At 45.3% G+C, this 72,089-nt stretch overlaps 3 long non-coding RNA genes across 4 annotated transcripts; 1 reads left to right on the plus strand and 2 right to left on the minus strand.

Moving 5' to 3' along the window:
* Positions 1-7,537: 7,537 nt before the first annotated feature.
* On the minus strand, positions 7,538-20,729 carry LOC119867438. 2 transcript variants are annotated; one of them, XR_005383535.1, is made up of 3 exons: positions 20,603-20,729; positions 19,929-20,030; positions 7,538-7,799 (listed from the first exon to the last, which is right to left on the minus strand). It is a non-coding gene; the product is annotated as an uncharacterized LOC119867438 (long non-coding RNA). The 2 variants fall into 2 exon arrangements; XR_005383536.1 differs by lacking the exon at positions 7,538-7,799 and adding an exon at positions 18,630-19,624.
* A 12,485-nt stretch (positions 20,730-33,214) lies between these two features.
* LOC111093927 lies at positions 33,215-38,372 on the minus strand. The gene is made up of 3 exons (XR_005383537.1): positions 38,257-38,372; positions 37,440-37,659; positions 33,215-37,271 (listed from the first exon to the last, which is right to left on the minus strand). It is a non-coding gene; the product is annotated as an uncharacterized LOC111093927 (long non-coding RNA).
* An 18,328-nt stretch (positions 38,373-56,700) lies between these two features.
* Positions 56,701-62,261, plus strand: LOC119867439. Its single transcript, XR_005383538.1, has 3 exons — positions 56,701-56,889; positions 61,326-61,358; positions 62,031-62,261. It is a non-coding gene; the product is annotated as an uncharacterized LOC119867439 (long non-coding RNA).
* Positions 62,262-72,089: the final 9,828 nt, after the last annotated feature.

Here is a 72,089-nt window from a genome sequence, read left to right on the forward strand (position 1 = left end):
AGAAAATCCAGGACCAAAAACAATAAAGCCAACTAACCAACTCACTCCTTGAGAAAATAAGAGAACAAAAATCTATTCACCTCTTTCACTACCCCCTCAATAATAGGACTCCCTATTGTAATACTAATTGTTATATTCCCATGTATCTTATTTCCCTCACCTAATAGTTAACAATCACCTAATCTCCATCCAGCAATGATTAATTTGGCTAACATCCAAACAAATATTATCTATTCATAACCAAAAAGGATGAACCTGGGCTCTCATACTAGTCTCACTCATCCCATTTATTAGCTCAACTAATTTACTTGGACTATTACCCCATTCATTCACACCTACAACACAACTACCTATAAACTTAGGAATAGCAATCCCCTTATGAGCAGGAACAGTAATTACTGGCTTCCGGGACAAAACCAAAGCATCTCTAGCACATTTCCTACCTCAAGGGACACCCCTTCCCCTTATCCCAATACTAGTAATCATCGAGACTATTAGCCTATTCATTCAACCTATGGCCCTAGCCATACGATTAACAGCTAACATTACCGCAGGTCACTTGTTAATTCATCTAATTGGAGGGGCTACCCTTGCCTTAATAAACATTAGTACCACCACAGCTCTTATCACCTTTATTATTTTAGTCCTACTCAACATTCTCGAATTCTCTGTTGCTCTAATTCAAGCCTATGTTTTTACTCTACTAGTGAATATATATTTACATGACAACACCTACTGACCCACCAAACCCATGCTTACCATATAGTCATCCCAAGCCCATGACCACTGATGGGAGCTCTCTCTGCCCTCCTCATAACATCAGGCCTCATTATGTGATCCACTATAACTCAATATCCCTACTTACACTAGGACTTACAACTAATATATTAACTATGTACCAATGGTGACGAGATGTCATCTGAGAAAGTACATTCCAAGGGCACCACACGCCCATTGTTCAAAAAGGATTACGCTATGGAATAATCCTATTGATTGTATCAGAAGTATTCTTCTTTGCAGGATTCTTCTGAGCCTTCTATCACTCTAGTCTGGCCCCAACCCCCGAACTCAGGGGTTGCTGGCCACCCACAGGAATTATCCCCTTAAATCTACTAGAAGTCCCATTACTTAATACCTCTGTTCTCCTGGCCTCCAGAGTCTCCATTACCTGAGCTCATCATAGCCTTATAGAAGGGAATCACAAACACATACTCCAAGCCCTGTTTATTACAATTTCCCTAGGTGTATACTTTACACTCCTTCGAGCCTCTGAATATTATGAGACATCTTTTACAATTTCTGATGGAGTCTATGGCTCCACTTTCTTTATAGCTACTGGGTTCCACAGACTACATGTAATCATTGGTTCTACATTCCTTATTGTCTGCTTTCTCTGACAATTATATTACCACTTCACGTCAAATCATCACTTTGGATTTGAAGCCGCCGCATGATATTGACACTTTGTCGACGTAGTCTGACTATTCCTGTATGTCTCTATTTACTGATGAGGATCTTACCTTTTTAGTATAATCAGTACAATTGACTTCCAATCAGTTAGTTTCAGATTAACTCTGAAAAGAAGTAATAAACATAATATTAACCCTAATAATCAATGTATCCTTAGCATCCCTACTTGTAATAATCGCATTCTAACTCCCTCAACTAAATATCTATGCAGACAAGGCAAGTCCGTATGAATGCGGCTTTGACCCTATGGGATCCTCACGCCTACCCTTTTCCATAAAGTTTTTCCTAGTGGCCATCACATTCTTACTTTTTGACCTAGAAACTGCACTGCTCCTCCCGCCTCACTGAGCATCACAAACCAACAAACTAACAACAATACTCATGGCACTTCTAATAATCTCTTTACTAGCCACAAGCCTAGCTTATGAATGAACCGAAAAAGGATTGGAATGAACTGAATATGATAATTAGTTTAAACTAAAACAAATTATTTCGACTCATTAAATTATGATTTAACTCATAATTATCATATGTCCATAGTATACATTAACATCTTCCTGGCATTTATCCTCTCCCTACTAGGCATACTCATTTACCGATCCCATCTAATATTTATCCCTATTATGTTTAGAGGGTATTATATTATCACTATCTGCAATAATATCTGTAACCATCTTAAATAATCACCTCACAATAGTCAGCATGATACCAGTTGTATTACTAGTATTCGCTGCCTGCGAAGCAGCGTGAGGATTGTCTTTACTAGTTATAGTATCTAATACCTATGGCACCGATTACATACAAAATCTGAACCTTCTACAATGCTAAAAGTTATCATCCCTACTACAATACTTATTCCACTAGCATGAATATCAAAACCTAGTATAATCTGAATTAACACAATATATAGTCTATTAATCAGTTTAATCAGCCTATCCTATCTAAATCAGCCTTATGACAACACCCTCAATTCCTCATTACTATTTTTCTCTGACTCCCTATCAGCACCCCTACTAGCACTTACAACATGACTCTTACCTCTCATAGCAAGCCAATTCCATCTGTCAAAAGAACCCCTAGCCCGGAATAAAACTATATATCTCGATACTAATTATACTTCAATTATCTCTAGTCATAACATTCACCACCACAGAACTAATCCTCTTTTACATCCTATTTGAAGCTACACTAATTCCAACCTTATTATTATTACCCGATGAGGAAATCAAACCGAACGACTAAACACAGGACTATACTTCCTATTTTATACTTTAATAGGATCCTTACCCCTCCTAGTAGCACTCCTCTATATCCAAAATACCATAGGCTCCCTAAACTTCCTTATAATCCAATACTGAATTCAACCTTTACCAAACTCCTGATCTAATATCTTCCTATGATTAGCATGCATAATAGCTTTTATAGTAAAAATACCTTTATACGGACTCCACTTATGACTACCAAAAGCACATGTAGAGACCCCCATCGCCAGCTCCATAGTACTTGCAGCCGTACTTCTAAAATTAGGTGGGTATGGTATAATATGAGTCACAACCTTACTAAATCCTCTAACCAACTTTATAGCATACCCCTTTATACTATTATCCTTATGAGGCATAGTTATAATAAGCTCTATTTGCCTACACCAAACAGACCTAAAATCCCTAATTGCGTACTCCTCAGTCAGCCATATAGCACTTGTCATCATAGCAGTCCTCATCCAAACACCATGAAGTTATACAGGAGCAACAGCTCTAATAATTGCCCGTGGCCTAACGTCATCCATACTATTTTGCTTAGACAACTGAAACTACGAATGAATCCATAGCCAGACTCTAATTCTCGCACGAAGACTTCAAACCCTCCTCCCTCTAATGGCAGCATGATGACTATTAGCAAGCCTCACAAATCTAGCCCTGACCCCTACAATTAACTTAATCGGAGAACTATTCATAGTTATAGCCTCATTTTCATGGTCCAACCTTACTATTATCCTAATAGGAGTAAATATTACTATCACTGCCCTATATTCCCTCTACATACTAATTACCACACAACACGGTAAGTACACTCACCATATTAAAAACATCAAACCATCCGTCACACGAGAAAAAGCCCTAATAACCCTGCACCTACTACCGTTACTTCTCCTATCCCTTAATCCTAAAGTCATTCTAGGACGTATCTACTATAGACATAGTTTGATAAAAACGTTAGATTGTGAATCTAACAACAAAAGCTCAAGCCTTTTTGTCTACCGAAAAAGTATTGCAAGAACTCCTTACTCATGCTCCCATGCATAAAAGCATGGCTTTTTCAACTTTTATAGGAGAGAAGTAATCCGTTGGTCTTAGGAACCAAAAAATTGGTGCAACTCCAAATAAAAGTAATAAATATATTGGCTTCCTGCATAATTACAGCTTTAATCATACTTACTCTACCATTCTAACTACTACTAAACTTTACAAGAATAAACTATCCATACTATGTGAAAACAATTACCTCCTATGCATTTATAATCAGCATGGTCCCTATAATAATATTCATTCACTCAGGACAAGAGATAATTATCTCAAACTGACACTGAATAACTATCCAAACCATAAAACTATCCCTAAGTTTTAAATTAGACTCCTTCTCAATAATTTTCGTACCTGTAGCACTCTTCGTCACATGGTCCATCATAGAGTTCTCTATATGATACATACACTCAGACCCCTACATCAACCGATTTTTAAAATATCTCCTTATATTCCTTATCACCATAATAATTCTAGTTACTGCAAACAATATATTTCAACTATTTATTGGCTGAGAAGGAGTTGGCATTATATCTTTCTTATGATACGGCAGAACAGTTGTAAATACAGCCACCCTACAAGCAATCCTCTACAACCCCATTGGAGACGTAGGGTTTATTATAGCAATAGCATGATTCCTATTAAACCTAAACACATGGGACTCTCAACAAATCTTCATAGCAAGTAACAATAACCTCAATCTACCACTATTTGGCCTACTATTAGCAGCCACTGGTAAATCCGCTCAATTTGGCTTACATCCATGACTCCCCTCAGCCATAGAAGGTCCAACCCCAGTATCAGCCCTACTCCACTCCAGCACGATAGTCATAGCAGGGATATTCCTACTTATCTGCTTCCATCCCCTGATAGAACATAGCCAAACCATTCAAACACTCACCCTATGCTTAGGAGCTATTACAACACTATTCACTGCAACTTGCGCCCTCACACAAAACGACATAAAAAAAAATCGTAGCCTTCTCTACTTCAAGCCAACTAGGACTAATAATTGTAACAATTGGCATTAATAAACCCCATTTAGCATTCCTACATATCTGCACCCACGCATTCTTTAAAGCCATATTATTTATATGTTCAGGATCAATTATTCATAGCCTAAATGACGAACAAGACATTCGAAAAATAGGAGGACTATTCAAAATTCTTCCATTTACCACAACCTCCCTTATTATTGGTAGCCTCGCACTTACAGGTATGCCCTTCCTCACAGGATTTTACTCCAAAGACCTAATCATCGAGCCTGCCAACACGTCGAATACCAACGCCTGAGCCCTTTTAATTACTCTCGTTGCCACATCCCTAACAGCCGCCTACAGCACTCGAATTTTATTCTTTGCACTACTAGGCCAACCCCGCTTTAATCCCTTAATTCTCATCAACGAGAACAATCTACTCCTAATCAACTCTATTAAACGTCTCCTTCTTGGAAGTGTATTCGCAAGATATATCCTCTCCCACAGCATTACACCTACCACCATCCCACAGGTAACTATGCCTCATTATCTAAAATTATCTGCTCTTGCAGTGACCATTTTAGGTTTCATCCTGGCACTAGAGCTAAACCTCACAATACAAGGACTTACATTTAATTACCCGTCACACAACTTCAAATTTTCAAATCTTCTTGGCTACTATCCAACTATTATACATTGCCTCACACCTAAGATAAATCTATCTATAAGTCAAAAATCAGCACCAATGCTTTTAGACTCCATTTGACTAGAAAATATTCTACCCAAATCAATCTCATATTTTCAAATAAAATCCTCCACCTTAGTTTCCTACCAAAAAGGCCTAATTAAACTATAGTTTCTCTCCTTTATAATTACTATAACCCTCAGCCTACTAATCCTTAATTACCACGGGTAACCTCCATAATTACTAATACACCAGTTAACAACGATCAACCAGTGACAATCTCTAATCAAGTCCCATAACTATATGACCCTCAATCCCCATAGCTTCCTCAGTAAAGAACCCTGAATCCCCGGTATCATAAATAGCCCAATCCCCCATTCCATTAAATTTCAACACCACCTCAACCTCATCATCCTTTAAAATATAACAGGCAGTTAATAGCTCAGACAATAAGCCAGTAATGAAAGCTGCCAATACGGCCTTATTAGAAACTCAGACCTCAGGATACTGTTCAGTGGCCATAACAGTCATATAACCAAAAACTACCCAAATAAATTAAAAAGACTATCAACCCTAAAAAAGATCCCCCAAAATTCAACACAATTGTACAACCAATCCCACCACTAATAATACAAGCCCACCAGAAATAGGAGACGGCTTTGTAGCAAAACCTACAAAACTCATTACAAAGACAATATTTAAAATAAATACAATGTATGTTATCATTATTCCTACATGGAATTTAACCATGACTAATGACATGAAAAATCATCGTTGTATTTCAACTATAAGAACATTAATGACCAACACTTGAAAAACTCACTCACTAGCTAACATTGTTAACAACTCATTCATTGATCTCCCCGCACCATCAAACATCTCAGCTTGATGAAACCTCGGGTCTCTGCTAGGAGTGTGCCTGATTCTACAGATTCTAACAGGTTTATTTCTAGCCATGCACTACACATCAGATACATCAACAGCCTTTTCATCAGTCACCCATATCTGTCAAGATGTCAGTTACGGCTGAATTATCCATTATATACATGCAAACAGAGCTTCCATATTCTTTATCTGCCTATTTATACATGTAGGATGAAGGTTATACTACGGCTCCTACGTATTCATAGAAACATGAAATATTGGAATTATTCTCTTCTTTGCAACCATAGCCACAGCATTCATAGGTTACGTCCTACCATGAGGACAGATATCTTTCTGAGGGACAACAGTCATCACAAATCTTCTCTCAGCAATCCCCTACATTGGGACCAATTTAGTTGAATGAATCTGAGGTGGCTTCTCGGTTGATAAAGCAACCTTAACACGATTCTTCGCATTCCACTTCATCCTCCCATTTATCATCACAGCCCTAGCAATAGTCCATCTCCTATTCCTGCATGAAACTGGATCCAACAACCCCTCAGGAATCACATCCGACTCAGACAAAACCCCATCTCACCCTTACTATACAATTAAAGACATCTTAGGGGCTTTACTCCTAATTCTAGTACTAATGTCGCTAGTTTTATTTTCACCAGACCTACTAGGAGACCCAGACAATTATATCCCTGCAAATCCCCTCAACACTCCCCCACACATTAAACCTGAGTGATATTTCCTATTCACCTATGCCATCCTATGATCCATCCCCAATAAAGTAGGAGGGGTTCTCGCCTTAATATTTTTTTTGCCTTTTTTTTTTGCCTTAGTATTCTCTATCCTAATTCTAGCAATTATCCCCTTACTTCACACATCCAAACAACATGGAATAATATTCCGACCCCTCAGTCAATGTTTATTTTGATTACTAACAGCTGATCTACTCACACTAACATGGATCAGAGGGCAACCAGTAGAACACCCCTTCATCATTATCGGCCAAATCGCCTCCATTCTATACTTTACTATCCTCCTAGTCCTACTACCAACTATCAGCATTATCGAAAACAATCTCCTAAAATGAAGAGTCTTTTTAGTATACTTATTACCTTGGTCTTGTAAACCAAAAATGCAGACTAATTATCCTCCCTAAGACTCAAGGAAGAAGCACCAGCTCCACTATCAGCACCCAAAGCTGAAATTCTTCTTAAACTATTCCCTGATAGTTTCCTTGTGACTGACCTGTCGCTACCCTCGCCGCCGTCTTTGGGCCTGCGGAGGCTTTGGCTCCAGCAGCAGACTCACCCCAGGCAGGGGACTCTCCCGGAGCCAGGCAGGAGGAGGCTGTTGGCGGCCCCCAGGTCCCAGAGGACAGAGTGACCTCGAGGGCATGCAGGGCCCCACCTTCTCGCTGTGATGATAGTGGCCCCATTTCCTGAGCATTGTTATCCACTTTTCCATTTGCAGGGTCTGCTGGTGATGTTTCTGGAAAAGGACATGCATGGGCAGCAGATGAGCCTCCAGCCCTAGGACGTGGGCGCACAGTGCCGCGTCCAGTCTCCCTGTGGGGACTCAGAGGAGCCAGGAAGGCACAGACCTCTTCCCTCTGACCATGGCTGGGGGTCTGGGGTGCGTTCCCAGCAGCCCTGGCAGCACTGGGACAGGGCATTTGGGGAGACACCCCTGGGGACGTCCTGGGGGGTGGGGTATGTGGACAGCTGGCCCCACGCCCACTGCCCAATACTGCCTGGTGCCCAGGACGGGCTCTCACCTTGGCCTCGAGGGGGCTGAGGCCGGGCAGCTCCTTCTCCCTGGAAGGCAGGAGGCACAGAGTCCTGAGGCCCAGGCCCGACCCCACAACCCCCTGTCTGGGCCCAGGGCACTCAGAGGGGAGGGTACCCCAGGGAAGGCAGGGGCTTCCCACTGCCTGTGGTCGGGCAGGGGCAGGGTTTAGCATCATCCCATGAATCCCATGGAGACTCTACTCAGCGTGCCTGAAACAGAGGGGACCCTGTGGTGGGGACAAATCTGTGCCAGGAACATGGGGAAAGGAGGGAGCAGAATGGCTCCACTCGCCTAAATCCCGAGGGAGTTCAGGATCCTCTGAGATTGGCTGGGCATGAGAGAAAGGGCCTGTCTGCTTACAGGGAGCAGCCTGACAGCCTTACCTGCTTCTATCGGAGATGATCTCCATTTGGGCCTGACCTGACCTGGTGACTCTGGTCCCCACCTGAGGCTCACCTGGACCTGGTGACTATGATCCCCACATAGGTTCATCGGCAACTGATGTTTAGGATATGGGATGGACCCTCACTTGCTACTGCTGCCCAGGTCCATCCCCAGGGTCTCACTTGTTCCTGGTGATTGTGGTCCTTGTCTGGGCTGACCTGGTGCATCCTTGGCTCTGATCCCCTCCTGGGCCTCACCTGCTCTTGCAGGGTGGTCCCCACCTCTAGTGGGTGCTCTAGTGTCTATGATACTTGTCTGGGCTTCAGCTGTTTGTATTTGGCTATGATAAATAGCCCTTTCCAAAGCCATCAGGGTCTCCAAGTCCTCTTGCCTGGTGATGCAAACCAAACACATCCAAAGATGACACCACATAAAAACCTTCAGAGGACACATGCGTCTGTGTGCCTCCTGTGGGCAGGTCCACATCTGTCTGACTGGAGGGTGGAGACAACCCCATAGCTCTGAGGGGGATGTGCTGGGCTGGAGGATCACACATGGGCACTCACAGTCTGTAGCTGGCTCACCTACAGTCCACTTTCCCAACCATTGTCCCAGACATGCCATCATGCTGAGAGGACAGAGCTCTCCCACCCTCTTATCAGGAGCACAAGGGGACCCAGGAGGCTGCGGGGACTGCTGACCTGATGCTTGGGGTGACGTCTCCCAGCCCAGGGCTGGTGCTGGGATTGCAGTGGATGTGCCTGCCAGAGAGTGTTCCTGTGGGCTTCGGGTAGACTGAGGGTTTCTGTTAGATTCCACAAGCACAAATACCAAAGGGAAAAAGAAATGAACTGGACTTCATCAAAATTAAAAACTTATGACATTAAGAAAACTATTCACCATGACCAAGTAGGATTTATTCCCAGGACACAAGGCTGGTTCAACACTTGTAAAACAATCAATGTGATTCATCATATCAGCAAGAGAAATATCAAGAACCATATGATCCTCTCAATAGATGCAGAGAAAGCATTTGACAAAATACAGCATCCATTCCTGATCAAAACTCTTCAGAGTGTAGGGATAGAGGGAACATTCCTCAACATCTTAAAAGCCATCTATGAAAAGCCCACAGCAAATACCATTTTCAATGGGGAAGCATTGGGAGCCTTTCCCTTAAGATCAGGAACAAGACAGGGAAGTCTACTCTCACCACTGCTATTCAACATAGTACGAGAAGTCCTAGCCTCAGCAATCAGACAAAAAAGAAGACATTAAAGGCATTCAAATTGGCAAAGAAGAAGTCAAACTCTCCCTCTTCGCCGATGACATGATACCCTACGTAGAAAACCCAAAAGACTCCACCTCAAGATTGCTTGAACTCATACAGCAATTTGGCAGTGTGGCAGGATACAAATCAATGCCCAGAAGTCAGTGGCATTTCTATACACTAACAATGAGAATGAAGAAAGAGAAATTAAGGAATCAATCCCATTTACAATTGCACCCAAAAGCATAAGATAACTAGGAATAAACCTAACCAAAGAAGTAAAGGATCTATACCCTAAATACTATAGAACACTTCTGAAAGAAATTGAGGAAGACACAAAGAGATGGAAAAATTTTCCATGTTCATGGATTGGCAGAATTAATATTGTGAAACTGTCAATGTTACCCAGGGCAATTTACACGTTTAATGCAATCAAAATACCATGGACTTTCTTCAGAGAGTTAGAACAAATCATTTGAAGATTTGTGTGGAATCAGAAAAGATCCCAAATAGCCAGTGGAATTTTAAAAAAGAAAGCCATGGCTGGGGGGCATGACAATGCCAGATTTCAGGTTGTACTACAAAGCTGTGGTCATCAAAACAGTGTGGTACTGGCACAAAAACAGACACATAGATCAATGGAAGAGAATAGAGAACCCCGAAGTGGACCCTCAACTTTATAGTCAACTAATATTTGATAAAGGAGGAAAGACTATCCACTGGAAGAAAGACAATCTCTTCAATAAATGGTGCTGGGAAAATTGGACATCCACATGCAGAAGAATGAAACTAGACCACTCTCTTGCACGATACACAAAGATAAACTCAAAATGGATGAAAGATCTAAATGTGAGACAAGATTCCATCAAAATCCTAGAGGAGAACACAGGCAACACCTTTTTTGAACTCGGCCACAGGAACTTGCAAGATACATCTGCAAAGGCAAAAGAAACAAAAGCAAAAATGAACTATTGGGACTTCATCAAGATCAGAAGCCTTTGCACAGCAAAAGATACAGTCAACAAAACTCAAAGACAACCTACAGAATGGGAGAAGATATTTGCAAATGACGGATCAGATAAAGGGCTAGTTTCCAAGATCTATAAAGAACTTCTTAAACTCAACACCAAAGAAGCAAACAATCCAATCATGAAATGGGCAAAAGACAAGAAGAGAAATCTCACAGAGGAAGACATAGACATGGCCAACACGCACATGAGAAAATGCTCTGCATCACTTGCCATCAGGGAAATACAAACAAAACCACAATGAGATACCACCTCACACCAGCGAGAATGGGGAAAATTAACAAAGCAGGAAACCACAAATGTTGGAGAGGATGCGGAGAAAAGGGAATCCTCTTACACTGTTGGTGAGAATGTGAACTGGTGCAGCCACTCTGGAAAACTGTCTGGAGGTTCCTCAAAGAGTTAAAAATAGACCTGCCCTACGACCCAGCAATTGCACTGTTGGGGATTTACCCCAAAGATACAGATGCAATGAAACGCCGGGACACCTGCACCCCGATGTTTCTAGCAGCAATGTCCACAATAGCCAAACTGTGGAAGGAGCCTCGGTGTCCATCGAAAGATGAATAGATAAAGAAGATGTGGTTTTTGGATACAATGTAATATTACTCAGCCATTAGAAAAGACAAATACCCACCATTTGCTTCAAGGTGGATGGAACTGGAGGGTATTATGCTGAGTGAAGTAAGTCAATCGGAGAAGGACAAACATTATATGGTCTCATTCATTTGGGGAATATAAATCATAGTGAAAGGGAATATAAGGGAAGGGAGAAGAAATGTGTGGGAAATATCAGAAAGGGAGACAGAACATAAAGAATCCTAACTCTGGGCAATGAACTAGGGGTGGTGGAAGGGGAGGAGGGCGGGGGGTGGGGGTGAATGGGTGACGGGAACTGAGGGGGGCACTTGACGGGATGAGCACTGGGTTTTATTCTGTATGTTGGCAAATCGAACACCAATAAAAAATAAATTTATTAATAAAAAAATGAAAAAAAATTAAAAACTTATGCCAGCAAAATTTTGACCAAACTACCCACCCTGAGTGCAATGATTTGTCAATAGTCAGTGGGGGGTTCTGAAGGGAGTACAAGGGCCTCCATGTTCCAGTTCGTGAAGAGCAAGTCTGCTTATGGGCCGTGAGGACCCAGAAGCCCTGACTGTCCACCCTGGACCACAGAATGGGGGAATTGGTCATCACCTGCCAGGGTACATGAACCTAGGACAGGCTAGAAAGGTCATGGCTTTGGTCTTCCCTGCACAGAATAATGCTTACAGGGGAGTGGGGGGCCCAATAAGCTGCCTGAGCCCTGACCACAGCCTCCTTCCCTGGCCTGGGGTAGCAGGGAGGCAGCCCTGACCTGGTGGAGCTGTGGAAGGGCTGCAGGAGCTGCCTCATGGACATCACAAGGGGGTCGGTGTGTTCTCACCCCAGCCCATGAGGCCAGCTCCCCCACTTGGACCCAACGGACCCACAGTGGCCCGAGGGGAGCAGGGAGCAGCTCCCACTCACATGTGACCTGTCGCTGTTTGAGCACCTACACATTATACGCAGGAGTACTGGGGAGAGTGGGATAGCTCAGGCACTGTGAGCCAGATCTGGAACACGAGTGCCTCCAACTGCCTGTGGACGCAGACTAAGCGCCAGGCAGCAGTGGAACCCTGGGGCACCACAGTTCCACCCACAATGGGGTCCCATGTCATCACTGTAGGTCAGCAGGGTCCAGTCAGCACTTAGTCCTTCACCCTGAAAGCCAAGGGTGTGAGGGGAGGTCCTGTCACTATGCCAGGTGGGAGGGATGCAGGCACCCTTCCACATCCGTAGTTCCCACCCTCAGGCCCTCCAGGCCTCTCACGCTTCTAGGTAGACTGGGTGTCCCAGCTGTCTGCCCAACCTCAAGGGTCACAGCATGGATTTTGCCCATAAGAACATTTGAGGGGCTCCTGGGTGGTGCAGTCGGTTAAATGTTGACTCTTGATTTTGGCTAAGGTCAGGATCTCGAGGTTGTGGTGTGGAGCCTCACGGGGGGCTCGGGCCCCGGCTGGTGGGGAGTCTGCTTCAGAATCTCCCTTTCCCTCTGCCCCTCCCACTGCATGCTCTCTCAAATCTTTTAAAAATCAACATTGAAGACATTTGGGAGATCTTATCATCTCTGCAGAGGTGCCTTCATATGTGTAACCGCTGTGTAAATGCCTTTCAGGGACAAACCGTGATTTCTATCAGAAACCCCTATTAATATTTATTGAAGTATAGTCACCATACAATGTTACAGTAGTTTCAGTGCTACAACTTGGTGACTCCATTCTGTACATTACTCAGCTCTCCCCATGACAAGTATAGTCTCCATCTGTCCCCGTACAAAGTTACAATAGTACTGACTCCATTGCCTAGGCTGTACTTTCTAAATTTCTGTGGCTTATATATTTGAGAACCAAATGCTTACAGCTCCTAATATTCATCTATTTTGCCCATCTCACATCCACTTCCTCTCTGGCAATCAGTCAATGTGAACCATCACATTAACAAGAAGAAGGACAAAAAGCATACGGTCATCACAATAGTGGCAGAAAAAGCATTTGACAGAATACAACATAGTGTATTTTGAGCATAGTATGTTTTGAGGACATTTCCATCAACAGAATAAAGGCCATGTAGAAAGGCCTGTTGCTGACATTGTACTCTATGATGAACACCTGAAATCGTCTCCCCTAAGAGCAGGAAAAAGACCAGGAAGTCCCCTCTTAGCCCTGGAAGTCCTACCATAGGAAACAGACAAGGAAAAGAAAAGGCATCCACACCTTTAAGGGGGAAGTCAAACTATCCCTATTTGCAGAAGACACAGTACTAGAAACAGGAAACCCTAGAAGCTCCACCAGAACTGTTAGACTTAATGAGTGACATCACTTGGGGACACATAATGAACGTAGAAAGATTGGGAGCCTTTCTGTGTACCAAAAATGAACACTCAGAAAGGAAAATAAGAAAATGATTCCATTCTCCATAGCATCAAAAAGAACAAAATAATGAGACTGAACAAAGGCAGGGAAAGGCTGGTACACTGAAAACTGGAAGACTTTGGGAAGACATTGGGACTCCTGGGGTGGGAGCCTTCCTCTTGTGAAAATGTCGATAGTCCCTGATACAACCCTCACTTTCAATGGAATTCCTATGAAAATCATGGTGGCAGATTTTAGAAATAGGAAAAAGAACCCTAACTTTTGTCTGCCCCTACAAATGACCCTGGACAGCAAAAACAGTACTGAGAAGCAGAACAGAGCTGGATGCTGCACTTTTCTATTTCAAACTATGTCACAGAGCCACAGAATTAAAACTGTGTGACTCTAGGGTCCTGTCTGGCTTAGTCAGTTAAGAATAGGACTCTCAGTCTCACCTCAGGTATTGATCTCGGGGTCATGAGTTCAAGCCCTGAGCTGGGCTATGAATGAGGGAAGGAGCCTAATTAACAAAAATCAGACCCACAATGGTGTGGTCCTGGCATAATCGGATTGAGCAGAAGAGAACCTGGAAGGAAATTAACTCTGATATGATCAACTGATGTTTTTTGAGAATTTTATTTTAAATCCAATTAATTATCATATAGTGTGTTACTCATTTCAGAGGTAGAATTCAAGAGGTGTTGGATATAAAACCCAATGCTCATGACATCACCTTCCCTCCTTCATGCCCATCCCCCTGTTACCCTGTTTCCCACCCCCTTCCCTCCAGCGACCCCCAGTTTGTTTCCTATGATTAAGAGACTCTTTTTCCTCCCTCTCTGTTGTCATCCTCTTTTTCCCCTTCTCTTCACAGATGTCCATCTCTTTTGCTTCTTTAATTCCACATAGAAGTGCAACCATATCGTAATTTTTTTTCCTGACTGACTTATTTCAATTAACATAATACCCTCTAGTTCTATGCATGTCTTTGCAAATGGCAAGATTTCATTCTTTTTGAATGCTGAGTTACATTCATATATATCACATATTCTATATCCATCCATCTGTCCAAAGACATCGTGGCTTCTCCCGCAGTTTGGCTGTTGTGGATACTGCTGCTGTGAACATTGGGGTGCAGGTGTTCTGGCGTTTCACTGCATCTGTATCTTTGGGGTAAACACCCAGTAGTGCAATTTCTGTGTCATAGGGTAGCTCTATTTTAACTCTTTGAGGAACCTCCATACTGTTTTCCAGAGAGGCTGTACCAGCTTGCATTCCCACCAAAAGTGCAAGATTTTCCCCCTTGTCCAGATCCTTGCCAACATCTGTTGTTTCCTGTCCTTTAATTTTAGCCATTCTCACTGGTGTGAGGCGGTATATCACTGTGGTTTTCATTTGCATTTCCTGATGACAGGTGATGTGGAGCTTTTTTCACATGCCTGTTGGCCTTTTGTAGGTCTTCTTTGGAGAAAAGTCCGTTCATATATTCTGCCCATTATTCATTGGATTTTTTGTTTTTGAGTGTTGAGTTTGACAAGTTCTTTAGAGATCTTGGACACCTGCCCTTTATCATTATGTCATTTGCAAATATCTTCTTCTATTATGTAGGTTGCCTTTTAGTTTTGTTGACTGTTTCCTCTGCTGTGCAGAAGATTTTTATCTTCAGGAAGTTCCCAACAGTTCATTTTTGCTTGTTTCCTTTGCCTTTAGAGACCTGTCTTGCAAGAAGTTGTTGTGGCCAAGGTCAAAAGGTTGCTACCTGTGTTCTCTAGGATTTTGATGGGTTCCTATCTCACCTTTAGGTCTTTCATCCATTTTGAATTGATCTTTGAGTATGGCGTATGAGAGTGGTCTGGTTTCATTCTTCTGCATGTGCTGCCCGATTTTTCCAACACCACTTACTGAAGAGACTGTATTTTCTATTGGATATTCTTTCCTGCTTGGTCGAAGGTTAGTTGACTAACTTCTTTTGGTTAGGGTTTCAGTTAGTGTTACGTTTGGTCAGGAGTTCGGGTTTTGTTTAGGGATGGGTGTTAGGGGTTAATGGTTAGGGGCTATGACTAGGATTTAGGATAGGTTCTGGGTTTGGGTTCAAGGCAGGGTTACAGGTAGAGGTTGGGTTAGGTTTTAGGTTTTAGGATTAGGAGTTAGGGTAAGGTTAGGGTTAGGGTAAGTAAGGGTAGGGTTAAGGTGAAGTTTAGGGTTATTTTAGGATTAGGATTATTCTTAGGGTTAGGGGTTACAGTATGGGTTTAGGGATGGTTGTGAGGGGTTAATGGTTAGGGTTAGAGGTTTGGGTTAGGGTTACAGTTAGGGATTAGGGTTAGAAGGTTAAGGTTAGGTTTTAGGGTTTGGATTGGGTGTTAGGGGCTAGGGTTAGGAGATCGGGTAGAGTTAGGGTTTAGGACTAGGGGGTATGGTTAGGGGTATTGGTCACAGTTAGAGGTTGGGGTTAGAGTTTGGGTTAGAGGTTAAGGGTAGAATTAGGGATAGGATTATGGTTGGTGTCAGGGTTAAGGTTAGATTTTAGAGGTCAGAGGTTAGGTTAAGGATTAGGATTAGGGTTTAGGTTTAGGGTTATGGTTGGAGTCATGGTTAGATGTATGGATTAGGGGCTAGTGATTCGTGTTTGGTTTTCAGTTAGTGATAGGTCCAGGGATAGGCGAGATGAAAGTTAGGATAAAGATTAGGTTAGGGTTATTGTCTCTACACAGGTAGAGTTTGGATCTGGGCATCTTCCTGTCACTGGGACTCCTAGTATCTTCAATGGGTTAGTTTTAAGTGTTTTATTTAGGTTTTGGGTTAGGGTTTCTGCTTGGCATCCATCCATTCAGAGGCATCACTATAGAATCAAACTCTATAGTTTGATATAGTTGTCTATGAGAACTATAGTTGTCTATGAGAATAGACATGGCCGGCATCTCCCGAGCTGAGATAAGGAGGGGGTATATGGCTCTAAATACGATTTATTTGGAAATCAATTTCCTTATTCATTTTATCTCTTGTGTGCACTGGTGTCATCAATACTAACAATTGTTATTTTAAAGTTTTACTTGAATTCCTATTTGTTAACATAGTATAATACTAGAAAATGTAGCACACTCATGTGATGGAATATTATTCAGCTATATAAAGGAACAAAGTTCTGATACACACTGCAACATAGGGAAGCTTTGCAAGCATTATGCCGAGCAAAAGGAGCCAAAAAAAAGTGTCCACGTTGTAGGATTCTATTTACATGAAATATAAATATATATAAATATAAATACCCAGAAGAAGTAAATCCACAGTGATGAAGAGCAGAGGAGTGGTTACCAGGGCTGGGGGTGGGGAGGAAATGAGGATGAATCACCTACATGGCAGAGCATTTTATTTTAGAATAATGAAAATGTTGCCAAACTAGAGAGTGGTGATGGTCACCTGATATTGTGAATGTACATAAAGCCACTGAATTGTAGACCTTAAAACGGTTAAAAGGTAAAAATTATTTTATGTGTATTTGAACAGAAAAAATATGAAGACAAAATATTCCTTACTGTTAAAAAGAAGTTGGTCAACTAACCTTCGACCAAGCAAGAAAGAATATCCAATGGAAAAAAAAAACAGTCTCTTCAATAAGTGGTGTTGGGAAAATCGTGCAGCCTCCGTGAGGTTCCTGTGGGGCCGTAGAATCAGAAGCCTCCTCCCCTCTGACCAAGGCCACTGGGCTGTCCTCCTTCTTCCCTCGTTTGCGACCCAAGGTGACCTCCTCCTCCTCCTCTTCCCTCTTCCTGCCCAAGCTGGTCGGCCCCTTCCTCTGCTGCCCACCCTCCCTACCTGATGTTGCTGTGTCCCTGGCATCTACCTGCAGCTCCGCAGAAACCTTCAGGACTGTGGAGGTCCTGTCCTGGGGGTGTGAGTGAGGAGCACCCCTCCGATTCGCCCCAGACCAGACCATCCTCCTATAGAAAGCAGGCTATCGTCCCAGAGCCCCTTAACTCGGGAGTCCTTGCTGAAGGACAGGACACCCCCCAACCCAAAGCAGGAGGCACACACCTGGACCTCCCCACAGCAGGTATGGATGCCACTTCTCTGAGTGCCCAGGGGCCGGCTCCCAGGCCCAGCTCTCTTCCAACCCACACCCCGCGTTTGCCTCCTGGGTCACTCAGCTCCAGCCCAGTGAAGTCATGGTCTTCAAAGGGCTCCAGGGGACGAGGTCCTGATCAGGGGGCATGGGCCAGCCTCCAGAGAGGCATTCCTACAAATGCAAACCCCCACCTGAGATGGATGAAGGGGGCAGAAAGCTCTGTCTGTGACATTCCATGGTGACAGGTCAGCATCATCCCAAGGATCCCGTGGGGACCCTACTCAGAATGCCTGAAACAGAGCGGAACCCAGGTGGGGACTGATCTGGGGCAGGGACATGGGGAAAGGAGGGAACAGAATATCTCCTCTCGAGCCTAGGTGTCCATCGAAAGATGAATGGATAAAGAAGATGTGGTTTATGTATACAATGGAATATTACTCAGCCATTAGAAACGGCAAATACCCACCATTTGCTTCAACGTGGATGGAACTGGAGGGTATTATGCTGAGTGAAGTAAGTCAATCGGAGAAGGACAAACATTGTATGTCCTCATTCATTTCCCTTCAGTGAAAGGGAATATAAGGGAAGGGAGATGAAATGTGTGGGAAATATCAGAAAGGGAGACAGAACATAAAGACTCCTAACTCTAGGAAACGAACTAGGGGTGGTAGAAGAGGAGGAGGGTGGGGGGTGGGGGTGAGTGGGTGATGGGCACTGAGGAGGGCACTTGACGGGATGAGCACTGGGTGTTATTCTGTATGTTGGTAAATTGAACACCAATAAAAAATAAATTTATTAAAAAAAAAGAATATCTCCTCTCCCCGGAATCCTGAGGGAGATCAGGGCCCTCTCAGATTCGCTGGGCATGAGAAGAAGGGACTGTTTGCCCAATGGAAGCAGCCTGACAGCCTTATCTGCTTTACCAGAGATGATCCCCACCTGGGCCTGACCTGATCTGGTGACCGGTCCCCACATGAGCATCACCTGGACCTGGTGACCATGGTCCACACCTGGGCTCATTGGCTACCAATCACCAGGAGCCAAGATGGACCCTCACTTCTACTGATGCCCTGGTCAGTCCCCAGGGCCTCAAATGTTCCTAGTGACTATGGTCCTTGTCTGGGCTGACCAGGCTCATCCTTGGCTCTGATCCTCTCCTGGGCCTCACCTGGTTCTGATGCTCCTGGCCAGCTGTCCCCAGACCTGATGCCCCCAGCCATCAGGCTCTGCTCCTCTGATTTTCATCTCTGCCTGGGCCCTCGCTTCTCAGCTTAGATTCAGATCCCTGATTGGGTCTCATCTCTATTGGCTGGCTATACATCTGGACATCTGGAGCACCTGAGGACTATGATCCCCACCTGGCCTTACCTGCTCCTACTGGCAACAACACCCCTTAGTTCTCATTGGCTGGACTCTGCTATGATCCTCACGCAGTACATAATTGCTGTTACTGCTTATGATACCATTTGGGCCATACCTGCTGCCACATACCTAAGTATACAACCACCTGTGCCTCATGGGGACCTGGTGACTGTGATCCCCACCTGGGTTCATCGGCTACTGGTGTCTAAGATCCAAGATGGACCCTCACTTGCTCCTGATGCCTGGGTCCATCCCCAGCATCTCATTTGTTCCTGGTGACTGTGGTCCTTCTCTGGGCTGACCTGTCATGCTTGCCTCTGATCCATTCCTGGGATTCACCTGCCCTTGCAGGAAGGGTCCCCACCTCTAGTGGGTTCTCTAGCATCTATGGTACTTGTCTGGGCCTCAGCTGATGGTATTCGGCTATGATATCAGCCCTTTCCAAGGCTCGCAGGGTCTCTAGGTCCTCTTGCCTGGTGCTACAAACCAAACACATGCAAGGATGACACCGTATGAAAACCTTCAGAGAACACAAGCGTCTGTGTGCTCCCTGTTGGCAGGTCCTCATCTGTCTGACTGGAGTGTGGAGACAACACCATAGCTCCCAGGGGACATGCTGGGCTAGAGGATAACTCATGGGCACTGACTGTCTGTAGCTCGCCCACCTACCATCCACCTTCCCAGCCACTGTCCTAGGACACGCCATCATGCTCAGAGGACAGAGCTCTCCCACCTCCTTACCAGGAGCACAAGGGAGCCCAGGAGGCTAGGGGAACTGCTGACCTGATACTTGGGGTGACGTGTCCCAACTCAGAGCTGGCGCTGAGATGGCTATGGATGGCTTCAGGTGAGTGTTCCTGCGGGCTTGGAGCAGACTGAAGGTTTCTGTTAGATTCAACAAGCACAACGACCAAAGGGAAAAAACAATGAACTGGACTTAATCAAAATTAACAACTTATGCCAGCAAAAGTGTGAACAAACTACACACCCTGTATACAGTGTTTTGTAAATAGCCTGAGGGAGGATCTGGGGGGGAGCACGAGGACCTCCATGTTCTAGTTTGTGAAGAGCAAGCCTGCTCATGGACCAGAAGGACCCAGAGAGCCCTGATCGTCCACCCCAGACCATAGGGTGGGAGGATTGGTCATCACATGTTGGGGTTATGTACCTAGGACTGGCTGGAAAGGTCATGACTTGAGTCTCCCCTGCACAGAAGAGGCTTACAAGGTAGTAGGGGTCCCGAATGAGCTGCCCTAGCCCTGACCGCAGCCTCCTTCCCTGGCCTGGGGTAGGAGGGAGGCAGCTCTGATCCCATGGAGCTGTGGAAGGGCTGCAGGAGATGCCTCCTAGGCATCACACGGGGTTCGGTGCATTCTCACCACAACCCAGGATGCCAGCACCCCTACTGGGACCCACAGGCGCCACACCCGAGGTGTGCAGGGAGAAACTCTACTCACCTGTGACCTGTCGCTTTGTGAGCACCTACACTTTATACACTGGGGTACTGGGGAGAGTGGAATAGTTTGGGCACTGTGAGCAAATCCAGAGCACAGGTGCCTCCAACTGCCTGGGGTCGCAGAGTAGTGCCAGGCAGTGGTGGAACCCTGGGGCACCACAGTTCCGCCCACAATGGGGTCCCGTGTCATCACTGTAGGTCGGGGGTCCAGTCAGCACTTAGCCTGGCACCCTGAAGGCCAAGGGTGCGCGGGGAGGTCCTGTCTCATGCCAGATGGGAAGGGGTTGCAGGCACCCTCCCACATCCTTAGTTCCTCCCTTCAGTCCCTCCAGGCCTCACCACCCTTCTAGGTAGACTGGGTGTCCCAGCTGTCCTTCCATCCCCAAGGGTTCACAGCATGGATTTTGCACTTAAGAACATTTGAGGGGCTTCTGGGTGGTTCAGTCAGCTAAACATCTACTCTTGATTTTGGCTCAGTTCAGGATCTCGAGGTTGTGGTGTGGAGCCTCAGGTGGGGCTCGGCCCCGACAGCGGGGAGAATCTGCTTCAGAGTCTCCCTTACCCTCTGCCCGTCTCACTGCATGCTCTCTCAAATCTTTTAAAAATCAACATCGAAGACATTTGAGAAATCTTTATCATCTCTGCAGAGGTGCCTTCATATGTGTATTGGGTGTGTAAATGCTTTTTTCTTTTTAATTTTCATTTCTCTAGAATAAATTCCCAGGAGTGCTACTACTGAATTATGTGGTAATTGTATGCAAAATATTTTTTGGACAGAACTGCTAAACTCTTTCCTAGCAGTGATTGTAAGATTTTACAAAACTGTGTGGAAACAGTTTTTTTCAAAGCAATTGTCTAGATACTAGAAGTGTGACTGTTGGACGCTCGGGTGAGATTTATTTAGCCTTGGAAAGAACTGCTAAAATCTCCTCCAAAGCAACCGTGTTTATATCCGCAGCATGAAGGAGCGTTCCTGTCATATACCACCTTCCAGCAACTAGTATCCTCCTTTCTGGGACTTTAGCCTTTCTAGGTGTACCTGGGTGGCTCAGCTGGTTAGGCGTCTGCCTTTGGCTCAGGTCATGATCCCTGGGTCCTGGGATGGAGCCCCGCATTGGGGTCCCTGCTTTGCGGGGAGCCTGTTTCTCTCTCCCTCTGCCTACCTCTGCCCCTACTTGCTTGCTCACTCTCTGTCAAATAATAAAATATTATTATAAATAATATATAATAATTATTATATATAGCATTTCTAAAAGGTGTGTAGCACCATCTCACTGTTGTTCACATTGGCAACTTCCTAATGCTAGAGGATGTAGAGCGCACTTTTGTAGGCTTGCTTATTATCTGTGTCTCATCTTTGTCCAGGTGTCTGCTCAGATAGTCACCCATTGTTAATTAAGTTATCTGTGTTCTTATTGTTATGAGGGGTTTTTTGTGTAGATTGAATAAAAATTAAATAGTTTGAATATCAGATATGTGTTTTGAACACATATTTTCTTTAGTTTTTGAGTTATCTTTAGGTTCCCTGGGCAATGCCTTTCACAGAGTAGCAGTTTTAAATTTGTAAAGCTCACATTACGTTTTTATCTTTTCTGGATCGTGTTTGGTGTTGTGTGTTAAAACGCACCACCAAATTCAAGGTCATGTAGATTTTCTTTTATGCTGCATTTTTGATGTTTTGATAGCTGCGTGTTTTAAGTTTACATACAATGTTGAGTGACTTTTGGTGGAAGTTGTAAAAGTTTTGCCACATATTTCACTTCATATCCTCTGGGTTCCAATTCCTTGTTCCTTAAGTATTTCTGGAGGAGCCCAGATATTGTAGCACATGTCAGTGAGCCATTGCAAAGCTTCTAGGACTCAGCTGGAGCCTTGAAGGAGGCAGGTGGGGCCCTGGCAGTGAGGACCCCGCCTCCTACAGGGCTCCTGCGGTGCCTGAACACCCTGCAGGGGGCGCCCAAGCGCAGGCGCTGCCCCAGGGGGCTGGCAGGTGCAGGGGCCTTGTCCACCTGCAGGAACAGGAGCCCCCGCGCTGGGGAGGCTTGGGGAGCACGTGGGGCCGCGGCCACTCTGACAGCAGCCCCGGCCTCCTCGGTCCCCGGGGTGAGGCTTCGGGCAGAGGTGGGGCCACGTCCACGCAGGGGGGAGCCTGGCCTCCTCAGGATCCGTGGTGGTGAGTATGGGGCTGACGGAGGGCCCGACATGCCTACAGAAATTGGTGTTTCAAAACCCGCTGTGGAGGCTTCTGGAGACATTGGTCGGGTCCACGCAGACATCAGCAGGGACTCTTCAAAACCACAGGTAAGGGATAAGTTAGAGTTAATGTTAGAGTTAGGGGGTAGGGAGTAGGGTTAGGGGTTTGGGTAAGGTTGAGGTTTAGGGATAGGGTTTAGGGGTCAGGGTAAGGGCTTAAGGTAAGGGTTGAGTTAAAGTGAGGGTTAATGTTAGGGTTAGTGTTTAGGGTTAGCGTTAGGGTTGGGGTTGGGTTAGGAGTTAGGTGTTAGTGTTAGGATTTCAGTTTTGTTACGTTTGGTTTAGGAGTTAGGGTTTGGGTTGAGGGATAGGTGTTAGGGATTAATAGTTAGGGTTATGGTTCGGGGTTAGGGTTAGGGGCTACGACTAGGGTATGGGATAGGTTCTGGGTTCGAGGTAAGGTTACAGGTAGAGGTAGTGTTAGGGTTACAGGGTTACGGTTAGGTTTTAGGTTTTAGGATTAGGAGTTAGGGTTGGGTTAGGGGTTAGGGTATGGGTAGGGTTAAGGTGAGGTTTAGGGTTAGGGTTTGGGTTTAGGATTAGTTTTAAGGTTAGGGGTTACAGTTTGAGTTTAGGAATGCATGTTAGCGGTTAATGGTTAGGGTTAGAGGTTTGGGTTAGGGTTATGGTCAGGGGTTAGGGTTTGAAGGTTAAGGTAAGGTTTTAGGGTTTAGAATTGGGGGTTAGGGGCTAGGGTTAGGAGTTCAGGTAGAGTTAAGGTTTAGGGCTAGGGGTTAGGGTTAGTGGTACTCGTCACAGTTAGGGGTTAGGGTTAGAGTTGAGTTAGAGGTTAGGGGTAGAGTTCGGATTACGATTATGGTTGGTGTCAGGGTTAGGGTTAGAGGTCAGAGGTTAGGTTAAGGATTAAGGTTAGGAATTAAGTTTATGTTTGGAGTCATGGTTAGCTGTATGGATTAGGGGCTAGTGATTCATGTTTGTTTTTCAGTTAGTGATAGGTCTAGTGTTAGGTGAAAGTTAGGATTAAGATTAGGGTTAGGGTTACTGTCTGTACACAGGTAGTGATTGGTTCTGGGCATGTGTCTGGCACTGGGACTCCAAGTATCTTCAATGGGTTAGTTTTAAGTGTTTTCTTTAGGGTTAGGGTTAGGGGTTACAGTTAGTGTTTAGGGTTAGGGGTTAAGGTTAGCCTTTAGGGTTAGCGTTAGGGTAAGGATGGGGTTGGGTTAGGAGTTAGGTGTTAGTGTTTAGGGTTAGTGTTAAAATTGGGTTAGGGGTTAGGGTTAGAAGTTTGGGTTAGGGTGAGGGTTTGGATTTAGGGATGGGGGTTAAGGGAAAATGGTTAGGGTTAGGGTTAGGGGTTTTTGTCTAGGGTTATGGTTAAGGGGTTAGGTTCAGGGGTTACTGCTAGGGTTCCGGATTTGGGGTAGGGTTACATGCAGAGGTAGGGTTAGGGTTAGAGGGAGAGGGTTAGGTTTTAGTGTTTAGGATTGGGGTGAGGATTAGGGTTGGGGGAGGGTAGAGTTAGGGTTTAGGGTCAAGGGGTATGGTTAGGGGTTATTGGACAGAGTTCGGCGTTACGATTAGGAGTTAGGGTTATGGTTTGAGTTAGCTGTTAGGGGTAGAGGTAGGGTTAGAATTATGGTTGGAGTCAGGGTTAGGGTTGAGGTTAAAGATTAGGGTAAAATATAAATTATGCTTGGATTAGAGTTAGGGTTAGGGTTAGGGTTAGGGGTTAGGATTAGGGTTTAGATTTAGGGTTATGGTTGGAGTCACGGTTAGGTGTGTGGATTAGTGGCTAGTGATTTGTGTTTGGTTTTCAGTTACCGATAAGTCTACTTTAGGCTAAGTGAAAGTCAGGATTAAGATTAGGGTTATGGTTAGTGTCTGTACACAGGTAAAGACTGGATCCAGGCATGTTCCTGGCACTGGGACTCCTAGTATCTTCAGTGGGTTAGTTTTAAGTGTTTTCTATAGGTTTTGGGTTAGGGTCTGTGCTTGGCATCCATCTAGTCAGGGGTTTCCCAGAGAATCAAACTCCAGGCTTCTGCTTGGGTGAGAATAGACATGGCAGGCATCTCCTGAGCTGAGCTAAGGAGGGGATATGTGGCTCTAAATACTCTTTATTTGGATTTTCAATTTCCTTACTCTTTTTATCTGTTCTGTGCACCTGTGTCATCAATACTAACAATTGTTATTTTAAAGTTTTACTTGAATTCCTGTTTGTTAACACAGTATAATATTAGTTTCAGATGTACAAGATGGTGATTCAACCCTTGGATACAGTGCCTGGTACTCATCCCAGGTGCCTTCCGTCATCCCCATCCACCATTCCCCCTCCCCCCCACCTTCCTCTGGTATTTATTAGTTTCTTCTCTATGGTTAACAATGTGTTTCTTGGTTTGCTTCTCTCATCTCCCCCCTTTGCCAGTTTGTTTTTCTTAAAATCCACATATGAATGCAGTTGTATGGTATTTGTCTTTCTCTGACTTCTTTCAGTTAGCATTTTATTTGCTTTTTCCACATCATTGTAAATGGCTTTACTTCATTCTTTCTGATGACTGAGTGATACTGTGGTGTTATATTGACCACATCTTTTCTGCCCATTCATCTGTCGATGGACACCTCGGTTGTGTTCATAATTTGGCTAGTTGTTGTTGATAACACTGCTATAAACCTTGGGCTGCATGTCCCCCTTCGAATCTGTACTTTTCATCCTCTGGGTAAATACCTCGTTGTGTGATTTCTGAATCGTAGGGTAGTTCTATTTTGTACTTCTAGAGGAATCTCCATACTGTTTTCCACAGTATGCAACAGGCTGCATCTGTCTGATTGCCACCATCAGTGTCAGAGGGTTCCCCTTTCTCCCCATCCTCACCAATACCTGATGTATCCTGTGTTGTTAATTTTATTCATTATGACAAGTGTCAGCTGATATCTTATTGTGGTTTTGATTTGCATTTCCCTGATGATGGGTGATGTGGAGTGTCTTTTCATGTGTGTGGTGGCCATCTGGATGTCTTGCTAGAGAACATGCCCATTCGTGTTTTCTGCCCATTTTCAATTAGATCATTTGTGTTTAGGATGCTCAGATTTATATTTGCTTTATATGTTTTGGATACTAAGTCTTTACTGGATATGTCATTTACAAATATCTTCTCTCATTTTGTATGTTGCCTTTTAGCATTGGTTGTTTCCTTTCGTGTGCAGAACTTTTTCAAATTGATGAAGTCCAAATAGTTTAGTTTTGCTTTTGTTTCCCTTGCCTCAGAGGCATATCTAGAAAGATCCAATGGCCAAAGTGTATTATTACTTTGTTTTAAGTGTTTTCTATAGGTTTCTAAATTACTGTGTATTTCATCTTCTTTTTATGGTTTCAGGTCTCACATTTAGGTCTTTAATCCATTTTTGAATTTATTTTTTGCATATGGTGTAAGAAAGTGATCCAATTTCATTCTTCTGCGTGTGGCTGTCTAGTTTTCCCAACACCATTTGTTGAAGAGACGGTCTTTTTGGCATTGCATATTCTTTCCTGCTTTGTTGAAGATTAATTGAGCATAGACTTACAAGTTTGTATCGTGTTTCGGTTATCCATTCTATTCTATTGGTCTGCGTGTCTTCTTGTGCCTGCACCATACTTCTTTGATCACTAGAGCTCTGTAATATAACTTGAAGTCTGAAATTGTGATGGCCCAGCTTTGGTTTTCTTTTCCATCACCACTTTGACTATTTCAACCTTTTTGGTTCCATACAAATTTTAGGATTACTTGTTCCAGCTTTGTGAAAAAATGCTATTGCTATGTTGATAGGCATTTATTAATGACTTTATTTATTCATGAAAGAGAATTGCAGAGGTAAAGGCAGAAGCAGGCTTCCAGCGGGAGCCTGATGTGGGACTTGATCCAGGATCCCGGGATCATGACCTGAGCCAAAGGCAGATGCTCAACCACTTAGCCACCCAGGTGCCTTGCTGATTCAATGTCTTTGCCAGTTATGGGTCTGTTCACATTTTCTGTTTCTTCCTATTGCAGTTTTGGTCATTTGTAAATTTCTAGGGATTTGTCCATGTCTTTTGGGTCTCCCAGTGTGCTGGCATATAGTTTTTCATTGCATTCTCTTTTGTGGTGTAGCTATCTCCTCTCTTATTTGAGATTTTATTTATTTAGGTCCTTTCTCTTTCTCGTTGATAAGTCTGGCTCCAGCAGCAAGTGACCAGCTGGGCCCCTGGAACAGCTCAGGCAGAGGCCCAGGTGGTGGCTTCCTGCAGAGGGGACTGCACAGCCCTGGAGTTCCATTCCAGGAGCGCAGGCCCCTGAGCCCAGGGTCCTGGGGTACACAGACCAGACTCTTTCGCTCCCCCTGATACAGGCAGAAGTCAGGAGGGCCCAAGACAGCCAGGATGCTCCTGCAGCTGGGTGCCCTGAGCTGTGCAGATCAACACCCCCACCCCAAGAGCATCCAGGCCCCTGTGTACTGGGAGCTGTGGTAGTTACCGCTTTTGTTATTCCTCCTGGGGCCTCACAGGATAAATGTCCCCCACTGAGCCTCATAGTGGCCTCACAGGATAAACAGGATCAACAACTCCCACTGAGCCCTGCACCAGGCAGGGGGCTGAGCAGCTCCCCCAAGTGCTCACACCTGAGAATCAGCACAGCAGACCACTCCCCCAGAAGACCAGGTAGAGGGACAGGAGAAAAGCAATTTATTGACAAAGCAGCACTGGAAAGTTCCAGGGGGAAGTCCAGGGATTTACAGTATATAGAATCACAGGATACTCCCCCTTGTTTTTAGGCTCCGGCTTGATCCATTTTATTACTTAGTTTGAAATCCCAGCTCTTTGTTTCCTTATTCCATTCTACTGTTTTGTTGTTGTTTCTGTATGGTTTATTTGTGCTCTCATCTTTATTATTTCCCTTCTTCTGCAGGCTTATGCTTTGTTTCCTTCTCCTTTTCTAGCTCCTTTAGGTAAAGGATTAAGTTGTGTATTTGACACTTTTCTTGTGTCTTGATGTAGGCCTGTATTGCTATGTACTTCCCTCGTAGGACTCCCTTTGCTGCATCCCAGAGGTTTGGACAAATATAGTTTCATTTTCATTTGTTTCCAAATATTTTTAAAATTTCTTCTTTAATTTCCTGGTTGCCTCATTCATTCTCTAGTAGGATGTTCTTTAATCTCCACATTTCCAAATTTTTCCAAATTTTTTTCTTGCAGTTGACTTCAAGTTCCATAGTGTCGTGGTCTGAAAATGTTATTGGTATGATCTCAATCTTCTTGTACCTGCTGAGGCTGATTTGTGGCCCATGATGTGATCTGTTCTGGAGAATGTCCCAAGTGCACTTTAAAGCAATGTGTATTCTGCTGGTGTCGGATGAAATATTCTGAATATATGCGTTGAGTCCAACTGGTCTGGTGTGTCAAACCCATTGTTCCCCTGTTGATTTTCTGCTTAGATGATCTGTCCATTGCCATAAGTGGGTGTTAAAATCCCCTGTCATTGCATTACTATCAGTGAGTTTCTGGTGTTTGTTGTTCATTGGTTTATATATTTAGGTACTCCCATGTTGGAGGCATAAGCATTTACATTTGTTAGATCTTCTTGATGGATAGTCTACTTAATTATGAATTAATGCCCTTCTGCTCTCTTGGTCCAGTATTTGTTTCTTCTTTCTGTTTTTTTTTTAAAGATTTAATTTATTTATCTATCCATGAGAAACACACAGAGACAAGCAGAGGCAGAAACATTGGCAGAGGGACCAACAGGCTCCCCAAGGGGAACCCAATGTGGGACTCGATCCTGGGACTCCAGGATCGCACCCTGAGCCACTACCAGATAGTCAACCACTGAGCCACCAGTGTTTCATTTCAAATCTAGTTTGTCTGATGTAAGTATGTGTCCTCCATCTTTCTCTTGATATCCATTAGGCAGATACATGATATTCCATCCCCTGACTTTCAATCTGTTCCTGTCTATAGGTCTTAATTGAGCATGTGGTAGGGAGCATATGGGTGGATCTTGTCTTTTCATCCATTCTGATACCCTATATCTTTTAGTTAGGGCCTTTAGTGCATGTACATTTTGAGTGATAATGAAAGATATGAACTGAGTGCTGAGAGCCTCGGTGTTGCCAGTAGAGTTGGTGTTTCTGGTGATGTTCTTTGGTCCTTTCTATACTTTGTTGCTTTTGGTCCCTTTTTCCCCCCACTAGAAGTGTGCCCCTTAAAAATTTCTTGCTGAAATGGTTTAGTGGCCATGAACTCTTTTTTTTATCTATCTGGGAAACTCTTAATCTCTCCTTCTATCGTGAATGATAGCCTTGTTGTATAAAGAATTCTCAGCTGCATACTTTTCCCATTCAACATAGTGAATATTTCCTTCCACTGTTTTCTGGCCTTTCATGTTTGTTTGGACAGATCTGCTGCAAACTGGATTCATCTTCCTATGTAGGTTAAGGATTATCGCCGCCCCGCCACTTCAGGATTTTTTCCTTATGTGTGTAATTGGTGAATTTGACTCTGATGTGCCTTGGCAATGGTCGGATTTTGTTGAATTTAGTGGGAGTTCTCTGTGCTCTTGGTTTCACTGTATGGGTCCTTCCTCTCATTAGAGAAGTTTATAGAATTTGTTCAAATAAAACTGTGGGCAGCCCAGGTGGCTCGGCAGTTTAGCACCGCCTTCAGCCCAGGGCGTGATCCTGGAGCCCGGGATCCAGTCCCTCGTCAGGTTCCCTGCATGAAGCCTGCTTCTCCCTCTGCCTGTGTCTCTGCCTCTCTCTCTCTCTGTGTGTCTCTAATGAACAAATAAATAAAAAGTTAAAAAATTAAATTAAATTTAAAAAAATAATAAAACTTGTGCCTCTTTTTCTCTCTCTTCATCTTTTGAGTCTCCTATCATGTGAATCTCATTGTTTAATAAGAGGCCGAGTTCCCTAAGTCTGCCTCTGTGGTCCATTCTCTTTCTTGTTTTTAGGGCTTCCTCTTGGGACTGCATCTCAGTTATACCATTTTTAATGTCGGCCTGACTAGATGTTAGTTCTCTTATCTCTAGAGTAAGGGTTTGTGTAGTGTCTTCTAAGCGCTTTTTCCAACCAAGGTACTATTTTTATAATCACTGTTTAAATTCTAGTTCAGACATCTTATTTATGTGTGCATTGATTAAATCCCTGTCTGTGAGTACTACCTCCTGTTCTTTTTTGGAGGTGAATTTCTCCACCTCATTATTTTTTCCAGAAAAGAAGGAAGAAAGAAAAAGAAAAAACAGGAAAAACAACACTAAGAGCAAAATCCCCCAAAACAGTAATTCCTGGGTGTGTTTCGGCCTGCTTGTTAATTATTAATTATTAGAAGACTCTAGACCCAAAATAAGAAATAAATTTAAAGTACATTGAAAGTAATAAAAATAAGAAATATATGAGTATGTACATAACAACCGAGTGTAAGCACTTAATATAAAAGAAATGAAGAAAATAAATGAATAATAATAATAATAAAAAAGAACAAAGTACAAAGGAAGCTAGATCTTACTTTCTCCATACAGCTGAAGCCTTGCAGGCCTCTGTGATCAGTACTCTTGGTGGCAGCCAGTGGTCTGCGGGGGTCTCCTGGGGGAGAGGTCGGTTATTGATTGTCAGGTGCACACTTGCCTTAGTGGAGATGCACCTGCTGTGCTCAGAGGTGGGGCTCGGTATAAACACCTCAGGCCTCCACCAGGCGGCGCTGTGCTGCTCCCTGAGGACTCAAAGTGCTGATGGATGGGATGAGGGTGGGGGCCCTGGGTTCTCTGGCCCTGAAGCTGAACATCCCGCCCCCCAGTCTGCATTGACCCTACACAGAAGAGCCATCAAGCCCTCTTGTCTCTACAGTTTATGTCGGAACCCTGAGTTCACCCTGCCTGTGACCGAGTTTTTTTTTTTTTTTTTATCTCAAAGAAGCGACTGAGTTTCAAAACTCCAAATTTTAGGGCCTCCCGTGGTGGACACCTGTACTCTTCCTGACCCGGAGGGTCAACTCCCACTTATGACCAAGTAAAGCGGACCCATGACTACACAGTGGTTTGCAGTTTATGGCCACACAGGGAGGAATGCTGGACCCTAGTCCCAATGCTCTCAGGATTTCCCCACTCCTGTGCCTGGGAACAGTTGGCACCACCGTCCTTGCGACCCCGGGGACCCTAAGCACACCCTTGGCTCCTGGGACTGCACCTCGCCTCGCCACCTGAGCATTGTTAAGGATGGTGCGTCCCCCACACTAGCCGACTTCTGAAAGTTCTGAATTTGTGCTCTGCTGCTTATGATCCTGTACGAAGACCTGTCAGCTGCCTGCCTGCCCCTGTGGGATCTGGAGCTGTGTCTCCCCAATCAACTGATTGATTGATTTTTTAAAGATTTTAATTTTCTGTAATCTACACCTAAATTGGGGCTTCAACTCACTATCCCAAGATCAAGAGTCACCTGTTCTTACCAACCACACTGAGCGGCCAGGCTCCCTTTGATGAACTGATACCTATTAATTGAACCAGACATACAGCATGTGTCAGGGCAGAAATTGAGCCCACACTCTAGGTTTGGAGGAGTCATTTGGACCTTGATAAATGTTCAAGAAGGCATAAGTTCCCTAGGAGCCCAGGGCGGGGTGCACACACGTTAAACGTTGACAATTTCCTTTACAGTAGTCATTTTACTGACGATTGATTTAAAGTGCCATTCAATGGCAAATGTCGTTCTCGGATTGGGATATGCAGGCAATTCTGGGATTTAGAGGAAGCTAAAGCTCCCCAGTCACGGACTCAATGTTCCAGTTGGACGCAGAGATAGGCAAGCAAGCAAAGAGATATAAAACATGGCACGGGGTGCCTGGGTGTCTTGGTCGAGGGATCTTCATGTCAGGATTGTGAGTGTGAACTCCATGTTGGATGTAGAGATTACATAAAATTAAAATATTTAAAAACTAATAATGGATGAAGATACAACACATGACATCGTAGGTATGTGCTTGGTTTAAGAAAATACTCAAACCAGACTATGTCTAACCTACAACCTATTCTTATTTGCTCCTGTGGTCACTGCTTTGTCCAGATTCATTCCCCACAAGAGAGCATCCTGCCCGAGTGCGAGTGGGCTTCTTTCATTGTCAGGCCTGTGTTTCGCTTTGTTCTGCAAGGCACGAAGAACTGTGAAGGCATGAGTTAGGTGGATCAGCACAAACCTAGGCGATAATCATTTCTGAACCTGGTAGGCAAAGCTCTGCCTCCTTGTAGGACCCAATGTCATTAAAGCCTGTAAGGTCATTGGCTTGGATGAAGGGTGGAGGCTGAAATAGAATTATGAAGAACAAAATAGGGGGAAAACCAGAAATAGACAGAAGGACAGATTTCACCATGTGTCGTCTTCTAAGGGATCTGGTGTCCTTTCCTAAGGGGGAGCCCACCCTCTGTAAGATGTTTCCTACAGCTCCTTGCTCATTGTCAGAACCCAGCAGGCACATCTCCATGCCTCAACACCTCCGTGCAGTTGTTGTTTTTAGGATCTTCATCTATTCTCCCGTGTGACTAGAGCTTTGTGTATGTAACCATTCTGCTGCTATTTGACAACATCTAGGAGGATTTTGACTTTTCTTTATTTTGGGGTGTGTGTTTGCTGGGCATCTATGTGAACTTTGGGCTGTGTCATCCTAACACCTACCTGGCTGGAAACCACAATCTTCATCACTGCAGGGGCTGGCGTTGGGTGGCTAGTTGGGTTCTGCTGGTCATCCTGGGCTTTTTCATGCAGTGACGTTCCCCTGGAGGCTCAGCTGAGTTTGAAGGTCCAACTTGGCCACATTCACGGGTTAGGCAGTGGGTCCCAGCTGAACACCGGCCGCATCTTCTCTCCTCAATGCCTCTCACACTGGAAGCCACTCGTCGGGGCCACCCTATCAGGGAATTTCTGAGGAGGAAGCTGCCTGATGGAGGGAGCCCTGGGGCTGCCTGTGTGTGGGAGTCGGGGTGGGAGGGGCTAGGGTTTCTTGGTCCCCTGGGTTCCAGGCCCCCAGGCTGAGCCCAATTCTCCCCCAGCCCCTACTCGCTAGGCCGTGGAGGATCCTTCCACACGCTGCTGTGGGTGATATGGCAGCACAAGGTGTGCAAGCTGGGCCCTCCCAGTGAGGGGGCCCGGGAGTGTGAGCTGCAAGTGCCTGCTGTCCTGACATCACTTCGAGGGCCACACTGCCCACCCCGCTGGCCCTCTCTCCTCCAGGAGAACAGGCTCGGGGCGAGGAAGGACAGAAGTGCCCCCGGAGCCCGGCCCGTCCAGGCCCACTGGACAGAGGCAGCACAGATCTCCCAGGGCACTTGCACAGTCCATCGTGAACTGAGGCCACCAGCCCCCAGCTGTCACTCTCTTCCAGCCCCGTCCTGGCCTGTGGGGCATGGGCTGAGTCCCAATAAGCATGTGTTTGGCCTTCCCCTGGCATTGGCGGACCTTGGAAGGCACGGGGGCAGGTCAGCTTTGTGTGCCTGGCAGCAACTGTGCAGAGGCTGATAGTGGCCTGTGTAAGGCCCCCTCCTCCTTTCTGGGGTTCTGTCCCCGCTGCTTGCACAGAGCTCTGGGAGACACAGAAATGGGCTGGCCATGCATTTTAACTCTCAACACTTTATTGAACTTTCATAACAAACAGGGGCTCTGAACTTAGGGTGTGCACCTTCTCTGGGGGAGGGGGACCATCCTGTCTTTTAGGGGAAACCCGAACTCACCTGGGGGTGCAGGTGCTAGAGTCCCGCAGCTTGGAGCCTGGGCAGACTCCAAGTGTGGGCACATTTCCCGAAGTTGGGGCCTGAGAGGCAGTTCTGAGGACAGCAGACCTGACCTGGACCTGCAGCTTAGGGGTCCCTGCAGCTTAGGAGTCCCTGTGCTGAGTCCCTGCAGGTCAGCTGGATCCCAGCCTCTGGCCCACTGTGCCAGGTGAATGACTGCTGGAGACCCAGTATGTGGAGGAGCCTGCCTTCTAGTGTGGGTGAGGGTGTGGCCCACTGGCCTGCCCCTGCTGCCCCTGTCCTGGGGTGTCCTGAAATTCCCAGCATTGTCCTAGGTCAGTGACCTGGATCTGTGGGGCACATCCAGGACCCAGGAGGCCACTTCCTGCTCTGAGAGGGTTGCTCATCCTTAGGGGAGAATCCAGAACTGGTTAGGGCCACCGGGGGCTCAACCCATCAGTCTGTGTTCTGAGCCTGGGTGGGGTCATGTCCACCCTGCCTCCCCAGAGCCCGGGAAGAGGCCAGCCTAGGTCCCTCGGGGTCAGGGACTCTTCCTATTGGGGGGGCACCTTGTATAAAGGTATGTGAGACGAGGCAGGGCATGGTGTCTGCTGGCCAGAGCCTCAGGGCCCACATCCTCCCCATCACGCTCTGATCCAGAGGCCCAGGAGCAGGAGGCTTCCCTGTGGAGGCAGAGGTCAGATGGTCCCAGGACTCTGTGGGGCCTTGGGGTATGGAGTTCGGCACTGCCCTGGCTCTGCCCGGGCCCTGCCTATCACTCCCCAGTGAGCGGCTTGAGCTGCTGTGGTCCCAGGGCAGGAAGGGTATCTGGATCCCTACAGTGTCATCTTAGTGGGCTTCGAAGACCCTGTGACGGGCGTCCCAGGGGGATTCTATTGTCTGGTTTGCTGTGTGGCCTGTAGTGTGGCCCAGGCTGGTGACAAAGGGAAGGGGACCCAGTGTTCTGACTTCAGATCCGTGTTCGGGTGCCACCTGTCTGCATTCTCCTGGTTCCCTGGGAGCATGAGGAGGGAGTTCCCTGTGGGGCATCCAGGCCAGCGAGGGGTTCTGAGATGTAGGCAGCTGGGCAGAAGCAGAGCCCACAGTGTTCCAGGACACAGGTGTGAATCCATAGGCTCTGTGGAGCTTCCCTCCTGCAGCAGCTGACCAGGCCTCCCTGGGGAATCTGAGGCAGAGACAGCCTGTCCCCTGGAACCTCCCCCAGGGACCCTCTGGACTTCTCCAGATGGGATGGGCTGCCAGCCTCAGCCTTAGGTCCCCAGGGTTGGGCCTGGCTTGTCTGGAGGGTAGGGCTGAGCTCGGCCCCCACGGGGTTAGGGGACAGGATGAGGGAACAGGGGTCCTGGGGTGGCCTTACCTGACTGATGAAAAACTGAAGGAACTGCTTGGGGGTGTAAATGCCAGGAAAAATCTGTTCCTCATCCTGGCAGAAGGGCAGGAGGTGCTCAGGCCCCAGGCTGCGTCCCCGTGGAGCCAGGTGGACACACTCCCCATGGCCCCGCCCAGCCTCCAGGGTGCCTCAGGCTCCCCAGGAGGAGGAACTTGACACCAAGCTTGGGGCAGCTCAGATGGGCTGTGCTGGCACCCGTTGCCCAGGGCCAAGGGGATGGAGCCTCTGGGGAGTATCTAATCGCCATGAGCTTTTTCAGCTTGGGGTGAGCTATGTCTAGAATGGGCTCCTGATGGGACTAGAACCTCAGTGGTTTGCGGAACCCTGGAATGAAGAAGCCTGAGAAGGCCCCATACCCTCAAAGATCAGGGTCTCCTCATGCACCAGGCGGGCGAGGGGGGGGCTTCCTGGCAGGGGCCTCCTCCCCTACGCCCTGACCCCAGTGTGCCCAGAGCGTTCTAAGCCCTGAATGGACCTCGTCTTTCCAGAGAGCAGGACTGCCGTTCTGGCTAGGTGTGGCAGGGTCCAGGGACCCTCGTCCTCACAGAGACCCTGCAAGGTGGGAACCCTGAGCTGAGGACCAGGCCCGCCTGACCCAGCATCCTCCTTCCTGCAGTGGCCACTGAGGGGGAAGGCCAGTCCCCAGCACCCAGGGGCAGCGAGTGTTGGCCACGCGGAGGGTGATGGGTGTGCACGGTAATTGCTGGGGTTGTAGATTCAGGATTCGGGCACCCAGGAGTGGGAAGATGCTGCACAGGGACTGTTCAGCAGAGGCCCCCCTGTTTTCCCAGGGTCTGACTGCCCGGCATCCAGCCGGCCTCCCCCTGCACCCTGGCCATCCTACCTGCTGTCCACTGACTCCACTCCTCTTGCTGTCATCTCTGCTACTCTGACCCATTGTACCTATTGTCAGAGCCCTGAGCATGACCCACCCCTGACCCATCCAAGCAGGCACTGGGCAGAGAGCAGAGCTGAGGGGGCCGGGGGCAGCCCCGTTGGCCCCACATGGAGTCTCCAGGCTGTGTGAGGTTCCTATGGGGCCCACGACACAGCAGCCTCCTCCCCTCAGACCAAGGCCACTGGGCTGTCATCCTTCCCTCGTTCCCGACCCATGGTGGCCTCCTCTACCTCCTCTTCCCTCTTCCTGCCCAAGCTGGTCAGTCCCTTCCTCTGCTGCTCACCTTCCCTCCCTGACCTTGCTTTGTCCCCGGCCTTTACCTGCAACCTTGCAGAAGCCTTCAGACTGTGGAGGCCCTGGCCTGGGGGTGTGAGTGAGGAGCATCCCCCCTCCCTTACTGGCCCCAGACCAGGCCATCCTCCTATAGAAAGCAGGCCATTGTCCCAGAGCGCCTCACATTTGGAGCCCTTGCTGAAGGACAAGAGATATCCCAACTCCCAAACTGGACGCAGACACCTGGCCCTCCCCAAAGCAGGAGTGGGGGCCACTCTGAGTGCCCAGGGCCAGCCCCCGACCCAGCTCCCTTGTACCCATTTCTTGGGTTTGCCTCCTGATTCTCTCAGCTCCAGTCCAGGGTACACATGGCCCTCAGAGGACTCCAGGGGACGAGGTCCTGACCCAGGGGGATGGGCCAGCCTCCAGAGAGTGGTTCCTGCAAGTAAAAATTGCCTCCTGAGATGGACGAAGGGGTGTCCGGGGAACTCACTGCAGAAAGCTCTGATTGTCCGTGACCTTCAACAATGATTGGGGAGCATCATCCCAAGGTCCTGTGGAGACAGTACTTGTCATGCTGAAACAGAGGGGACCCCATGGTGGGGATGGATCAGCGCCAGGGACATGGGGAAAGGAGGGAGCAGAATGGCTCCTCTCCCCTGAATCCTGCGGCAGATCAGGACCCTCTGAGATTGGCCGGGCATGAGGGAAGGGCCCCTCTGCCCAATGGGAGCAGCCTGATAGCTTTACATGCTTCTATCAGCGATGATCCCAACCTGGGCCTGACCTGACCTGGTGACTCTGGTCTCCACCTGAGCCTCACCTGGACCTGGTGACCTTGGTCCCCACCTGGGCTCATTGGCTACGGATCACTAGGTGCCAAGATGGACCCTCACTTCTATGGATGTGCGGGTCCGTCGCCAGGGTCTCACTTGTTCCTGGTGACCATGGTCCTTGTCTGGGCTGACCTGGCTCATGGTTGGCTCTGATCCCATCTTGGGCCTCACCTGCTCTTGCAGGTGTGGTCCCCACCTCTAGTGGGTGCTCTAGCATCTATGGTCCTTTTCTGACCCTCAGCTGATGGTATTTGGCTATGATATCAGCCCTCTCAAAGGCCAGCAGGGTCTCCAGGTCCTGTTGCCTGGTGCTGTAAAGCAAACACATCCATGTTGACACCGCATGAAAACCTTCAGAGGACACATGCGTCTGTGTGCTCCCTGTGGGCAGGTCCCCATCTATCTGACCGGAGTGTGGAAACAACCCCATAGATCAGAAGGGGATGTGCTGGGCTGAAGGATCACACATGAGTACTCACTGTCTGTAGCTGGCCCACCTGCAGTCCACCTTCCCAGCCACTGTCCCAGGACATGCCATCACGCTGACAGGACAGAGCTCTCCCACTCCCTTATCAGGAGCACAAGGGGGCCCAGGAGGCTGCGGGGAACTGCGGACCTAATGCTTGGGGTGACGTCTCCCAGCCCAGGGCTGGCGCCGAGTTGGTGGTGGATGGGCCTGCCAGCGAGTGTTCCTGGGGGCTTGGGGCAGATGGAAGATTTCTCTTAGATTCCACAAGCACAACAATCAAAAGGAAAAAGGAATGAACTGGACTTCATCAAAATTAAAAACTTAGGCCAGCAAAAGTGTGACCAAAATACCCACCCTGAATATAATGATTTGTGAATAGCCTGAGGGGGGTTCTGGGGGGAGCACAAGGACCTCCATGTTCCAGTTCGTGAAAAGCAAGCCTGGTCATGGGCCAGGAGGACCCAGAAGTCCTGACCGTCCACCCCAGACCACAGGGTGGGGAGATTGGTCATCATGTTTTGGGGTCCAGGCACCTAGGACGGGCGGGATAGGTCATGGCTTGCGTTTCCCCTGCACAGAACAGGCCTTACAGGAGAGCAGGGTTCCCATTGAGCTTCCCGAGCCCCGACCACAGCCTCATTCCCTGGCCTGGGGCAGCAAGGAGGCAACCCTGACCTCGTGGAGCTGTGGAAAGGCTGCAGGAGCTGCCTCATGGACATCACATGGGGGTCGGTGTGTTCTCACCCCAACCCAGGAAGCCAGCGCCCCCACTGGGAAGGACAGGCCCCAAGATGACCGGAGGGCAGCAGGGAGCAGCTGTCACTCACCTGTGACCTGTTGCTGTGTGAGCACCTACACTTTATACACTGGGGCACTGGGGAGAGTGGGTTAGTTCGGGCGCTGAGAGCCAATTCCAGAGCGCAAGTGCCTCCAACTGCGTGTGGTCACAGAGTAGCGCCAGGCAGCGGTGGAACCCTGGGGCGCCACAGTTCCGCCCACAATGGAGCCCTGTGTCATCCTTGTAGGTCAGCGGGGTCCAGTCAGCACTTAGCCCTGCACCCTGAAGGCCAAGGGTGTGATGGGAGGTCGGGTCACCACGCTGGGTGGGAAGGGCATGCAGGCGCCCTCCCACGCCCTTAGTTCCCACCTTCAGGCCCTCCAGGCCTCCCACCCTTCTCAGTAGACTGGTGTCCCAGCTGTCCTCCCATCCCCAGTCTGGTCCCACTCACCTTAGTAGAGCGAGGGGGAAATGCTGCCACGGCTAGTTGCCTGGAGAGCCAGTTCTGCCCAGGACTGACTCCAGCCGGGGGCCTTTCACCAGGTCATGCTGACCGTGGCCTCCCCTCCCCGGGGAGAGGCCAGCATCCGAATGAGCACCCGGCAAGGCGCCCATGCCCTCACAAGATGATTTGCAGCCTCCACCCGCTGATACCCCTCAACACTGGAGCCATGCAGGTCCACTGGCTGGAAGGCTGCTCCCGGCCCTGGTGCTAGTCCTCCAGGGACAGAGGCTAAAGACCGACCAGCCGCACAGTAGGAAGAACAAAGTCCCTACAAGGAGCACCTAGCGATGCCCCTGGCCCATTTGCCACGATCAGCTTCAATCAGGACTTGGCCCCTGGAGCGAGCTCCCTCGGGGGGCGCACCCGCTCCTGAAAGGCTCTGCATTTAGGACGCGGCCCTCAGGAAAGTCTGGGCCCCTCGGTGGGGGCGCCCCGCCCTCCCAGCCCCTCGCGCTGCAGCCCCAAGCCCAGGAGCCCGGCAGGAGACGGACCTCGGAGAGCCGCCCGCTGCCCCGCAGGGGTCCCCCCTAGGGATTCCGGGAGACGCCTTCCCTCCGTGTGTGCAGACGAGGTGCCCTTGAGCGACAGCCCTGGGGCTCCCGGGACCCACACACAGGCGCCACCAGCACGCACCTGACACACGCGCTCCCGCCCACCGGGACCAGATGCCCCTGAGCGGCCATCCGCCCGGCCAGACGGTCCCCTCAGCACACCTTCCTCCTGGCTGCCCCTTGTCCCCTTGTGCTACACCTACTGCGGAAGTGGAGGATCCCTCCCGGGCAGCGAGAGCACAGCTCTCCACCAGGGGAGCCCCTAAATTTTGGAATTTTGAAACTCCTTACTGCGTGTGAGATTAAATTTAAAAAAAAAGCTCAGACGCAGGCAGGGTGGACACAGGGTTCCGACACAAACTGCGGAGACAAGAGGGCTTGATGGCTCTTCTGTGAAGGCTCACTGCAGACTGGGGGGCGGGATGTTCAGCTCCAGGGCAGGGAACCCAGGGCCCCCACCTCAGCCTGCCCATCAATCAGCCCTGAGTCCTCAGGGAGCAGCACAGCGCCGCCTGGTGGAGGGCAGAGGCGCTTACACCGAGCCCCGCCTCAGCCCTGCAGGTGCATCTCCCCTGAGGCAAGTGGCACCTGACAATCAGGGCGACGGCCCCTCCCCCAGACGACCCGCACTGACCACTGGGTCCCACCAGGAGTACTGATCACAGAGGCCTGCAAAGCTTCAGCTTAAAGGAGAAAGTAGGATCTGGCTTCCTTTGTACTTTTCATTATTTATTATTTTTCATTTATTATCGTCAATTATTTTTTATTAATTTCTTAATTTTAATTGTTATGCACATACTTATATATTTCTTATTTTTGATTACTTTCATTGTACTTTAATTTTCTTATTTGGGTCTAGATTCTTCTAATAATTAATAATTAACAACCAGGCTAAAACACACCCAGGATCTTGTTTAGGGGCGTTTTTGTTGTTATCGTTGTTTTCCCTGTTTTTTCTTTTGATCGCTTCCTTCTTTTCTGGGGAAAATAATGGGGTGGAGAAATTCACCTCCAAAAAGAACACGAGGTAGTACTCACAGCCAGGGATTTAATCACTGCAGATGAAGGTAAGATATCTGAACTAGAATTTAAAACAATGAATATAAAGATAGTATCTGGGTTGGAAAAGGAGCTTAGAAGACACTATACAATCCCTTACTGTAGAGATAAAAGAACTAACATCTAGTCAGGCCAACATTAAAAATGCTATAACTGAGATGCAGTCCAAGGCGGAAGTCCTAAAACCAAGAAACGAAATGGACCACAGAGACAGACTTAGGGAACTCAGACTCTTATTAAAACAATAACATCCACATCATAGGAGACTCAGAACATGAAGAGAGAGATAAAGGGGCACAAGTTTTATTTGAACAAATTATATAAACCTCTCTGTGTGTGCAAGGACCCACACACATAAACAAAGAGCACAGAGAACTCCCACTAAATACAACAAAAGCTGACAATTGCCAAGGAACATCGGAGTCAAATTCACAACATACACAATCACGATTAGAATCCTAAAAGCGGTGGGTCGGTGAGAGTCCTTAACCTACATGGGAAGACTAATTCAGTTCACAACCGATCTGTCCACACAAACATGAAAGGCCAGAAAGCAGTGGAAGGAAATATTCAATATGCTAAATGGGAAAAGTATGTAGCCGAGAATTCTTTATACAACAAGGCTCTCATTCAGAATAGAAGGAGACATTAAGAGCTTCCCAGATAGGCAGAAACTGAAAGAATATGTGACCACGAAGCCAGCTCTGTAAGAAATTTTAAGGGGGACTCTGTATAAGAAAGAGGAAGTCCAATGGAACAATCCACAAAAACAGGGACTGAATAGGTATTATGATGACAATAAATCTATATCTTTCAATAGTAATGCTGAATGTGAATGGGTTAGTGACCCCATCAAAAGGCGCAGGGTTTCAGACTGGATAAGAAAGCAGGACCCATCTATTTGCTGTCTACAAGAGACTCATTTTAGACATAAGGACACCTACAGCCTGAAAATAAAAGGTTGGAGAACCATGTACCATTCAAATGGTCCTCAGAAGAAAGCAGGGGTAGCCATCCTTATATCAGATAAACTAAAATTTACACCAAAGACTGTAGTGAGAGATGAAGAGGGACACTATATCATACTTAAAGGATCTATTCAACAAGAGGACTTAACAACCATCAATATATATGTCCCGAAAGTGGGAGCTGCCAAGTATATCGATCAGTTAATAACCAAAGTTAAGACATATTTAGATAATAATACACTTATACATGGTGACTTGAATGTAGTGCTTTCTACAATCGACAGGTCTTCTAAGCACAACATCTCTAAAGAAACAAGAGCTTTATTTTTTTTATTTAAAAATTTTTTTTATTTATTTATGATAGGCACACAGTGAGAGAGAGAGAGGCAGAGACACAGGCAGAGGGAGAAGCAGGCTCCATGCACCGGGAGCCCGACGTGGGATTCGATTCCGAGTCTCCAGGGTCGGGCCCTGGGCCAAAGGCAGGCGCCAAACCGCTGCGCCACCCAGGGATCCCTGAAACAAGAGCTTTAAATGATACCCTGGACCAGATGGATTTCACAGATATTTACAGAACTTTACATCCAAATGCAACTGAATACACATTCTTCTCAAGTCACATGGAACTTGCTCCAGAATAGACCACATACTGGGTCACAAATCAGGTCTTCACCGATACCAAAAGATTGGGATCATCCCCTGCATATTTTCAGACCATAATGCTTTGAAATTAGAACTAAATCACAAGAAGAAGTTTGGAAGGATTTCAAACACGTGGAGGTTAAGGACCATCCTGCTAAAAGATGAAAGGGTCAACCAGGAAATTAGAGAAGAATTAAAAAGATTCATGGAAACTAATGAGAATGAAGATACAACCATTCAACAACTCTGGAAAACTGTGTGGAGTTTCCTCAAAGAGTTAAAAATAGATCTGCCCTACGACCCAGCAATTGCACTGCTGGGGATTTAGCCCAAAGATACAGATGCAGTGAAACGCGGGGACACTTGCACCCCGATGTTTATAGCAGCAATGTCCACAATAGCCAAACTGTGGAAGGAGCCTCGGTGTCCATCAAAAGATGAATGGATAAAGAAGATGTGGTCTATGTATACAATGGAATATTACTCAGCCATTAGAAATGACAAATACCCACCATTTGCTTCAACGTGGATGGAACTGGAGGGTATTATGCTGAGTGAAATAAGTCAATCGAAGAAGGACAAACATTATATGGTCTCATTCATTTGGGGAATATAAAAAATATTTAAAGGGAATAAAGGGGAAGGGAGGAAAAATGAGTGGAAAATATCAGAAAGGGAGACAGAACAAGAGGCTCCTAACTCTGGGAAACGAACTAGGGGTGGTGGATGGGGAGGTGGGCAGGGGGGTGGGGGTGACTGGGTGATGGGCACTGAGGGGGGCACTTGATGGGATGAGCACTGGGTGTTATTCTATATGTTGGCAAATTGAACACCAATAAAATATAAATAAAAAACAATAAATATTCCTGTGTAGCATAGACATTTTCACAATACGTATTCTTCAATCCATGAACATGGAATACTTTTCCATTTCTTTGTGTCTTCCTCAATTTCTTTCAGACGTGTTCTGTAATCTTTAGGGTATAGATCTTTAACTACTTTGGTCAGGTTTATCCCTAGGTATCTTATACTTTTGGGTGCAATTGTAAATCGCATTGACTCTTTAATATCTCTTTCTTCAGTTTCATTGTTAGTGTTAGAAATGCCACTGACTTCTGGGCATTGATTTTTGTATATTACCACATGGCCGAATTGCTGTATGAGTTCTACCCATCTTGGTTGGAGTGTTTTGGGTTTTATATGTACAGTATCATGTCATCTGAGAAGAGGGAGAATTTAACTTCTTCTTTGCCAATTTGAATGCCTTTTATTTCTTTCTGTTGTCTGATTGCTGAGGCTAGAACTTCTAGTACTATGTTGAATAGCAGTGGTGAGATTGGACATCTTGGCACATTCCTGATCTTAGGAGAAAGGCTCCCAGTTTTTCCCCATTGAGAATGGTATTTGCTGTGGGCTTTTCATAGATGGCTTTTAAGATGCTGAGGAATGTTCCCTCTATTCCTTCACTCTGAAGAGTTTTGATCAGGAATGGATGCTGTATTTTGTCAAATGCTTTCTCTGCATCTATTGAGAGGATCATAGGGTTCTTGTTTTTTCTCTTGTTGATGTGATCTAACTCATTGATTGTTTTATAAGAGTTGAACCACCCTTGCATCCCAGAAATAATTCCCCCTTGGTTGTGGTGAATAATCTTCTTAACCTATGTTTGATCTTGTTGCTAGTGTCTGGTTGAGAATTTTTACATCTGAGTTCATCAGGGATATTGGTCTATAAATCTCATTTTTGGTGGGGTCTTTGTCTGGTTTTGGAATCAAAGTAATGCTGCCTTCATAAAACAAGTTTGGAAGTATTCCATCCCTTTCTATCCTTCAGAGATACTTTAGTAGAATAGGTATTGTTTCTTCTTTAATCGTTTGATAGGATTACCCTGGGAAGCCATCTGGCCCTGGACTTTGGTGTCTTGGGAGATATTTGGTGACTGCTTCAATTTTCTCTCTAGTTATCCTCCCGCTCAGGCTTTCTATTTCTTCCCATTCCAGTTTTGATAATTCCTGGTTTTCCAGAAATGCATCCATTTTTTCTAGATTGCCTATTTTGTTGTCATGTTGGTGCTCATAGTACGGTTTTAAAATGGTTTGTATTTCCTTGGTATTGGTTGTGATATCTCCTCTTTCATTTGTGATTTTTTAATTTGAGTCTTTTCACTTTTTTTTTTAATAAGCCTGGCTGTAGGTCCATTTATCTTATTAATTATTTCAAAGAACTAACTCCTGGTTTTGTTGATCTATTCTACAGTTCTGGTCTCTATTTCATTGAGTTCTACTCCAATCTTTATTATCTCTCTTCTTCTGATTGGTGTAGGTTTGTAGGCTTTACTTGCTGTTCTTTATCCAATTTCCTTAGGCGCAAGGATAGCTTGTGTATTTAAGTTTTTTTCCAATTTTTTGAGGGAGGCTTGTATTGTAATGTATTTCCCTCATAGGGCCGCTTTTGCTGTGTCCCAAAGATTTTGAATGGTTGCATCTTCATTTTCGTTAGTTTCCATGAATCTTTTTAATTCTTTTCTAATTTCCTGGTTGACTTATTCATCTTTTAGTAGGATGCTCTTTAACCCCCATGTGTTTCAGTTTCTTCCAAATTTTCTGGGATTGAGTTCTAGTTTCAAAGCATTGTGGACTGAAATTATGCAGGTGACAATTCTAATCTTTTGGTATCAGTTGAGACCTGATTTGTGACCCAGAATGTGGTCTATTCTGGAGAAAGTTCCATGTGCCCTTGTGAAGAATATGTATTCAGTTGTGTTTGGATGGAAGAATATGTATTCAGTTGTGTTTGGATGGAAAGTTGTATATATATATATGAAATCTACTTGGTCCAAGGTATCATTTAGGGCCCTTGTTTCTTTAGTGATGTTCTGCCTAGAAAATATGTCCTTTGCTGAGAGTGCCGTGTTGAAGTCTCCTACTATTAGTGTATCTAAGTGTCTCTTTACTTTGGTTATTAATTGATTGATATACTTGGTAGCTCCCACATTATGAACATCAATATTCATGACTAAAGGTCTTCTTGTTGGATAGACCCTTTAAGTAATGGTATAGTGTCCCTCTTCATCTCTTACCACAGGCTTTGGTATAAACTCTAATTTATCTGATATGAAGGTTGCTACCCCAGCTTTGTTTTGAGGATCATTTGAATGGTAAATGTTTCTCTACCCTTTCATTTTGAATCTGGAGGTGTCCTTAGTTCCAAAATGAGTCTCTTGTAGACAGCATATTGGTGGGTCTGCTTTTCTATCCAGGCTAATCCCCTACATCTTTTGATGGGTTCATTTAGCCCATTCATGTTCAGAGTAAGTATTGAAAGATATGAATTTAGTGTCATCATATTACTTATTCCTGGTTAACTTATCCTGTTTTATGGATTGTTTCTTTGAGCTTCCTTTTTCTTTTACAGGGTTATTTCCCGCAAACTACATATTCTTTCAGTTTGTGCCTATCCTGGAAGGTCTATATTGCTCCTTCTATTCTGAATGACAGACTTGCCAGATAACATATTCTTGGCTACATGTTCTTCTCATGTAGTACACTGAATAGCCCATGCCAGCCCTTTCTCGCCTCCCAGGTCTCTGTGGAGAGGCCTGCTGTTAATCTGATATTTCTCCCCATATAAGAATCTCTTGTCTCGTGCTGCTTTAAGGATTTTCTCTTTCTCTTTGAACTTTGCAAGTTTCACTATTAAATGTCGAGGTGTTCTTCAACGTGGATGGAACTGGAGGGTATTATGCTGAGTGAAATAAGTCAATCGGAGAAAGACAAACATTATATGGTATCTTTCATTTGGGGAATATAAAAAATAGTGAAAGGGAATAAAGGGGAAAGGAGAAAAAATGAGTGGGAAATATCAGAAAGGGAGACAGAACATGAGAGACTCCTAACTCTGGGAAACGAACTAGAGGTGGTGGAAGGGGAGGTGGGCAGGGGGTGGGGGTGACTGGGTGATGGGCACTGATGGGGGCACTTGATGGGATGAGCACTGGGTGCTATTCTATATGTTGGCAAATAAAAAATAAAAAATAAATTTATAAAAAAAATAAAATAAATGTCGAGGTGTTGAACAGTTTTGATTGATTTGAGGCCAGGTCCTCTCTATCTTTTGGCTCTGAATGCCTATTTGCTTCCCCGGATTAGGGAAGTTCTCAGCTATGATTTGTTCAAATATACATTTTGGTCCCCTCTCCCTCTCAGCCTCTTCTGGAATCCCAATTATACATAAATTCTTCTTTCTAACGCTTTCGTTTATTTCCCTAAGCCTTTCCTCATGGTTTCTGAATTGTTTTCCTCTTTTTTCCTCAGCTTCCTTCCTACCATCAACCTGTCTTCTATGTCATTCACTCTCTCCCCCACCTCATTAACCCTAGCAGTTAGGTCCTCCAGTTTGGATTTCATCTCATTTCATCTATTTTTAATTTTGGCCTAATTAGATATGAATTCTGCAGTAATGAAGACTCTAGAGTCCTTTAAGCTTTTTTCCAGAGCCACCAGTAGCTTTATAATTGTGCTTCTGAATATTTTTCTGACATCGTATTGAAATCCATATTCTTTAACTCCGTGACATAGAATTGAGTTTCCCGGTCTTTCTTTTGTGGTGAGTGCTTCCTTGTAGTCATTTTTTCCAGTGCAGAGTGGCTGTATGAACAGGCTGAGTCAAAAATATTAACCACAACCTAAGTAAAATACATCATAGATGATTCTGAAGAGGTCAGAGAACAGAAAATGAAAAGGAAGAACACAACAAAATAAAACAAAAGGACCACTAAAGAGAAAAACAAATTTTAAAACAAAGTAGTCAATATAAAAGGCCAAAACCACAAAGAAGAAAATAGAAAAAGAAAAAAGAAATAAAGTAAAGAAAATAGGAAAAGGAATAAAGAGAAAAGGAGGTGCTGGCGGATGGTGGTGGTGAAGAAGCTTAGGGGAGAGCGAATGTAGTCTACCTGAGGGGTCCTAGATGGCGATTCTCTTGGTCCTGAGTATATTTTGTTCTGTATGTTAGAAGATGCTCAACCCCAAATTTATATAAACCAGCAATACTATAGAAATGCCCATCATTGGTCACCAAAACATAAATGAGATAAAGGAGGGGGGCAGAATGGGAAGGAAGAGAGAACATAATCTCACAGAATGAACCCTGGGATCACGACCTGAGCCAAAGGTGGACACTCAACCATCGAGCCACCCAGGCATCCCTGTTTTCCTTTTTCTTATCCGTCACCTTCCACCCTTCTGCCTACACCTGTTCCTTCTTCTCAATCCCCTGTCTTTTCCTGCAAAACAGGCCTCTGGAAGAGGTGGAAGAGCAGGCAGTGGTTTGGGCATCGGTTCTGGTGGGTTCTGGTGTGTGTGCTTAGGGAGGAGGAATGGATTTCGGATTTCAGCATCAGCCTACTTCCCCCTCTTCTTCAGGATTTTGACTCTTGGGAAGTGGGAATTGAGTTGTAGAAGCCAGCCCGAGTATGACACCACCCTCAGCGCACGCACACACAGGCACACACACACATACCCTGGGCAGCAGCTACAGTCCAATCTGACCCTAACCCATTAACTGTCCAAGCTCCTGGGCCTTAACCCTCACACTAATTTGGGCGTTGCCCCGACCAATTCGCAAGGCCTGGCTATGACCTTTGAAGGATGGGGGACTAGTGAGTGACACCATAAAGGTCGGTGGCCCCCAGTTGGAAAAAGTGCCATTTGTATGAGGGGCAGATAGGAGGAGGCAGAGATAGACTAAGAGCTCCATGAGCCCAGGCCAATGTTCAGCGCCTGCCTGAGCCTCACTCTGAGTCTCGTCCTCAACTCAACTGTCTCGGGAGGTCTCCACCCGGTAGGCAGACAGGACCATCCAAGCTCGTGGGCCCTAACCCTAACACCTAACCCAAACCCTAATCTTAAACCCAACACACACTCACTACTGGCAGATATGTCCCTCCAAGTTCCTGGGCTCTAATCCCAACTCTAGCTTTGCATCTACATCTTGTATCATGTCGTATCTTTCCAAACAACCAGTCTTATTTATTTCAAAATTTCCTTCTTTTACCTTCAGCCTAAATGCATTTACATTCCTTAGATCTTTGTAACACATCTCCTAGTTTTCTACACACAGAATTTTCCCCTCATTCCTATTAGCCTATAGACATGTAGCAGAATTTTAACTTTTAGAAACTTTAGTCTCCCTTGAAAACAATGTAGTGAGCAAGTGTAAGCCCTTATATCAGAATTCTTTAGACATAAATTTATGAAACAATAAAGCATAAACCATGTTTACCAACAGACTCAAAAATTCTTAACTTCCTTGCAAAAAGAAGCAAACACCACAAATGTACATTTCCTAAGCAATGCTTTAGTACTTTCCCCAAACCAGAACCCTGAACATGAACCCCTAAACCTGAACCTGAGCCTGAGCCTGAGCCTGACCCTAACCTTAACCCTAACCCTAATCTTGATCCTCACCTTAACCCTGACCCTGGCCCTGACCCTAAACCTAATCCTGAACCTCACTCTAACCCTGACGCTCATCCTGACCCTCACCCTTTCCATGACCCTGATCCTGTCCCTGATCCTTGCCCTAACCTTAACCCTGACCCTGACCCTGACCCTTAACCCTAAAGTCATGAAACAAAATGCTAGTTTAAAACTGCATTCTAGTAACATTTCTTTCTCAGTGTTAAATATATGGCACTCGCCATATGTTTTCACACATGCTATTGAGATACTTTTTTTTTAATTTATTTTTTATTGGTGTTCAATTTGCCAACATATAGCATAACACCCAGTGCTCATCCCATCAAGTGCTCCCCCCAGTGCCTGTCACCCAGTCACCCCCACCCCTCGCCCACCTCCCCCTCCACTACCCCTCGTTCATTTCCCAGAGTTAGGAGTCTCTCATGCTCTGTCTCCCTTTCTGATATTTCCCACTCATTTTGTTGAGATAGTTTCTAATGTCAACACACAAGAGTATAAGTAAAACCTGCTTCCTGTGTGCAATAACTTCTTTCTCAGAGTTAAAATATGTCAGTTGACATACACATGCACACATATATTTGGTACGGGTTATGCTAGCTGAAAGCTGCATTCTAGTAACGCTTGTTTCTCAGAGCTAAGTATATATCACGTGCCTTATGCTGTCACACCTCCTTTTGAGAGAGCTCCTCAAGTGCTATCACTGGTGTGGTGCTGACCCTGTGCCGGTACTAAGTGCTTCGTGCACATTACCTAGGTGCTCCTCCTGACAATACTATGAGCTGCCTGTGAGGATTACTCCCCTTTGTGCAAGTATAGAAAGGTGGAGACTTTCCTGACAGGTACATGGAGGAGCTGGGATTTGACCTCGGGCCCTCTGGTTCTGCTTTGTTCTGTGACGGGTGTTCTCAGGACAGCCCCCACACAGTAACCAGAGAAAGGGGGCTGTGCTGGAAATGGGATCCCTATACAGCCAGTGAGACTCCTGAGCCAGGGGTTTGATGGGCCACATGTGTGTGGGATCCTGCTGAGGACAGCCACATCATCACTGGTGTCCCTGTGTCTTCGATGGCAATGCTCTCCTGTTGACCTTCCTCTGGGCGGTGTTTCCAACGCCTCCATTCTCACCGAGGATCTGATGCTTCACTCATTTAACACATGGGCTCTAATATTCCCAGATGAGAGATGCTGCCTGTCTATTTGCCCCTCAGGGTGGGCTCACAAACTGCCATTCATCCTCGTCTGCCTTTGTTTCTATTACTGAGAAGGAAATTTGTCCCTTTTATCAACTTTCTTCTTGTTGTTTGATAGTCCCACAATCTCCTTCCCTTCTGAGACATTCATCCAGAGGATTTATTTTTCTTCTCAGTTATGAGCTACATCCATCTCTTAGTAACAGAATGTGAAACACACAGATATAACGGTGTACATTGACTGAAGGATATTCACTTTTTATATGTAATAAAAGTCCAGAAATACCTGGTGGTTGGCACTGGTTCCATGGCTTAAGTCTTTACAATCTTCTTGGTCCCAGAATGGCTGCTGTAGCTCCACACATCACATCTTTGTTCTATGTAACAAACAAGAGGGAGTAGGGAAAGGCAAGAGGAGCATCTGCCACTGTCCATTTGTACAGTAGCTGTCTGTAAATCCCACCCCGCCACTAGCACTTATGTTTCATTACATACCCTGGGTGCTAGGAAGCCTGAGAATGTATAATTATTTGGGCATTTTGCCACTTAAGTAAAGTTAGGTTTCTGTTAAGAAACAAGGAAGTAGATGTTGGGTGGCCGTCTCTAGTTTTTCATTTTCCTGATTGAATTCTTTGCCCAGTTGAGGGTAGGTCATTAGGCTGACCAGGGGATGCTCCTGGGCCCCCTTTGCCTATCATATGAAATGGGGTAGATATTCATAAGTTTTGTGTGAGCCAGTGTTGTGTGTGTGCACGCATAGATGTGTGTGTGGGGGGGGGGGCGGTGTACAAGGGAGAGCTGGAGCACAGAGGAGGCCACCTGATGGCCAGGACTGGCTAGTACCACTCTCCGTGGGAACCGACACTCCATCCCACTGGGGAACTAGGGAGTCATTCCCAGATTCTCTCCATGGTGCAACTGGAGTGCATCCTGAGAGCCAACAGGCTGTGGCACATTCACAACCCACCTGGACGAAGAAGCCACATCTGCGTGTTGTACCTGTTTCTTTTCCCCTGCCCTGGACTCACTGATAAAAAATGCCTAAGCCTGAGTGTAAAAGTAGTCCTCCAAAGGGGATAAAATAAATCATGCTTCTGCAGTCTAGAAGTTTGACCTACACCTAGCCAATTTCTTGACAGAGAAGGTAGATAAGGCTGGTGATGGATTAAAAAAGAAAAGCTTTAAAAATAAAGAAAATTCATAAAATTATGAGAAATTTCCTTTCTTTAAGATTTTATTTATTTGAGAGAGAGACTGAGAGAGAGAGCATGAGCAGGGCCAGGGGCAGAGGGAGAAAGAGAAGCAGGCTCCCCGCCGAGTAGGGAGCCTGATGCAGGGCTCAACCCACGACCCTGGGATCATGACCTGAGCTGAAGGCAGATGCTTCCCCACTGATCCATCCAGAAGCCAAGTTGTTAGGAGATTGTGCTAGTTACTCCATTCTCCACATTTCCCCACTCTCATCTCTCCTGAAGACTTTTGGCATCTTTCGTATCCATTTCCATTGTTTGGCTCTCATTTTAAAAACTAGATTCACCTTTGGAGAAAGGATGAGCCAATGTCTCAGAGAAAATTCATCTGCTTTAAACTCCTTGGGATTGTGGGAAAGGTGCGGACACTGGGCCCCTCAAAGTTTGGTCCCAGAAGTCTGTAGATGTCGGGAGACCTAGCGCATTTGAAGGTGCCCAGTAGGGCATGGCAGTGTGTAGGGTGGGCAAGAGGTTTTAGAAGGGTGCTGACCTCATTTCTGGGCAAGAGAAACAAATTTAGACATGTCTTTTCCAGTTTCATCCCATTCCTATTCAAAATGTTAAGTAAATTCATAAAGACAGAAAATAGAATGCTGTTTGCCAAGGGCTGGAGGGAGGCAGTAATGGAAAGTTTCTTCTTTTTACGATTTTGTTTATTCATGAGAGAGAGGCAGAGACACAGGCAGAGGGAGAAGCAGGCTCCATGCAGAGAGCCCACGGTGGGACTCGACCTGGATCTCCAGGATCACGCCCTAGGCTGAAGGCGGCGCTAAACCACTGAGCCACCGGGGCCGCCCAATGGGAAGTTTCTGACTCACGGTAGAGGGTTTTAGTTTTACAGGATGAAGCGTGTGTTTTTTTTTTAATAAATTTATTTTTTATTGGTGCTCAATATGCCAACATATAGAATAACACCCAGTGCTCATCCCATCAAGTGCCCCCCTCAGTGCCCATCACCCAGTCACCCCCACCCCCCTGCCCACCTACTTTTCTACCACCCCTAGTTCGTTTCCCAGAGTTAGGAGTCTCTCATGTTCTGTCTCCCTTTCTGATATTTCCCACTCTTTTTTTCTCCTTTCCCCTTTATTCCCTGTCACTATGTTTTCTATTTCCCAAATGAATGAGACCATATAATGTTTGTCCTTCTTCGATTGACTTATTTCACTCAGCATAATACCCTCCAGTTCTATCCACGTCGAAGCAAATGGGGGGTATTTGTTGTTTCTAATGGCTGAGTAATATTCCATTGTATACATAGACCACATCTTCTTTATCCATTCATCTTTCTTTTTTTTTAGATTTATTTTTTATTGGTGTTCAATTTACTAACATACAGAATAACCCCCAGGGCTCGTCACCTATTCACTCCCACCCCCCGCCCTCCTCCCCTTCTACCACCCCTAGTTCGTTTCCCAGAGTTAGCAGTCTTTACGTTCTGTCTCCCTCTCTGATATTTCCCACACATCTCTTCTCCCTTCCCTTATATTCCCTTTCACTATTATTTATATTCCCCAAATGAATGAGAACATATAATGTTTGTCCTTCTCCGACTGACTTACTTCACTCAGCATAATACCCTCCAGTTCCATCCACGTTGAAGCAAATGGTGGGTATTTGTCATTTCTAATAGCTGAGTAATATTCCATTGTATACATAGACTACATCTTCTTTATCCATTCATCTTTCGTTGGACACCGAGGCTCCTTCCGCAGTTTGGCTATCGTGGCCATTGCTGCAATAAACATCGGGGTGCAGGTGTCCCGGCGTTTCATTGCATTTGTATCTTTGGGGTAAATCCCCAACAGTGCAATTGCTGGGTCGTAGGGCAGGTCTATTTTTAACTCTTTGAGGAACCTCCACACAGGTTTTCCAGAGTGGCTGCACCAGTTCACGTTCCCACCAACGGTGCAGGAGGGTTCCCCTTTCTCCACATCCTCTCCAACATTTGTGGTTTCCTACATTGTTAATTTTCCCCATTCTCACTGGTGTGAGGTGGTATCTCATTGTGGTTTTGATTTGTATTTCCCTGATGGCAAGTGATGCGGAGCATTTTCAATAAAATGTGTTCTGAAGATGGGTTACAGAGAAGTTGTACAAAGCTATTAATGCGTTTAATACGCTAAAATGTACTCCATGAACTTAATGTAGTTAATGACATATATAAATGGTTGATTTGTAGATGGTAGGTTTTTGATCATGTGTATTGTACATCAATAAAGTATATTTTATTTAAAAGCTGCAAATACGGAAAAATGAGCACAGGACAGTGTAGTCTTCCCTTTATACCCTCCCATTCTGCTGCTGCTATGTTATCTCAGCCATTTTCCTTGAGACAACTTTGCGCAAACAAAATATTCTCATCACGTGCCCAAATACTTAAAGGATTAAAATCAAATTTTCCAAAACATGGAAGAGCTTTTGAAAAGGTAGTTTTCAGGGTTAATTTATTCCTCCATCAATTTTTAAAATCTCATGCAAATTAAGAATTCTTTTGCATCTACTTCAATTTTAACTCAATGATTTTTAAAATCAGAATCGATTCTTTTTAGGCAAATGGTTGGATATTTTTATCTATATCATTATCTACTGACTACAGACAGGGTCTGCTGTTTTAAGTTTGTTTAGGTGTCATTATTTTTACCAAGTCAACTTTTCTGATCATATGAATATTACAATAATGTTTGCCCCAATTTTATTGATATAATTGACATAGAGCCCTGTGTATGTTCAAGGTAAACAGCATAACGATTTTACATTCCTGTATTGTGACACAATTACCAGAATAGGTTTGGTTAAACACCATCATCTCTTATAGATACAAAAATAAAGTAAATAAAAAAGAAAGCAAACGACTTTCCTTGTGATGAGACCTCTCAAGATTTACTCTCTTGACACCTCTCAGATACACCATAAAGCAGTAGTAACTCTAGTCATCATGATGTACCGTAAATTGCTATTACTTCTTTATCTTAAAACTGAAAGTTTGTATCGTTTCACCATTCCCTCAACCCACATTCTTGTTACTTCAATCTGATCTCTTTTCTGAATTAGGTTTTTCTTCTTTTTATTTTTGTTTTAGATTCCACGTATAAGGGAATTTATATATTATATATATATATAATATTACAGGTGTGTGTATAAAATCATAATTTGCCTTTCTCTGTCTCACTTATTTCACTTTGGCAAAATGCCTTCATAATCCAGTATGGTTATTACACGTAGCAGGATTTCCTTTCCTATGGCTGATTCCTATTCCATTCTATAGCTAACACTTCTTTATCCATTTACCACTGATGGGCATGGACGTTTTCGTGTCTTGGTTGTTGAAAATAGTGCTTCCTGATAATGGAGGTGCAGATATTTCCTGGACATATTCTTCTGTTTTCTATGGATATGATCCCAGAAGTGGAACTGCTGAATCATAATGGTAGTTCTATCTTTGAATTTTAAGGAACCACCATAAGTTTTGCATAGTGAATGTATCAATGTGCTATCCCAGCAATAGAGCCCAAGGGTTCCCTTTTCTCCACATTCTCAGCAGCATTTCTTGTCTCTTGTCTTTTTTGTGGCTCTTCCAATGGATGTGATGTGATATCTCATTGTATTCTTGGCTTGCATTTTTCTGATGGTTAGTCCTGTTGTCTACCTGTTTATCATTTGTTTATTTTCTCCAGGAAAATGCCAGAGCACTGTACACTGCATCTGGGGTCCAGGGACAAGACCAGTCTCCACAGGGCCTTCAGGATCCTCATTTAGATAGGCATGGGTGAGAGCAGGGTCACTCTTCTGGCTGAGGTGAGGTTCCGTATTTGTAAAGTAGACACCAATGGAGAGAACAGGAAAGGAATGAAAGGGAGGATTCTGAGGTCCTTTACTCTGCCTTGGAGCCCATAGGTCCTGTTCCTTTGCCCCTGTGATTCTGGAAAGCCACTGCCTTGAGGACACCCAAATAAAGCTGTCCTTTCTTTGGTGGTGTGCCTGCCTGGGGCTGTATTGCTAGAGCTGGAGAACACGATGCAGGAAACCTCCTTTGCAATGGTAACTAGGGACTTCTGCGGGAGGAACTGCAGAGGAAAGACTCATGCAGAGGTCATTGTGGTCATCCCCCTGCCCAGAGACAACTTGAAACTCTTAGTGGCATTTCTCCCTTCAGTCTAGATGGCTGAAAGGGGAAGTGGGTTCCAAGAACTTCTCATTGATTCATTCCATAACTAGGCACTAAGTACTCACCCTATGCCAGGTACCTTGGTGGGCCCATGGATGGAGCTGAAAATACCATGAGTTCCTGCCTGTAGGAACTCACAGTCTGGAGGTGGACAAAAGCACAAAAACAAAGACACGTGAAAGAAAAGAGCAAGTGCTATATTCTACACAAGACTGTATGCCGGGAAGGAAGGTTGGGAAATCATTGGAGAGAAAGGTATAAAAGGTCTCACTGAGGGTGACATTGCTGAGAACAGAATAACAAAAGGGAGTTAGATCTACACGCGTCTGGGGACAGTGTGTCAGGAAGAAGGGACCCCTGATGCAGATACTAACAGAAGCTGGGTTGGCCAGAGGAGGTGAAATGGGCAGCCAGCGCGGCTGTGAGGAAAGGAGGAGGAGATCTGAGGAGAGGGAAGAGGGCAGCGATGCTGAGGCCTGGTAGACTGTTAGCTATCTATTGTTCCTCTGTTACTGTGTTGCCCCGACACCTTGCATCTTACAATTCATATATTTAATTTCTCATCGGTTTTGTGGATGAGGAATCCAGACACAAATTAGCTTGGTTCCTCAACCTCAAGGTACATCAGAGGTTGCAGCTGTGACCTCATGGGAGGCTAGCCTAGCAGAGGATTTTCTCCCAAAGTGACTCAGCTCTCTACCACGTGAGCCCCTATATGTGGCGGTTCAAAACATCTCTGGTTGATTTTTCATTCAGGTATAGAAAGAAAATGGGAAAGGGAAAGAGAAGTGGAACGTGAGTGAGTGGAACAGGAGAGGAAGTGACTAGGAAGTGAGAGGCTATTTCCAACTGAAAGTTAGATGTGACATGCCATCATGTTGGCTGTATCCTATTGAGGATACAGAAGCCAGTCACTAAGCACCTCAGGGTTACAGAGGGATACCTATACCACAGGTCAGGATCGCTGGGAGCCATTGTGAAGCTTGCAGCACCCAGAGACCAAAACGAGGCAACTAGATCTCATTCTAAATATAACAGGAAACAATTGGAAGGTTTTATTACAGAAGATGACAATGTCTGCATCTTGGAGCATTTTCACCTCATTGTGGTGCCCCCGTTAACATGAGGCCAGACGGAAAGTGACTATTGTGATATTACATTGCTGGAACCCAGGCCACTTTTGAGTGGTCCTTCATGCCACATCCCACCCCTTCTTGTCAATCTTCCATCCTTAAATTTCTACCTCAGATATACAGGATACAGGCCCACATGTGTTATAAACATCATCCATAGACACCTGATGATGTCCCTAGGAAGCAGATGCTAGCCTGGCCCCCACTGTGCAGGTTAGGAAACTGGGGACTATGTGAGAGACACAGTGGGTTAGGCAGGACACAGAACTGGGAAAACAAACAGAGAAATAAGGGTCTAAATTCAGCTCTGTCTCCTCAAAGGTAGGATTTTACTTGCATTTTCAGAGAGTTGTGGCTATGGCATTTTTGGCTCATTGTGTACAGTTAAAGAGATGACATTGGGGTAAGCAGTCATCTGCCAAGAAGGGGCTCTAGATAGGTCTGACTGAAGGAAGGGGCCCAGGTGCTGGAATCTTGAAAAAGTGACCTCACTTCCTTGGTGACAAGCCCACAACTGACTTAGAACTCTGGTAACCAGGAACCTACATTCTAGACCTTCCCACTTTTTAGCTCACTTAACTGGAAATGGTCAAGAATACAAGATGTTCTGTTGCTATATTCCTACTTTCTGGTGCTCTGGGCTCAGGAGAGTCTAGAGTGTGAGATTTTCACGTCGCTATCTATGTCAGCTTGGCCCTCTACTCTGAAACTTCTGGTCATGTGGCGGGAGACACCAACAGGTACCACAAGGCTGTGTGGGACAGCCCACTGGAGAGCAGGCCACACTGTGATCACACCTGATCAGGCCCAGACCTCAGCAGGCCCACACCTCTTACCCCTCATTGTGTGTGTGTATGTGTGTGTGTGTGTGTGTGTGTGTATCCGTGGGTGGAGAGGGGACAGGAGAGGAACATGCCCTTCTGGGCAGAAACCAGCTGCCAGGTGTTGGAAGCCTGACACATCTTTTGTGTTCAGACCCAAGGTCATAACAGGCAAGATGAGAAGGTGAGTGCTGGGGACCAAGCTCAACTGCGAATATGTTAGTCATGAGCCCAAGAATCTCTGTCATCTGACTTCCTCCTTGCCAGATATCTCTTCAGCGGCCCCTCTTGGTCTGAACTAGAAAACATGATTTCTAATGGGAGTGTCCCCTTGTGGCGATGTCCAGGGAGGACCCTAATGTCTCTTGGCCTTGCATATATGGGCACTGTATTTGCAGAGCTGCATCCAGGAGATCTTGGAGGAGATGGTCTGTGGCTTCAACTAATCCAACTCCCTAGACAATTATCAGGTGCACTGGCAAACAAGGATTAGTGCTGTGAGAATGGGAAGAGGGTTCTCCACAGAAATATACCCCCCACACAAACATGGAGAGAAACCTGGGGCCCTCCCATAGTGCTGCCACATGGGTGTCGCACAGGCCCAAATGCAAAGAGATCTGAACCTCCACGCCTAGCCCCCAGCCACATGATGAGGTGGGAAGACACTCTTCAACTATGTTGGAATAGTGCAGAATATATTTAGTGTTTTGAGGGCTTGGTGGGGTTGTTTGTTTTGTTTTTCACAAAGTGATGAGTATCTTTACATTTTACTACTGTTTTTACTATTTCACCTACTCGTCCCAGATATCCTGTGTAGAACCCAGCTCCACTGTCCCTGAAGAACTTCTCCAAAACCTTAAAAATCATCACACTAAAGAGGATGATTTATGGAGAAGGACAAACATAATATGGTCTCATTCATTTGGGGAATATAAAAAATAGTGAAAGGGAATAAAGGGGAAAGGAGAGAAAATGAGTGGGAAATATCAGAGAGGGAGACAGAATATGAGAGACTCCTAACTCTGGGAAACAAACAAGGGCTGTGGAAGGGGAGGTGGGCAGGGGGTTAAGGTGACTGGGTGACAGGCACTGAGGGGGGCACTTATGGGATAAGCACTGGGTGTTATGCTATATGTTGGCAAATTGAACTCTAATAAAAAAATATACAAAAAAATAAAATAAAAAACAAAAACAAAACAACATAAAAAACATTTTAAAGAATTAAAGAGTGTGATTTAACACAAAAGGAAGGGTGGGATGAAGCCTTTCTATATGTTTCTCTGTAATGCTTCCTCTCTCAGAACTCATCAAATTATTGTAGGCCCAACATGTCATGAGCTATGTCCTTATAGATCTTCATAGTACTCTATAAATGAGGCCGTCTGCCACAGGATTCAGCCTTTCAAGGCCCTTGGCACTTGACCTGATGCCATTCTCTTGCCATTTCTGCAGTGCTGCAAGGAATGACTTACATGACCCCACAGACTGTTTTAGTTGCTGGATCTGCCATAACATGGAACCCCAGATTAGGGGGAAGTCCTCTGATGCCTCCTGGCCCCGATAGCAGACTCCCTTTTTTTAGAGATCCACCCAGGAAATATTTGATGAGCTGCTCCAAGGGTTCAACTACTCATCTCCCCTGAAAAGCACAGATGCATCAAGCTACCAACTACATCAATTGGCAGTCTGGGGTGAGAACAGGTCCACATTCATCTCCAATCTCAAGACCCAGAGATGATCAGGTCAAGCCCAGAACCTAGACTAGAAACAAATGGCTCCCCTGGGACCTGCTAAGGAAGGTGGTTTTCCCCTGACCCTTTCTCCCCTGTGTCAGGAACAGACCAAGCCACATAAGCTTAGGGGAAATGCCATGCATCCCATGCTTTGATCTATTCTCAGGCCCAGCATTTGTGATCTTGAGCAGCATTTGAGGTTCTAATCCTCTGTGTTCTCCTATTGGCAGTGGGGATGTTTACTGATGACTCAATGGCATAGTTGTCTTCATAAAAGCTATTAGTTGAGAGAAACACTCAACTATAAAAGCTGAGTTGTTCCTCAGGTAACAGAACGTGTTTAAGTTACCAATGGTTTACCATTTCTCCCCTAAAAACAATTGTACTTTGAAGCCTAGAACCTTTTCCTGTGTGGGCACTCAAGTCCCTGTCCTGTACAAGTTCCTGAGGGGATGCGAGTCTCTGGTCTGAGCGCCAAACCCTGACCTTCCCAGTGGTTCATGGTTTGAAGTTGACTACAGTGCCCCTCCTTGTCTCTCTGATGTGAAAAGGGATCAACCCTGTCCCTGGATGAGGCCTGCACCACGCTGACACTCAAGGAAGGTACAATGGAGAATTTTGTACAGTCCTCATACCATCCTTCCAGGATGGAAACCTCTCAAACAATCCAATCACTTCCTGCATATGCAAGGTGTTCACCACAGCCCAACAGTTCCTGGGCCAGCAGTTCAACAAGTGAGTGACCACCCGAAGCACAGCACAGGGGGCGAGGCTTGCCTCTACTACCGTTATGTTTTGGGAATGTCCCCGCACATCTCTGAGCTTCCTTTTCCTCTTCTGAAAAGTGGTGTGGTAAGAGGATGAAACTCATGGGGCCACTGTGAGAAATCATGGGAGAAAACATGGCATAGACTTATCTGGTGCCTGGCTCTGTAGAAAGGGCTGCTGGACGTGCTGGGCATCTTCACGTGCAGCAGTTCTCTCTCCCCAGTGAAGAAGCTCTCAACATCAACCCTCACGGGCCTGTGGCCCTTCTGGGTTTACAGACGTGCCTGAAAAGCACACAGTTTTCCTGTTTGCAAAGGACTTCTGACATTCCATCTAACTGGTCCTGCTATTTGTCCTTTATGTAACCAGACTGGAGGACCCTGGGGGTGGGCACAACAGCTCAAGGTCTACTCAGTGTATGGGAAGTGCTGGTTGGGATTCCTTCATCCATTAATATATATTAAGCACCTAGTAATTGCAGACACATTTCTAGTCACTAAGATAATTGAAGGAATAAAGTAGATACAGTGTCTCCGTCTCAATTCTAATCAGAGGGTCAGACAGTCAATCACCCTACATGTCATAAGCATCCATGTCCATAGTTTGTTAGATGTGACATCTTCATGGCCGCCTCAAGGTTGAATGGATCCACCCATATTTGGACCTTTATGATGGACAAGCAGGTGCTGCTCAACCAGAATCCCTAGCCTGGATATGTGAGCTCTCTGTGTCACCAGCTGGTCCAGATGAGGGCCTGTACCAACCTTGAGAGCCCAGAGGACAGGCCTCTGCTCAGTGATGGGGTTGGGATGGGTTGAGGGCCACAACAACGATTATAGTAATAGGACACTGGGTCCTCAGGAGGCCGTGGGAGGTAGCTGGAGTTCTCACTTTTCCCAATGAGGAACCAGGCTCAGGGAGGCCAGACTGCAAGCTCAAGGTCACACATGGAGTGAATATTGGAACTGAGATTGTTCTAGAATCACTCATGGCATGCTGAAGGATAATGTAACATTGCTACCTACTGACTTGGGTCAGATGTTCAGGGTCTGACCTCAAACACACATTTCTGTGAGGGGGAAAGCAGACTGAGGTTATTATGGTCTCAAGGAACTTATCCTTGGCCCTGCAAGATGGCCATCTAAACTTGGCACCCTGGGGATGGATGTCCAGAGAGCATGGAACAGGGGGCGGCAGATAAGGTGAGTGTGTCTGAGATACAAGGCCTCGAACCCAGAAGAGAGGGGGTCTTCCCTGAAAGCTGAAAGCCTCCAAATCAAGACAGATGGGGCCGTCCAACTCCAGCCCTGCCTCCTGTTGCCACGGCTTCTAAAACCCTTCTTTCGAAGTACCAGGAGGAGGGTCTATAAAGCTGGATACAAAATGGGTTTGCAGGTGGGCAGGGGCCCACAGCTACATGCACTATGATTTTCTAAAGCACACCCTTGTAATGATTAGCAGGACTCTGATGTTCTTGCAGGGTGAGGGAAGGGTAACTGAGGGGAGGCTGCCAAGGGTCCTGGTCTGTTCCACGTGGGAAGCTGGGGTGGGCCTGAGGGCTGAAATGTTTCCCAGGGAGGATCCCTATGGACACATCAGCGAGCACTTAAGGAGCCTAGCAGCCCCTGCCCACCTGTGTGGCCTCGCCTTCCTGTGCTATAGGACGCCAGACCAGCCACCCCATGTCTTCCTTTCCCTGGACCCGAGATCAGGCCTAGATCACAGTCCTGCCACCCTTTTATGCATGGTCCCGTCGTGTGCCTGGCCTTAGTGCAGCATGAGAAGAGCTGGATATTAGCAGCTAGTAATAACCAGGGTGCTTTTACTGATGGACTTTGGTTGTCTGCTTTCCAGGGGAATGAGATCAACCACCAGAAGAAGAATAAGGTGAGGCTCTGTATCACTTCCTGTAGGGAAGTTTAGGGCTGTGGTTATCAGAGATGTCCCTGGGAGGAACAGTCCTTGCCTCCATCCCTTTATTCTCACATTTATGGGAATAGTTTGATAAGAAGTGAAAGTCCCATGCAGTTAGTAAGTGAGGACAGAGGAATGGCAATCAAGGAGAACTTGCCAGAGGAGGGGCAGTTTATACTCACCTCTGAGAACAAGTTGGGGCTGGATGAATTTGCAGGAAGAGGGGTCGCCACGTGTGCAAAGACCCAGCACTCGTTCCCTGTCCCAGTGCTCAACCCTCCCCAGACACTGCAGCTTCCCCACCCAGGCTCTGCATGCATCCGGCCCTTCTCTCTTGGCCCAGGAATGCCAAGTCATGACGCAGATCATGCTGCTCCAGGTGGCTGCAGATAATTACAATATAGAGCCCAGGGATCCACTTAGGGCCTGGTTTCAGTCTGGAGAGTGGCTCTGTGAGGAGGAAAGTCGAGGCCCATCAGAAGCTGGGTGAGGGCAGGGGTAGACTATGATGATCCTTCTTTGTTGGCTCCCGGGGCAGCCTCCAGCCTTGCTGCTGGACACTAGACTCCAGCTCCTGGGAAAATACCAGGAAAGATTCCCGAATTGAAACTCCCGCTCAACTAGCATATGTCCCTCTGTCCTCAGCTACATCCTGTCCTGCCAGCTGGAGCCCTGATCTGAGCTGGCCAGCAGAACTCCAGAACAGGAAGAACTGGCCACAGTCAACCTCAGGGCTGAGCCAGTGTCCAGTGGCAACACAACGTGCAGGGGACCCATCTGCTCAACACCTCTTCCTCCCATCTCTTTACTTATTTGGAGGGCCAATATTTCATTGTCTGAAATCGGAAATGGTACATTTTAATATTATTATATTAAAGCCCCTTTTATTTTAGTGTCCAGGAGTACGGTTTGGTTCTTTTACTTCCTATAGTAATCTAAAAGAAGTAAAGACTTTCACATTCATTTTTTATTTTTTATTTTTTAGCTTTTATTTATTGATTCATGAGAGACACAGAGACAGACGCAGAGACACAGGCAGACGGAGGAGCAGACTCCTGTGGGGAGCCTGATACGGGACTTGAACACAGGGCCCCAGGGTCACAACCTGAGTCAAAGGCAAACTCTCAACCACTGAGCCACCCAGGTGTCCCTCTCATATTCATTTTATTTTATTTTTTTTTCAGTTTTTTTTTATTTTTTTTTATTGGTGTTCAATTTACTAACATACAGAATAACCCCCAGTGCCCGTCACCCATTCACTCCCACCCCCCACCCTCCTCCCCTTCCAACACCCCTAGTTCGTTTCCCAGAGTTAGCAGTCTTTACGTTCTGTCTCCCTTTCTGATATTTCCCACACATTTCTTCCCCCTTCCCTTATATTCCCTTTCACTATTATTCATATTCATTTTAAACTAAAAAATCTTACAGAGTCATCAGCTCCTGTATGTGGAAAGAAGTAGAAGATCTAGCCCTCCTTCCTAGCTACTGAAGGACACCCCATTCCCCCCTTTCTCAGAGAAACAGTATAAGGAATTTGGGCAAACAGCAGAGACCAGAAACCCCCTCAGACTGCTGAGATTTAGAGGTTGGAGGTACTTTCAAAGGAATAGCAACAACCACTGAATTGGGCGTCTTTAAGGGTACCACTTGCCAGAACTACTTCCTGCCCCAGGACAGTGACTGCCTTTGTACACTTGAAAGAAAGGAGGACTTTTTCTTGCTCCTTTGCTGATGTGGATTATTTTGGGTTGGGTTTTGGGGTTTCTTTGATGTTCCCAGTATTTGGAACATGTAGTTGTCTAGTTCAACCTCTGGAATTGCATCAACACTAAAGTGGGACAAACATGTAAAGAAACTAATTCCTGCATGGGAAAGGCATGAGGCCAGGGGAAGATAATTAGAGGATGGAATAAAGGCAGGCAGGACTTTCTATCCTCAGTCTCGCTCTTGGGGCCCCAGGTTCACCCCTGACCAAGATTGGAATCCCTCTGGGATCCTTGTCAATGATCTCAGAATTCCTTTTCCCTCTTGGTTTGTATGTGGGGGAAAGATATTCGTGTATCTTGATGGCCACACCTGGGCTAGGTTCCATGAATTTCTGTGCTTACTTCTGAGCTAGGATTTCCCACCTTCCTGCATTTCCGTAGGCAGTTCTCTTGAAGGCAGAAATTCCCTCAAGACTCCAGCCTTTTGGTCAGATACATAATAGCCACTCCACTCTTCCCTGCCTGGGACCTGATGGATCAGGGATTGGTTTTCTCTTGCCAGGATAATGGTTTGACCAGAGAAACCCCCACCCTCTCCTTGCTGGACAAGGTAACTTTTAGGTCTTTGTTGTTCTGGTGTCTGGTCCCAGACATTCTCCAGTATACACACTCAGCCTCAGTGTACACACTTACACTGACTTGTCTGAAATTGCTAACTGAGCTTGACCCCATAGGTCTTGTGCTTCGGATATGTCATGGGGTGCATGAACCTTTCCTGTCAGGAGCAAATGAGAGAGGAGGTTTTGGGGGGTTCCATGAGGGAAATGCCACCAAACTAATGACCTGAGTAATCAAATGGCAATAAATATATTCCATCAATAATTACTATGAATGTAAATGGACTAAACACTCCAATTAAAAGACATAGGGTGACAGAGTAGATTTAAAAACAAGACTCATTCAATCGACAACAGCAACAACAACCACAAAAGGAAACAAGACTCACTTACATGCTGCCTACTAGAGACTAATTTCAGATCCAAAGAAATCTGAAAAATGATAATGAGCAGGTGAAGAAAAAAATATATCATTCAAATGGTTGCCAGAAGAAAGCAGGAGTAGGAACACTTCTATCAGACAAAACAGACTTTAAAACAAAGAGTGTAGTAAGACAAAGAAGGACATTATATAATAATAGCGGAGACAACACAACAAGAATATAACAGTTTTAAATATTTGTGCATTCAACATAGGAGCACCCAAATATATAAAGCAGTTAGTCACAAACGTAATGGAATTAACTGATGGTAATACAATAATAGTAGGGGACCTTAACACCCCTCTTAGTTTAATGGAGGGATGACCCAAACTGAAAATCAAAAAAGGAAACAATGGCTTGGACTGATGTACTGGGTTCAACACACATATTCTGGACATTCCATGTTCAAACAGCAGAATACTCATTCCTTTCAAGTGCACATGGTACATTCTCCAGCATAGGTCACATATGAGGCCACAAACATGTCTCAACAAATTCAAAAAGATTGAAATCATACCAGGCATCTTTTCTAGAAATTAACCCCAAGAAAAAAACCTGAAAAAAAATTCAAACACATGGAGGTTCAAAACCATGCTACTAAACAATGAATGCATCAAAGGAAAACTCAAAGAAGAAAGAAAAAATTACATGGAAACAAATAAAAATGGCAAGACCATGGTCCAGCATCTTTGGGATACAGCAAAATGGGTCCTAAAGAGGGAAAGCTACAGCAATACAGGCCTATCTCAAAAAAAACACATAAACTTACACAAAAGGATCCAGTAAAAGAACAGTAAACAAAACCAAAAACCAGCAGAAGATAGAATTAGAGCTGAAATATATGTTACAGAAACAAAATTAAAAACCAGTAGAACAGATAATGAAACTAGGCTCTAGTTCTTTGAAGATCAACAAAGGGATAACCTTCTAGCTAGAGTCATAAAAGAAGAAGGGGGAAACACTCAAAGACACAGAATCACAAAGGAAAAAGGAGAAACTACAACCAACTCCATGCATACATAAATGGTTGTAACAGAATATTATGAAAAACTCTTTGCCAACAAATCAGACAACCTACATGCAATGGATAAATTCCTAGAAGTATAGAAGCTACAAAAACTGAAGCAGGAAGAAAGATAAAAGTTGAACGGACTGATTACCAGCAAGCAAATGGAGTTAGTAATAAAAATAACTGCCAACAAACAAATGCCCAGGACCAGATGGCTTCACAGGCAAATTCTACCAAACATTGAAGGAGTGGTAATACCTACTCTTCTCAAACTATTCAAAAAACACCAAAAAGGAAGGAAAACTTCCATATTCATTTTATGAGGCTACCCTGACCCTGATACCAAAACCAGATAAATACATCACACACAAAAAGAGAAACTACAGGCCAACATCTCTGATGAATATAGGTACAAAAATTCTCAACACAAATCTAACCTACAGAAGCCAGAAAAACATTTAAAAAATTCACCACAATCCAGTGGAATTTCCCAGTAAGCAAGGGTGGTTCAATGATAAAGAATCAATCAACATGAAACATCACATCCATAAGAGAAAAGATAAAAGCCTTCTGATCATGTCAAGAGACACAGACAAAGCATTTGATAAAGTACAACACCCATTGATGAAAAAAGCCCTCAACAGAGGAGCTCCAGTCATAAGAAAGGTCATATATGAAAAACCCACAGGCAACAACATCAACCTTACTTCATGGGAAAAAAGTGACCTTTCTCACTAAGACCAACAACAAGACAAGGATGTCCATTCTCACTTCCTTCACTCAACCCTGGTACTGGTCGGCCTAGCTACAGCCGTCAGACAACAAAAAGAACTAAAAGGCAACCAGACTTATAAGGAAGAAGTCAAACTTTCACTATTTGCAGATTACACGATACTCTATATAGCAAACCACCAGAAATCGACTAGAACTGATAAATTCAGTCAAGTAGCAGGATACGAAATCAATGTGCAGAAAACTGCTGCATTTCTATAGAGCATCAATGAAGTAGCATAAGGAGAAATTAAGAAAACAATCACATTTAAACCTGCACCAAAAATAAAAAGATACCTGGAAATAAACCCCACCAAAGAGGCAAAAGATTTGTATTCTGAAAACTATCAAACACCAAGGAAAGAGATTGAACGACACACATATCCACCCCAAACTGATGATCTATAAACATATATGGACTCAGCTGTAGCAATTAAAGGACTGAAATGCTTGTAAGCTGGTAAAAAGAATTTTTTTAAAGCAACAGACACTGCTCAGATTCACACCAAGTCCCCACTTCATGATCAGGAGCTTAATCACCTGGGAACAGATGATTAAGCCCCAGATGAATTCCATGGCAGTTCAGTGTCATACCCCACAAAGGCTGCAAATTTCCCTCAGAAACACGAGGAGCTGGCCTATGCCAGGTAAGCCTTTTCAGTACAGCCAAGAGGCTAAGTATAAACCCAGGTTCCTGACAGCCTAGGTGCTGTCTGACATGGGCCAACCATCCATGAAAATGATTTTCTAAAGGAAGGACAGGTTAAGAGGATACTGGACCTCTAAAGAGAATGGGAAGTGACAGGGTCTATGACTGTCAAGACCAGAAGGAAGCAAGTGTTTCTAGAGCAAGCCTTTCTTTTTGTATGCACTAAATCATTTTATCCACCCCCTGCCCCCCACCAAAGAAATTCGGGTTCTTGTGAGCCTTATCGCTGTTTTCTGATATGGTGAGGGAAACACAGAGGGCAAGAAGGGTGCTTGATATCACACACGAAGAAATAAATGGTGTTGGGATGCTAAAACACCGAGTCCTGGTTTTCTCAGGTGGGAGTGAATGGGTGACAGGCACTGGGGGTTATTTTGTATGTTAGTAAATTGAACACCAATAAAAAAAATAAAAATAAAAATAAAAAAAATAAAAAAATAAAGCAGAATGACAAGGCTTAGTCATGGAGATTAAGTTAAAAGAACTAAGTCTGGAAAACGCACTTAGCAACATGGCTGGGTTGACAATGAGGTGATAAGTAGTGATTACAGACCTTCAATGGATTTGGAACCCATGTAGTAGAGGAGATGTCCCCCATCCTGCTGGTGGTTCCTTGTGGCTCTGTAAAGGCTTTGTGAGTGACCTTTAATTGCCACATTTTTATTAGATTCTGCACTGATGATTAGGAATGAAGAACCTGGGAAAGTACTAGGCCCTCTACATGCACTGAAGTGTCCAGGTGTCTGAGCCGGGTGACTGGGTCTTCTGGAATAGGATACCCCCCCCCCCCTCAAGCACACACACATGAGCATCTCACTCACGAGCTAGCTCACCCTCAAGCAAGCTTGGGCTTTCCTGTTCCCACACCTTTGTCTTTTGGGTCCCCCACCTAGAATGAATGCCTGCTCACCTCAGTTCTGCCTCTCTGGAAAGTTGGCTCTCCTGGGTGACTCCACAGACATCAAGGAGAATCCTTGTGTCTTTTATGTGAACAAGGCCCTGATCAGTTCTGTCCTCTTCCTGATCTCAGGGGCCTTTTTTTTTTATTGAAGTTCGATTTGCCACCATATAGTATAAACCCAGTGCTCATCCCTCAAGTGCCCCCCTCAGTGCCCGTCACCCAGTCACCCCATCCCCCCACCCACCTCCCCTTCCACTACCCCTTGTTCATTTCCCAGGGTTAGAGATCTCTCATGGTTTGTCTCCCTCTCTAATTTTTCCCACTCATTTCCCTTCCTTTCTCCTATAATCCCCTTCACTATTTCTTATATTCCCCATATTAATGAAACCATATGATGAGTATCCTTCTCTGATGGACTTACCTCAGTCACTATAATACCCTTCAATTCCATCCACCTCGAAGGAAAGGGTAGATCTTCATCCTTTCTGATGGCTGAGTACTATTCCATTGTATACATAGACCACATCTTCCTTATGCATTCATCTGTCAAAGGACATCCAACTGTGGCGCCTTCCACAGTTTGGCTATTGTGGACATTGCTATGAACATTGGGGCGCAGGTTTCCTGGCATTTCACTGCAACTGTATCTTTGGGGTAAATCCTCAGTAGTGCAATTGCTGGGTCATAGGGTAGCTCTATTTTTAACTCTTTGAGGAACCTCCATACAGTTTTCCAGAGTGGCTGCACCAGTTCACATTCCCACCAACAGTGCAAGAGGGTTCCCCTTTCTCCACATCCTCGCCAACATTTGTTGTTTCCTGTCATGTTAATTTTCACCATTCTCACTAGTGGGAGGTGGCATCTCATCATGGTTTTGATTTTTATTTCCCTGATGGCCAGTGTTGTGGAGCATTTTCTCATCTGCTTGTTCCCCATGTGTATGTCTTCTTTGTAGAAATTTCTGTTCATGTCCTCTGCCCATTCCACGACTGGATTGTTTGTTAATTGGGTGTTGAGTTTCAAAAGTCTTTTATAAATCCTGGATCTTTGGATACTAGCCCTTTATCTGATATGTCATTGCAAATATCTTCTCCCATTCTGTAGGTTGTCTTTTAGTTTTGCTGATTGTTTCTTTTACTGTGCAGAAGCTTTTTATCTTGATTAAGTCCCAATAGTTCATTTTTGCTGTTGTTTCCCTTGCCTTCATAGATACATTCTTGCAAGAAGTTGCTGTGGCCAGTTTCAAAAATGCTGTTTCCTGTGTTCTCCTCTAGGATTCTGATGGATTCTTGTCTCACATTTGGATCTTTCAACCATTTTGAGTTTATCTTTGTGTATGGTGTAAGAGAAAGGTCTAGTTTCATTCTTCTGCATGTGGATGTCCAATTTTCCCAGCACCATTTATTGAAGAGACTATCCTTTCTCCAGTGGATATTCTTTCCTGCTTTGTCGAATATTAGTTGACCATAGAGTTGAGGGTCCATTTCTGGGCTCTCTGTTCTGTTTTCTTGATCTATGTATCTGTTTTTGTGCCAGTACCACACTGCCTTGATGATCACAGCTTTGTAATACAGCTTGAAATCCAGCATTGTGATGCCCTGGCATTGGTTTTCTTTTTCAATATTTCCCTGGCTATTCGGGGTCTTTTTAAAAAACATTTTTTAAAGATTTTATTTATTTATTCATGAGACACAGAGAGAGAGGCAGAGACACAGGCAGAGGGATAAGCAGGCTTCCCACAGGGAGCCTGATGCGGGACTCAATACCAGGACCCTGGGATCATGCCCTGAGTCAAAGGCAGATGCTCAACCTCTGAGCCACCCAGGCATCCCTCAGGGTCTTTTCTGATTCCATACAAATCTTAGGATTATTCCAACTTTGTGAGAAAGTCCATGGTATTTTGATAGGGATTGCATTGAGTGTGTAAACTGCCCTGGGTAGCATAGACTTTTTCACAATATTTATCCTTCCAATCTATGAGCATGGGATGTTTTTCCATCTCTTTGTGTCTTCCTCAATTTCTTCCAGACGAGTTCTGTAGTTTTTAGGGTCTAGATCCTTTACCTCTTTGATTAGGTTTATTCCTAGGTTCTTATGGTTTTGGGTGAAGTTGTAAATGGGATGGATTCCTTAATTTCTATTTCTTTAGTCTCATTGTCAGGGTAGAGAAATGCCACTGATTTCTGTGCATTGATTTTGTATCCTGACACATTGCTGAATTGCTGTATGAGTTCTAGCAATCTTGGGGTGGATGTTTTGGGGTTTTCTATACACAGTATCATGGCATCTGTGAAGAGGGAGAGTTTGACTTCTTCTTTGCCGATTTGAATGCCTTTTATTTCTTTTTGTTGCCTGATTGCTGAGGCTAGGACTTCTAGTACTAGTGGTGAGAGTGGACATCCCTGTCTCGTTCCTGATCTTAGGGGAAAGGCTCCCAGTGTTTCCCCATTGAGAATGATATTTGCTGTGGGATTTTCATAAATGACTTTCATGATATTGAGGAATGTTCCCTCTATCCCTACACTCTGAAGAGTTTTGATCAGGAATGGATACTGTATTTTGTCGGATGTGCTTTCTCTGCATCTATTGAGAGGATCATAGGGTTCTTGTTTTTTCTCTTGATGTGATTTATCACGTTGATTGCTTTATGAACCACCCTTGAATCCTAGGGATAAATCCCACTTGGTGAATAATCTTCTTACTGTACTGTTGGATCCTATTGGCTAGATCTTGGTGAGAATTTTTGCATCCAAGTTTATCAGGGTTATTGGTCTATAATTCTCCTTTTGGTGGGGTCTTTATCTGGTTTTGGGATCAAGGTAATGCTGGCCTCATAAAATGAGTTTGGAAGTATTCCGTCCCTTTCTATCCTTCAGAGCAGCTTTAGTAGAATAGGTATTATTTCTCCTTTAAATGTTTGATAGAATTCCCCTGGGAAGCCAGCTGGCCCTGGACTTTTGTGTCTTGGGAGGTGTTGGATGACTGCTTCATTTTCCTTGCTTGTTATTGGCCTCTTCAGGTTTTCTATTTCTTTCTGTTCCAGTTTTGGTAATTTGTGGTCTTCCAGAAATGCATCTATTTCTTCTAGATTGCCTAATTTGTTGGCATATAGCTGCTCATAATACATTTTTTAAATGGTTTGTATTTCCTTGGTATTAGTTGTGATCTCTCCTCTTTCATTCGTGATTTTATTAATTTGAGTCTCTTCTCTTTTTAATAAGGCTGGCTAGGGGTTTATCTATCTTATTAATTCTTTCAGAGAACCAGCTCCTGTTTTTATTGATCTGTTCTACAGTTCTCTGGTCTCTATTTCATTGAGTTCTGCTCTAGTATTATTTTCTTTTCTTACAAATATTTTATTTATTTATTTATGAGAGACACACAGAGACAGGCAGAAACACAAGCAAAGGGAGAAGCAGTCTCCTCGCAGGGAGCCTGATGCAGGACTTGATCCCAGGACCCTAGGATCATGACCTGAGCCAAAGGCAGATGCTCAACCACTGAGGTATCCAGCCAGGTTCCCCAAGTTCTGCTCTAATCTTTATTATTTCTCTTCTTCTGCTCGGTTTAGGCTTCAGGTGTGAGGTTAGCTTGTGTATTTGAATTTTTTCCAATTTTTTGATGGGGGCTTGTATTGAGATGTATTTCCTTCCTAGAACCGCTTTTGCTGTATCCCAAATATTTTGAATGGTTGTATTTTCATTTTCATTAGTTTCCATGAATCTTTTATTTTTTTTTATTGGTGTTCAATTTACCAACATACAGAATAACCCCCAGTGCCCATCACCCATTCACTCCCACCCCCCATCCTCCTCCCCTTCTATCACCCCTAGTTCATTTCCCAGAGTTAGCAGTCTTTACGTTCTGTCTCCCTTTCTGATATTTCCCCCACATTTCTTCTCCCTTCCCTTATATTCCCTTTCACTATTATTTACATTCCCCACATGAATGAGAACATATAATGTTTGTCCTTCTCCGACTGACTTACTTCACTCAGCATAATACCCTCCAGTTCCATCCACGTTGAAGAAAATGGTGGGTATTTGTCATTTCAAATAGATGAGTAATATTCCATTGTATACATAAACCACATCTTCTTTATCCATTCATCTTTTGATGGACACCGAGGCTCCTTCCACAGTTTGGCTATTGTGGACATTGCTGCTAGAAATATCGGGGTGCAGGTGTCCCGGCGTTTCATTGCATCTGTATCTTTGGGGTAAATCCCCAACAGTGCAATTGCTGGGTCGTAGGGCAGGTCTATTTTTAACTCTTTGAGGAACCTCCACACAGTTTTCCAGAGTGGCTACACCAGTTCACATTCCCACCAACAGTGTAAGAGGGTTCCCTTTTCTCCGCATCCTCTCCAACATTTGTTGTTTCCTGCCTTGTTAATTTTCCCCATTCTCACTGGTGTGAGGTGGTATCTCATCATGGTTTTGATTTGTATTTCCCTGATGGCAAGTGATGCAGAGCATTTCCTCATGTGCGTGTTGGCCATGTCTATGTCTTCCTCTGTGAGATTTCTCTTCATGTCTTTTGCCCATCTCATGATTGGATTGTTTGTTT

The sequence above is a fragment of the Canis lupus genome, chromosome 34 (assembly GCF_011100685.1).
Source record: "Canis lupus familiaris isolate Mischka breed German Shepherd chromosome 34, alternate assembly UU_Cfam_GSD_1.0, whole genome shotgun sequence".
Lineage (NCBI taxonomy): Eukaryota > Metazoa > Chordata > Mammalia > Carnivora > Canidae > Canis > Canis lupus.